The 72,089-nt window shown below is 38.0% G+C and overlaps 1 long non-coding RNA gene across 1 annotated transcript; it reads right to left on the bottom strand.

Moving 5' to 3' along the window:
- Nucleotides 1–12,372: 12,372 nt before the first annotated feature.
- LOC111152122 lies at nt 12,373–47,059 on the bottom strand. Its single transcript, XR_002640903.1, has 3 exons — nt 46,977–47,059; nt 30,940–31,074; nt 12,373–12,468 (listed from the first exon to the last, which is right to left on the bottom strand). It is a non-coding gene; the product is annotated as an uncharacterized LOC111152122 (long non-coding RNA).
- Between the last annotated feature and the right edge of the window lie 25,030 nt (nt 47,060–72,089).

Here is a 72,089-nt window from a genome sequence, read left to right as displayed (position 1 = left end):
CTAGACTTATTGTGGTGACCATTTTTCAACATATATAAATATTGAGTAACTATGTTGTACAGCTGAAACTAATACAGTATTGTATGTTAACTATTATTCAGTAAAATTTTAAAATAGAAAATGAATAAAAATAAAAACAAATAAACAAGGCCTTCATTTACTTCTGGGCACCTCATATTTCCATGAATTACTCATAAGGGCTATATTTGCCATTATATGACTCTCTATTCTCTCCCAACTCAGAAACTTTTATTTAAAAAATTTTTTAAAAGATTTTATTTATTTATTTGACAGAGAGAAATCACAAGTAGGCAGCGAGGTAGGCAGAGGGAGAGAGGGAAGCAGGCTCCCCACTGAGCAGAGAGCCCGATGCGGGGCTCGATCTCAGGACCCTGAGACCATGACGTGAGCCAAAGGCAGAGGCTCAACTCACTGAGCCACCCAGGTGCCCCCAACTAAGAAACTTTGAGTTGGTGACATGTGCCTTTGGCATCTACTAAGCCCCTGAAATTTACTGAAAAACAAGAACCTATAAGTCTCTGAAAATTAGGAAGCTCTTAATTTTTGCAGATTGTTCAATAGTAAATTAGCAGCCTACTTACTATCTTTTAATTGTCAAAATCATATAATTTCAGTGGAATGGGGCTATCAGTGGACTCTATTTTAAGAGCAATTATTCCTCATCAGATTGGGAAAATTGATACCCAAATGGTCACAAAGTGATTAGGTAATTGCTAATGCCAGTAAACATATTTTAGAAAATGAATTATACAGTGAGTGCCACCTGAGGGAAAGAAAAGTAGTTCAAACCTCCATAAATGAATATCAATGTTCTATTTCACATAGAAGCAAGTGTTTTACATCTTTAATGTAGTTTAAAAAAATAATTACAAAATTTTGGAATCACTTCTAATAATTTGCCCATGTTTCTAATAAATGGGTCCAGAACAGATATAATTTTGAGTTTATTCAACTCAGCTACATTCTTAAAGACGATATAAAGGAGATGTTACTGAGCAGCTCTGCTATGTATCCATCAATGCTTTTTTTACGTCAAAGAAGACAAAAGCGGGTACTGTACGTTTGAGCCAATTTGATTAACATCAAATTTGGGCAGCACTCAGAACAGATAACTGAACTGACAACTTGTGTGTGCTTAGAACAGAATGTGGTATCCATCAGGAGCTGTAAAATACAAGCTGAGGAACAGCCTTAGAAACCTAGGAAAACATGGCATCATGCTCTATGTCCACGTCAGAAAATTGAGCTAAATGCCCTCCATGCTATTACCTATTTTGTGTTAAGAGTGGGAGAAGCAGGGGAAGGTAAACTGTAAGACTTAACCTTTTAAAAAAAAGATTTTACTTACTTATTTGAGAGAGAAAGAGAGAGAGTGCAAGACAACATGAGCAGGGGGAGGGGCAGAGGGAGAGGGAGAAGCAGACTCCCTGCTCAGCAGGGAGCCCTAGGCCTTGCTCCACCCCAGGATCCTGGGATCATGACCTAAGCGGATGGCAGATCCTTAAATAGAGCCACTCAGGCGCCACAAGACTAAGATTTTTTGAAGCTATGCCTAAAGGGTGCTAACATAGGAAATGCTGAATACTCAACACTAACATTCACCTTTGCTTATGGAGAAAGCAGGTTTAAAGTGCAGGTGTGAAGAAAATAAAAGATATGCCCAGTGAGCATTCTAAGAGGCCTTATGGAAGGGTGACAGAGAAAATCTCCTTCCAAGGTGATGTTGGATGGCTACATTATTATGCTTAAATGCATATGAGATTTGGGTCTTTTTGACTCCAGCTGGCAGAATCACCTCTCTCTCTCCTATCTATTACTTACTGAATTACTACTCACTCATCAGTGAAAAAGAATAGAAAAATGACCTTATTTCATAGAGTGAGAGATAGCTCTCTACTCAAATAGCTAGAGTCTTGCTGGAAGAACGGCACTTGAATATTATCCATTAGCTTTGTATCTCTGTTAAGAACAATGCGCCTACTTAACCTGTATTAGGACATAAAAAGCTCAACGTTCATTTCTCCTCTTACACATTTTTTCCATACCATTAAAAGGAGGTAAATGGGACAAATAATGCACAATTGTGGTAGTTCGAAATACCAATTTTTTAAAAATGCAACAAGATTTTCCCTTTAAATGACAGCTGCTCTAAATATGGGATAGTACTGTGTACTTGTTTTTATTATCCCTACTGAAAAATCCCTAAGAAATAAATAATTCAGATTGTTGAATTTATAAGGGCAACTTGGTTACTGTTGCTTTGGAAACTAGTTCTTCTGTGCCCGTCTATGGACTCGAATGATATTGAGCCATCATTTTTCAAATATCAAAAATAATTCTGAGTTTTCTAGAGATTTTCCTTCTCTTTACTGATTGGATTAAAGTTATGTGAATTGCACAAAAAAGGATCTGATCAATAGTAATATCTAACTGGCACTTTCTAACTCTAAGGACTGGAAGAAGGATATAGAACTAAGTCGTTGAGTCAGAAAAGTTTAGCATTAAATCCTGGGTCCTTTCTGGCATTATGAATCTGACTGTTATCTCAAATAATGTAGTAGAGGTTGCTTTGTGATTCTCTGAGGAATCCATTTAGGAAAATTCAATTAAATATTTACATGAGTAGATGCTATTAATAGATATTCATGCTCTATTTAAAATATTTAACAAGCTAAGACTGCAATTACCTCTCCTCTGTTCCGCCATTATTATACAATTAAAATGACTACTATTATTTAAGAAAAAATTACAAATAAATAAATATCAATGTTATGCATTCAGGACATCCTCCTCTAGCCATGATTGTACAAAATTATACAAAATGAAGCAAAATTGATAGAACTGTACAAAACAAAAGCGATAGAATGTTGGTGTTGAAACAAACTTTGGATGTCTTCTAAGAATAAAGGTATAGGGACCACACTTTGGTGAGGATAAAATGAGTGAAAATGCTATGGTTCTAAATCTGTAGACTGTTTAGTCAGATAAAAGGTGTAGAAGGTGCTGCCAAAAGCGAATCACAAAGCTGTCCCAGAAACAAAAGATACACATAATGGAAAATCTAAATGTAATGTTTTCCTGATTTTCCACTATGATATCCCTATCAAAAGAAGCAGCAAATCTAATTTGTTGCAACTTGTAATTTATGGCTTCTGATGGACACCACATTCTATTATTCTAAGTACTCACAAGTTATCACTTACTTATTCTGAATGCCGCCCAAATCTGATGTTAATCAAAATGGTCCAAACTTATAGTACCCACTCTTTTTCTTTTTAAAAAACTGTTGAGAAAATATTTGTCTATAAATTTAAACTTTTGTGCTAAAGGAATGTCATGACTAATAAAGATACACTATTTATGAGAAGAAAATACATGGGATTTGTAATGTGTTTTTGTTGTTATTGTTTTTTCTTGCAAAAGACATTAGACTGATTCTGAATTAACTTGTGAATTATTCATTTGGTATCAAGTAGTAATGACATTCACTTTCTATTGTCTGGTACTAGATTTAAACTAGAAGTAAAAAATTAGAGCCCAATTATGTTTCTTCATTTCTTATGAGGTGTTTCCAAGGAGCCCTAACTTGTAGACAAAGTCAAACATTATGTTATTCATTCATTCAATATATACTTAATGTATATATTTTATTTACAAAGTGCCCCGGGGTGAATTAAAATTTTAAAAAGTTTATTTAATCAATGTACGATGTGATAAGAGAGTAAGAGATGCACAAATTCCTTAAAACTCAACCCATAGTAATACGTTTAAGAAAAATATCAGTGTTAGGCCAGGACTATTTCATTGTCCCTGAACAATGATAAAATATGTAGAAGAAAAAGATAAGTGGGGAGGAGAGGTGTAGGGGACATATGGCGAGGTACTCCCCCCAAAACTTCAGGAGGAAAGTTAGAGAGGAGTAAAATATCAGACACTCACAGGATATAGGCAATATTTCCACTAAGGATGAATATCACAAACGCTACAGTGAAAGACAAATCTGAAGATTAAGGTTTGATTACTATTTTGGGAAGTGGTAAATTCCAAACCAAAAGCTTCAGATTTATTCTATAGAAAATGGGAACTCATTAAGATGTTTACACGGAGAAGTGACATTATCATAGCTGCACTCCAGGGAAATTATGTCAGCAGTGATATTTTCAATAGATTTAAGAGGAAGAGTTTGAGACGATTGATTAATAAAAGTCCAAATGAGTAATGAGGAGGGACTGATCCAAGTGATGGCATAATATATTTTATTAATCAATATATCTGAGTATTTAATACCATTCTTTGTATGATAAACAAATCAAAGAAAATGTTTATTCAGTATCCTCTTAATTAAAACCCAGGCAAGATGTCATATTAAAGATTAATTAGAGTGAAGATAAAATTTTAAAATAATTCTACCATTACTGACATTTATGGGTACTCAGTTCATAGGTATAAAATAAAAGATCTAAAAATCTCGCAGTATTTCAGAAACAAGTAGATATAAATAAAAAGGTAATCTAAGGAAAACAGACCTCTGCCAATAAAATGCAAAGTTGTGGTAGGCATTGTTAGTTGTCACCTCAATATCTTCTCCTTTTCTTCTTTGGTAATAGAACCTACAAATTTATCAAAGCATGTGACCATCTAGAATAAAGGTTATATTTCCCAGCTTCTCTTGAAGCTGACTAGGGTCATGTCATTAAATTCTGGCCAATGGAATTTAGCAAAGATAACCTGTATGGATCTCTAGAAAATGTCCTTAAAGGGGAAAAATATGTTCTGTCTCTAATCTTCCTTATCATTATGGTTAGTTAGACTGTGGACATCATGACTGGAACTCGGGCAGTCGTTTTGAAAACCCAGATATTGAGGATAGCAAAGAAATGATCAAATTCAGTCTTGTTTTCCTGTCTTTTTTAAAAAAAGATTTATTTATTTGTTTGAGAGAGAGCATGAGCAGGAGGGGCAGAAGGAGAGGGAGAAAGAATCTCAAGTAGACTCCACATTGAGCATGGAGACCAATGTGGGGCTCAGTCTCATGACCCTAAATCATGACCTGAGCTGAAACCAAGAGTCAGACACTTCACTGACCACACCACTCAGGTGCCCCTCCGATGCTGACTTGTTTAAACCACAATATTTTGGTTTTCCTATCACTTGCAACCAGACCTAATCTTTAGAATTAATAACTTTCTAGATATTAAAAGATCACAAGAAAAAAAATTAACTATATATGGTGAAGAATGCTAACCAGATTTATGATCTTAGTGATCATTTTACCATATATATGAATATGAAATTACTAGGTTGTACATTTGAAACAAATAAAACCTTAGGGCACCTGGGTGGCTCAGTGGGTTAAGCCTCTGCCTTCGGCTCAGGTCATTATCCCAGGGTCCTGGGGTCGAGGCCCGCATTGGGCTCTCTGCTGGGCGGGGAGCCTGTTTCCCTCTCTCTTTCTGCCTGCCTCTCTGCCTGCTTGTGATCTCTCTCTCTTTCTCTCTCTCTCTGTGTCAAATAAAAAAATAAAATAAAAAAAAAACCCTTAAATGTCAAACTGTACCTCAATTTAAAAAATAGAATAGAACTAATAAGGATAAGGGCTGGCATATAAGGAAAGGAAGCTGGGCTGGGAGTTTGGAGACCAGGGGCTTACCCAACTTCACTATTTAAATTTAAACTATTTAAGTTTGGTCAAATCCCTTAACTTTTCGATCAAATCCCTTAACTCATACCCTTGTCAAATGGCACTATTGGTCCTTGTGCTTGCTTTTATTTTGAATGTAAATTGTAAGGATTAAATGAAATCATAGCTATTTTAAAAAGGATAAAATGTTTTATTTTTTAAAAAAAGAATTTATCTTCTACTACATTTTTAATTAAAATGGCATCATAACCAGGGATATGGGTTATGATTCTAGGGTAGACTTTACTGCTCAGCTGCCGCAAGGGAGGTACTGAAGGGAAATCTGGGTGGAGCAGAAAGAGGGAGCAAAGAAAGAGCGTTTGCTTTATATAAATGTGTAAATCCAAGCCTACCTTCTTAACAACATCCTCAATGTTACAGATCTATTGCTTTTCCTGCTGATCAAGTTGGCATAGGTAATAAATCATGAATACGGGTTCCCATAAATCAAAGTGCACAATAAAACCTAGATATCTTGATAAACCTGTTCTACAAGGTGGCATTGCTGTCTGATGTACCCCTGGACTTGGAAGAAGCTCTGCTGGTAGCCTGGTAAATTAGCGTGGGATTACAAAAAGGGCCTCTCCCTGCTAGAACTGTCATTCAGGCGGTTTGGGTGAGAAAGGCATAGAAAAGTGTAAGAGCAATTAATAAAGAAATGGATTTTTTAAAGTAAATTAAGAATTAAGAATTGTACTAATGGATCTTCCTCACATAAGGTACTCAAGGATATGTTCAAAACTTCAAAACATCCAGATTAGAGGATTCACTAAATAAAGATTTCTAAATTGAGGAACATCCTCTCCATGGCCTTAACCAAAGTCTAAGAAGACTGAAGGGACCCAGGTCTGATCTATAAGGGGTTCTTAGGCCAGGAGATGAGTTAGGCCCATTTACATGGGACAGCAACTGGGGGTTTTCTCAGTAGCAAGAAAAGAGTATCAGAGGCTCGACATAGGCAAAAGGAGTCTGTTTCACCAATAATATGAAGCAAAAAGCCAGAAGCAGGGAAAAGTCTGGGCAGGAACTTGGCATCAGGGAGATCTGTGAGTGAGTGAGTAGGAGGTCCCAGTAGGCAACTCTGCACAGCCTGAGGGGGTCTGGGATCAAGGAGGGCTGGCAGGTAGACTGGCAATGTGTGGTGGGACTCCAAGCAGGGCACTGGAGCTCAGGCCACGGAAAGAACAGCTGGATGATGTCAGTTGCACATTGAAAACTGAACTCAGAGTTAGAAAACAATATGGAGCCTTTGTGACAAGGAAGGAGGCAAAATGCTGACCGTTAAAACAAACTTCAAGGTATAAGGTTAGAGGGGCCAGCAAAGAAGTAAATGGATCCTCAACTACTGAAATATGTTGGGATGAAGGATCCTTTTTTTTCCCCTTGGGCCTAGAATGAAGTTAACAACGGGAGCCAACTGGTCTCCCATCTGGAACCTCCCATCTGGAACCAAAACCTAGGTTTTGGGGAAAGGTAGATAGCTAATCACAAACACTGAACAAGAATGACTCAAGTGTGCAACCAGGCAACTGCTGTCCATTCAAACCCATTCTGCAGGCTTGGTTCTTCCCTCACTTCAAAAAGATGCACTTTAGGGAAGGTACTGTTGACTGTTTGGTCACCCTCAGAGTAACCTCTGGTCAGGTTAGTCCCCTAAATCACAGTTCTAATATTAAAATGACCAGTCCCATGTAATTGTAAAAACTTCTAACTACATTTATACCAAATCTTCTCCTCCTAGGTCAAATTTGTTCAAAGGAATAGCAGCTTTATTTCTGTTTCTGTCTTATGCTTCTACCTCTCTTCCTCCAGCTCGCTGATCCATGGTTTCTGACTTCTCCCAAGATGAAGCTGGAGGGCTTTAGGGAGATGAAGTAGCAGGAAAGATTTTATTCATCACATACTGTCATAAAGAACTGGAGAAGACATTCTCCAGGCTTGACAGGTGTTTAAAACTTTTGTTCTTTTTGGGAATGCTTTTTAAGTTCTTTGGAGAGAAGGCCATTGCTGGGGAACACTTCTCCAAAGTTCCTGTGGTATAGGGCAAAGCATTACCTCTGGGTGATTGCCCACCTTCATCCCCAACATCCACAGAAGGCCTCCAGCTTCTCTCTTCTGAGAGCCTCTTGTTGGAGAAAGGGCCAAGCTATCCTACATGCTCTGTTCTATCTCTCCTTTCCTTCTCCTGGTCTGTGAGAAACTATCACACACTCTTTGCCCGTAATAAATCCTGGAAGAACAGACCGTACTAATGTATTGCTTTCTCTCAATTCCAGCATTAGGGCAGCCAGCCAGCCACAGTCAGCTTCCTACCCTTTAATTTGTCTGGCCTGAGACTGTGTTCACTATGCCTTCCAAGTAGCAAGGGACATGTGCCAAGCTTTCTGAGTGGTTACTTTGATGCCTATTTTCCTGAGTATAATAAAGAGGGAAGGGAGAGGGCTCAGAGTTTTCTGATAGTTCTCCCCATAAACTCTCTTCTAATCTCCATGCCTGCCCTTTTACACCTTCAACATGGGTAAAGACCTACAAAAACCTAGCTTTTGACCATCTCCTTTGACAGTCCTTTGAAATCTTTCCTGCTACTCTCACACCTCATTTAAAAAAATGGGAGTACTCTGTATATTCTTGTAAGGAAGACTTCCTTACATGAATGAAAGCTAAGGCTTTCATTAAATACTTCCATTTCAGTATCCAATTATAATCACAAACAGTTACGTACGTCCTTGTTAAAACTTAGATTTCATCAAGTTTAGGTATATTTTGATGGGTTTCTTATCATTCTTTCTGACATAACCATTTGCTTGCTTAACAAATTCATTATCAGAAATGATGCTGTCCACCGAACATGGTAGGGCAGCATATTGAGGTATTTGCCAAAAGACACATCCCCACCCCCAAATACTCACATACTATCCCTTATACACAGTTACAGATGACATTAAATATCAAGGAGCCATCTTTTGCTATGGAAGACTCAAATATTCCCATGGTATGTTTTTCCCTACTACTTGGTCATAAAGGGATTCTTTTTAAAAACTTCACATTCTTCTTGATTCATGTATTTTAGTACAAGATCATTTTAATAGTATCTAATATGGTATATTTTATCTCAGAATAGGAATGGTAGTCTTAGACATCTAGACAGTGTTCCAAATTTCCATTGGCAAACTTCCAGGAAATTTGCTTGAACTATTCAGGGTGTGTATGCTATTACCCCACCTTTTTTTGCATCACAGTTAGCCATTGTTTTTTTCCTATTTAAGTCGGGACATGTGCAAAGGTTGTTATACAGCATTCTAAGCTAACGATAATGCCATTAAAGATACTCTGCATGGCTGGAGAAACTTAAGGGACATAACAAGTGGGAAACACTTATTCTACTTTTTTTTTCTTTTCTATTTTTAGTTTAATGGAAGTATGGCAATGTTTCAGCTCTATTGTAAAACCAGCAAACCAGCTTTAAGAAAACCATAACATAAGATATGAAAAGTTTCCAAATAAATTATTCTTTTGCATTCAGATAAAAATACTGGGGAAATCTTAGAAGTTATTATCTAATTAACAGGCCCCTGATTGAGAGCTTGGCTGTCTCCTACTTTTGATCTTTGGGCTTCATTTTGGACATGAAATAAAAAAACAGACATGCTGATACACTGTTGGAGAGAGAGAGAACAAGAGGTCTGCAGCATTAGTACCAAATACAAACTGATTGTTGACACTAACAATTAATCACTTTATTCACCCCCAAATAATAAAGTCTCTACTCAGTTAATAAGATGACTCCAGTATTTGGCGTTTGTTGGGAGGTATTATGTGTGTGGTGGTAGGAACGAATGAAAAAGAGGAAAGTGATAAAGCCGGTGTTTTCAAGATACTATACATGTGAAAGCAGCATTTTAAAAATGCAAAAGGAAACATTATAAAGTACACTTAGTAACTGCCACAGATAAACTGAAGTATGTTCACAGGAGAGCTAGCAAAAAATGATAAAATCAAACTACGCTATCCGAGGAGAAAAGAAACTGGGTGTATTAGTTTATTAGTTTGCAGAAAACAATCTCAAGGGAAATATGTTAGCAATTTCATGTGTTGGAAGGACTGTCATTTGTGGAGAGGATATTCTGACAGCTCCTGGTTTCTTAAAAGAACAAAACCCATGTATCTCAGTTTGGCATATAAAATCCTGCATAATCTGATTCCAAACCACCTTTCCTACTTATGTCTTCCTAATTGCAACCACACTAGTTTCAGACAGCTTCTTTCTTACTTCTACATTTTCTATAAATAATTTTCCTACCTAGAATGTCTTATGCCTCTCTTCTGCCTAAAAGGACATTCACTCACCCTTTCAAGATCCTTATGGATTTCTAAATAAACATCTAACTTCCTATTCTATACCTGTACCCTTATTGAAACGATGAAAAAATATAACAACAGAAATACCTTCTACAAGCTAGAGTATGTAAGAGTGTCTGCTAGATATAGGACAAGTAGGTCCAGGTAGAGAAAAGACACCAAAAATAACTCGCCACCTTCCTCCTTTAAGGTAGCTGATATCACAAGAAGTTAGGTACAGGAGATTCAAGATGTTTCCCATGGAAACATGCCTCCAAGGATCTCTTTTGTTGAAGTCTCGACAATACTCACAAACAGCTTTGACTGTATCCCTCAGAGTTCTTAAGCCACTATTCCAACTAGAAAGACAGTATTGAGCAAAAACATGAGTAATGAGGGGCGAGGCTAAATTGCATATGGAGAATACATGAAGCAGACACCTCTATTTAGGAGGCTGGTCCATTCTTTCACCCGATGTGCATGTGGTACAGCTAAAATAATGAAAGCAGTATGTTTTGATATAAAATCAAAAAGCACTGTTTCAGAAACCAACTCAGATATAAATGAGTTTTATTTACTTCTCTTATCCTCAGTTTCCTTAGCTGTAAAGCAGAAATGATGATGATGATGATGATGATGATGATAAATACTAGGGTTGTGATTCTTTTAAACTAACATATTAATTGCTTAACAGTAATTCTTAGCTTCAGAATTACTGTTGTTGCTATAATTTTCCAATATCATTTTTATATAATGAAATTTGGAATTTCAAAAGACTTTGGAAATAATCCTACAACAACACTGATTAAGAGTTTCAGAGAAAATAGGGGTTGACCATTACTTCCTGAATTGCTTCTTATAACTACTGATGAATAGTTAGTTACATAATCTTGGCATGCAGAAAGCCTTATTTAGCAAGCACCAAAGACACAATGCCATGAGGAAAATATTACTTGGTTTGCTACACAGAAATGGGAACAATTTTAATTAACAAAAATTAAAGGGCAAACAACATGGGGAAAATATTCCTGATATAAATGGGAAGTTGAATATATTTAGAATCTATAGAGCACTCACTAGTAAGAAAAATAAAAATACACTGATAAAAATATGAGAAAAAATTAAGTAATGCCTGAATGCATTTAATAAATTTTTACAAAGTAACAACTATATATCCATAACTGTACTGAGAACTGAATACAGTAGTAAAATGAGAGATACAGTATTCACCTTCATGAAGTTTATGTTTAGGAAAATTCACAAAAGCAAAGTAGAAACAGTCAATAAATATATAAATAAATTTTCCTCACTAAACACCAAGGACATGAAAATTAAATCAAGATATACATATTCACCCATCAAGTGGCCTACTTCTAAAATGCAGAATGTTGATGATGACATGGAGAAACAGGTTTTCTCTCTGATGGTGAGAATGAGAATTTTTTTTTAAGATTTTATTCATTTATTTGACAGAGATCACAAGTAGGCAGAGAGGCAGGCAGAGAGAGAGGAGGAAACAGGCTTCCTGCCAGCAGAGAGCCTGATGTGGGGCTCGATTCCAGGACCCTGGGATCATGACCTGAGCCAAAGGCAGAGGCTTTAACCCACTGAGCCACCCAGGCACCCCTGGAGATGCTTTTTACCTGGAGGGTATGGGAAATTTTTCTTATGTGATGAAAATCACATCATCAGTTTAAGAATAAGAGATTTTAAGATATATTTATGGTTCTGTAAACAGTTTAAAGAAGTTGTAATCCATTTACAAAATAGACTATTATATAACTCAAAAAATATTCTAGAATATCTTATGAAGTGAAAAAAATTTGACATCCTATTAAACAGAAAAAAATTGTTTATAGAAATTATAGCAAATATTATACCAATTTCATTTTTGTATAAAAGTTTTTATACATGTACAGAGAAAATACTGGAAAATGTTCACTAAAATAGTAACTATTTTACCCTTGAGGGAAAGTTTAAGATTTTTATTTGTTTTATGCTTTTCATATTTTCCAATGATCTACACTGAATATGAATTTTGTTTTATAATCAAGCAGAAAATTAATGGGAAAAAAAAAGAAGTAACCTCCTCTATGAAGCCTTGCTCTACCTGCCTAATCAGGGCGGATGGCTTCTTCTGTTCTCTGCGTTTTTGTTCTCACCCATTTTAGGCATGTACTAATTCTTCTTTTTTTAAGTCTACTTATTTATTTAAGTAATCTCTATGCCCAATGTGGGGCTCGAACTCAGGACCCCGAGATCAAGAGTTGCATGCCCCTCTGACTGAGCCAGCCAGATGTCCCTGAACATGTACTAATTTTATGTACCTTTTTCCGACTAGACTGAGATCCTTCAGAGTGCAGTCATTTCATCTTTTTATTTCATCTTTTCCTTCCCCCCTTTATGTTCTTCAGTTAATAGTTCAAACCCTGGAACAGAGAAGATGCTCAGTGTTATGAGTTGAATTAGGTCCCCTAAAAGATATGTAGAAGTCCTAACCCATGGTATCTCTGAACATGGGATTACTTAGAAATAGGGTCTTTGTAGATGTTATTATTCGGGTGGTATCAGTAGGACGAGCCCTAATCCAATATGAATGGTGTCCTTATAAGAAGAGGAAACACAGGCATAGATTCACAGAGAAATATTGTGTAATGATGGAGGCAAAAAAAGGAAGTGATGCATCTATAAGTTAAGAAATGCCAAAAGTTGCTGGCAACACCAGAAGCTAAGAGAAGGGTATGCAACAGATTTTCTCCCAGAATCTTCAGTGAGAGAGTGGCCCAGCCAATAAGGCAGAAATAGAAGAGAACAAATATCTACTGTTAGAAGCAATCCAGTTTGTGGTTTGTGGCACTTTGTTACAGAAACCCTACTTAGGAAACTAATATGCTAGCAAATAATTGTTGGACTGCTTCTGCATGGCCCCAAAGAATCAATTCAGAACCAGTGGATGGATTTTAGAAGGGGAAAATTCCTGCTCTTTATTAGAAAGAATTTTCTTAGAGCCATAGTGGTTCACAGGTGGGAGGTACTGAGTTACCCCTTGTGGCAAGGAATATAATCTTCTGCTGAATAAATACCTAATGAAACTGTACAAAGAAAATTCAAGCCATAGATTGTTATTTGAATTCTGCTCTAAAAATCCATGATTCTTGGGGCGCCTGGGTGGCTCAGTGGGTTAAAGCCTCTGCCTTCAGCTCAGGTCATGATCCCAGGGTCCTGGGATCGAGCCCCACGTCGGGCTCTCTGCTCAGCGGGGAGCCTGCTTCCCCCCTCTCTCTGCCTGCCTCTGCCTACTTGTGATCTCTGTCAAATAAATAAATAAAATCTTTTAAAAAAAATCCATGATTCTCAAGTATGAAATTAACAAAATAACTAGTAACTATTTGGAAGTCTGGTGTGCAATCCAAGATCCACTGAAATGAGTAAGATAAAGCAAGTTCTCCTCGTTTTAATAGGGACTGATAATATTAGCACTGGCTACTGGCATATGAATGATATGACTCTGTGATAATACTTACGCAAGTTACCTGGAACAGCAGTAGCAGGCATTCAATAAAAGAGGATGTTCTTTCCTTTACCCTTTCCAGAAGGTAAAAAGAAAAAAACCCAAAAAACAAAACCAAAACAAAACAAAACCCCACAAAACTATGAGTGTTTTGAGGTTTCCAAATTCAATATATTTAAAATAAATACCTATATATGATAAAGATAATTCATGCAATACACAAAGTTAATTCTAAACACTTAGACTTAGTGGATCTGATTAGAGCGGAAAAGATTGAAATTTGTGCACAACTGTGGCAAAATACAAGAACACAGCTCAACTATACAAAGATATACTGAGTCTCTGCAATGAGTAAAAATACTACAAGATGGGAAAGAGACATGAATTTTTAAAATTAAAAAGTTATTGAAATATAATATACAGTATTGTACTAGTTTCCATACAAAATAATGATTCAATAACTCTGTACATTACTCAGTGTTCACCAAGATAAATATACTTTTGATCTCCTTTATCTATTTCACCCATTCCCCCACATAACTCCCTTCTGGTGACCACCAGTTTGCTATTTTTAAGAGCCTGTTTTTTGGTTGGTATCTTTTTTCTTTGTTCTGTTTCTTAAATTCCAAATATGAGTGAAATCATATGGGATTTGTCTTTCTCTGACTTATCTCACTTAGCAGTATACCCTGTAGGTCTATCCATGTTGTTGCAAATGGCAAGATTTCATTCTTTTTTATGGCTGTCTAATATATGTGTGATATATATAAATACATCTTTATATATATATATATCTTCTTTATCCATTCATTTGTCAGTGGACACTAGGGTTGCTTCCATATCTCGGCTATTGTAAATAATGCTTCAATGAACACAGGGATGCATATATCTTTGCAAATTTGTGTTTTCATTTTCTTTGGGTAAATACCCAGTAGTGGAATTACTGGATCATATGGTAGCTCTATTTTTAATTCCTTGAGGAACTTCCATAGTGTTTTCTAGAGTGGCTACACCAATTTACATTGCCAACAACAGTCCACAAGGGTTCCTTTTCCACCATATCCCACTAACACTTATCTTTTTTTTGATATTAGCCTTTCTAACACATGCAAGGTGTTAGAAAAAGCAAACCACTAGAAAAAGCAAACCTCATTGTGGTTTGCTTTTCATTTCCCTGATGATTAGTGATGCTGAGTATCTTTTCATGTGTCTGTTGACCATCTGTATGTCTTCTTTGGAAAAATGTCTATTCAGATCCTCTGCTCATTTTTAATCAGATGATTTGGGGTTTTAAGGTGTTGAGTTGTATAAGTTCCTACATTTTTTTGCAATTAACTTTTCCCATTCAGTAGGGTGCCTTTTTGTTTTGCTGACAGTTTCCTTAGTTGTGCAAAAGCTTTTTACTTTGATGTAGTACCAATAGTTTAATTTTGCTTTTATTTCTCTTACTTGAAGAGACATACCTAGAAAATTGTTTCAATGGCCAATGAATGTCATATAATATAGAACTTATAAACAAATACAATGAGTCAAAAATACTGCAAGATGAGAATACAAATAGGAGTTATTTTTAATAGCACATTTCAATTATTGGAAGAAAAAATATGCTCTCTTTATTGTGCTTGTGTAGAAGAAAACACTGAATCAAAATATATTTCACTGTAAATGTTTGATGATGGGGGGTTAAAACATCCTTTGAAGAGCTAAGATGGCTGTAACTCACTTTCAGTGCTTTTTTGAGGCCTATTATTTTCTGCAAATAAACCAAATAAAAACTCATCAGTTTTATACATATATGTAAATAAATGCATGTGTATAATTACATATCTGTGTATGTATTTATGTATGTATGTATCTATACATTTACAAAGGCTTCAAATTCTTGCAGTTGAGGATATAGATTAAACACATATCCATGCATATATTTCTCCCTCGCTATGATTCATCTCTGTTAGAACTGATTTTTAATAAAATGTTCCTATCTACCAAAATGTCACTATTTTCTTCCTTCCCTGCCTCCTCCAGGAAGCACTTAGAAGCAAGGATCGTCTTACATAACCAAGTTATGTAAGGTTTTAAAAAGGTTTTGGTTTTTCCCCCCCATCACATTGATTGATTTGCAAATGTTGAACCACTCTTGCATTCCATGGATAAATCCCACCTGGTCATGGTGGATAATTTTTTTTAATGTACTGTTGGATCCTATTAGCTAGGATCTTGTTGAGAATCTTAGCATTCATATTTCTCAGGGATATTGGTCTGAAATTCTCCTTTTTGGCGGGGCCTTTGCCTGGTTTGGGGATCAGGGTAATGTTAGCTTCATAAAAAGAGTCTGGAAGTTTTCCTTCTGTTTTTATTTTTTGAAACAGCTTCAGGAGAATAGGTAATATTTCTTCGTTGAATGTTTGGTAGAGTTCTCCAGGGAATCCATCAGGTCCTGGGCTCTTGTTTTATGGGAGGTTTTTGATCACTGCTTCAATCTTGTTACTAGATATTGGTCTATTCAGGTTGTCAATTTCTTCCTGATTCAGTTTTGGAAGTTTATAGGTTTCCAGGAATGCATCCATTTCGCCTGGGTTGCTTAACTTATTGGCATGTAACTGTTGATAAAAATTTCTGATGATTGTTTCTATTTCCTTGGTGTTAGTCGTGATCTCTCCTTTTTCATTCATAATTTTATTAATTTGGGTCCTCTCTCTTTTCTTTTGGATTAGTTTGGCCAATTGTTTATCAATCTTACTAATTCTTTAAAAAAAAAAACAGCTCCTAGTTTCATTGATGCGTTCTACTGTATCTCTAGTTTCTATCTCATTGATCTCTGCTCTAATCTTGATTATTTCCCTTCTTGTGTGTGGGGCAGGCTTAATTTGTTGTTGATTCTCCAGTTCTTCAAGGTGTAAAGAGATCTGGTGTATTCTGGATTTTCCATTTTTTTTTTGAGGGAAGCTTGGATGGCTATGTATTTCCCCCTTAGGACCACCTTTGCTGTATCCCATAGGTTTTGGACCAAAGTGTCTTCCTTCTCATTGGCTTCCATGAATTGTTTAAGTTCTTCTTTGATTTCCTGGTTGATCCAAACATTCTTAAGCAAGGTGGTCCTTAGGTTCCAAGTGTTTGAGTTCCTTCCAAGCTTTTTCTTATGGTTGAGTTCCAGTTTCAAAGCATAGTGGTCTGAGAATATGCAGGGAATAATCTCAATCTTTTGGTATCAGTTGAGCCCTGATATGTGACCCAGTATGTGGTCTATTCTGGAGAAAGTTCCATATGCACTTGAGAAGAATGAATATTCTGTATATATTAGGTCCATCTGGTCCAATGTGTCATTTAATGCCATTGTTTCTTTATTGATTTTCTGCTTGGATGATCTATTACTTAGATTGGTATGTTAAGATTCCCCTACTATTAATGTATTCATATCAATATGAATCTTTATCTCAATTAACAGTTGTCTTATGTAGTTGGCTGCTCCAATACTGGGGGCATAAATATTTACAATTGTTAGATCTTCTTGGTGGATAGACCCTTTAAGAATGATGTAGTGTCCTTCTTTATCTCTGACTATAGTCTTTAGTTCAAAATCTAATTTATCTGATATGAGAATCACTACTCCAGCCTTCTTTTGAGGCCCACTGGCATGAAAGATGTTTCTCCATCCCTTCACTTTCAGTCTGGATGTATCCCTCGGTTCAAAATGGGTCTGTTGTAGACAACATATGGATGGGTCCTGTCATATTATCTGATCTGCAACCCTGTGCCATTTTAGGGGAGCATTTGGGCCATTCACGTTAAGAGTGATTATTTAAAGATACGTTTTTATTGATATCATATTGCCTGTGAAGTCCTTGTTTCTACAGATTGTCTCTGTAAATTTTTGTTCTATGACACTCTTGGGTTCTTTCTTTTTTTATAGAACCCCCCCTTAATATTTCTTATACTGCCAGCTTGGTGGTCACATACTCTTTTAAACCTTGCCAGTCTTGGAAGCTCTTTATCTCTCCATCCATTTTGAATGTCAGTCTTGCTGGATAAAGTATTCTTGGCTGCATGTTCTTCTCATTTAGTGCCCTGAATATGTCTTGCCAGCCCTTTCTGGCTTGCCAGGTTTCTGTGGACAGGTCTGACATTATTCTGATGGACCTTCCTCTGTATGTAAGGAATCTCTTCCCCCTAGCTGCTCTCAAGATCTTCTATCTAAAATTATGATTCATCAATTTCACAATCAGGTGTCTTGAGGTCTTTCTAGAAAGATTGGTTTTCTTCAACCTAGCCATTGCCTGGATAATTGTTACTCTGAATTCCCTTTCCAACATACTGTTTATGTCCATGTCCAATAGCTTTCATGGAGATGGCACAGTCTCTGAATTTTTCCTCTGTTGGGCATTCCTCCTCCTATCAATCAATGTGATAGAACAAATCAATAAAAGAAGAGAGAAGAACCACATGGTCCTCTCAATTGATGCAGAAAAAGCATTTGATAAGATACAGCATCTGTTCCTGATGAAAATGATTCAAAGTATAGGGAAAGAGGGAACATTCCCCAACTTCATAAAATCTATCTATGAAAAATCCACAGTGAATATCATTCTCAATGGGGAAAAGCTGACAGCCTTCCCTTTGAGATCAGGAACACGACAAGGATGCCCACTCTTGCCACTCTTATTTAACATAGTACTAGAAGTCCTTGCAACAACAATCAGACAACAAAAAGAAACAAAAGTTATTCAAATTGGCAATGAAGAAGTCAAACTCTCTCTCTCTTTGCAGATGACATGATACTTTATATGGAAAACCCAAAAGACTCCACCCCCAAACTACTAGAACTCATACAGCAATTCAGTAATGTGGTAGGATACAAAATCAATGTACAGAAATCAGTGGCTTTCTTATACACTAACAATGAAAATATCAAAAGGGAAATTAGAAAATTGATTCCATTTACTACAGCACCAAGAACCATAAGATCCCTGGGAATAAACCTAAGCAAAGAGGTAAAGGATCTGTACTCAAGGAACTACAGAACACTCATGAAAGAAACTGAAGAAGACACAAAAAAATGGAAGACCATTCTATGCTTATGGATCGTAAGAATAAACATTGTTAAAATGTCTATACTGCCTAGAGCAATCTATACTTTCAATGCCATCCTGATCAAAATTCTACCAGGATTTTTCAAAGAGCTGGAACAAACAATCCTAAAATTTGTATGGAACCAGAAGAGACCCCACATTGCTAAAGAAATGTTGAAAAAGAAAAACAAAACTGAGGGCATCATGTTGCCTGATTTCAAGTTTTACTACAAAGCTATGATCACCAAGACAGGATGGTACTGGCACAAAAACAGACACATAGATCAGTGGAACAGAGTAGAGAGCCTAGATATGGACCCTCAACTCTATGGTCAAATAATCTTTGACAAAGCAGGATAAAATATACAGTGGAAAAAGGAAAGTCTCTTCAGTAAATGGTGCTGGGAAAATTGAACAGCCATGTGTAGAAGAATAAAACTCGACCATTCTCTTATACCATACACAAAGATAAACTTGAAATGGATAAAAGTCCTCAATGTGAGGTAGAAATCTATCAACATCCTAGAGGAAAGGGGTGCCTGGGTGGCTCATGGGTTAAAGCCTCTGCCCTTCGGCTCAGTCATGATCCCAGGGTCCTGGGATCAAGCCCCACATCGGGCTCTCTGCTCTGCGGGGAGCCTGCTTTCTCCTCTCTCTCTCTCTGCCTGCCTCTCTGCCTACTTGTGATCTCTGTCTGTCAAATAAATAAATAAAATCTTAAAAAGAAAAGAAAAATCCTACAGGAGAACATAGGCAGTAACATCTTTGACATCAGCCACAGTAACTGCTTTCAAGATATGTCTCCAATGACAAAGGAAACAAAAGCGAAAATGAACTTTTGGGACTTCATCAATATCAAAAGTTTCTACACAGCAAAGGAAACCGTCAACAAAACAAAGAGGCAACCCATGGAATGGGAGAAGATATTCACAAATGACACTACAGACAAAGGGCTGATATCCAAGATCTGTAAAGAACTCCTCAAACTCAACGCACACAAAACAGATAATCGTGTCAAAAAATGGGCAGAAGACATGAACAGATACTTCTCCAAAGAAGACATACAAATGGCTAACAGACACATAAAAAAATTGTTCATCATCATTAGCCATTAGGGAGATTCAAATCAAAACCACATTGAGATACCACCTTACACCAGTTAGAATGGCCAAAATTAACAGGACAGGAAAAAACAAGTGTTGGAGAGGATGTGGAGAAAGGGGAACCCTTTTACACTGCTGATGGGAATATAAGTTGGTGCAGCCACTTTGGAAAACAGTGTGGAGATTCCTCCAGAAACTAAAAATAGAGCTTCCCTATGACCCTGCAATTGTACTACTGGTTATTTACCCCAAAGATACAGATGTAGTAAAAAGAAGGGCCATTACCCCAATGTTCATAGTAGCAATGGCCACAGTCACCAAACTGTGGAAAGAGCCAAGATGCCCTTCAACAGACGAATGGATAAAGAAAATATGGCCTGCATATACAATGGAATACTATGCCTCCACCAGAAAGGATGAATACCCAACTTCTGTATCAACATGGACGGGACTGGAGGAGATTATGCTGAGTGAAATAAGTCAAGCAGAGACAGTCAATTATCATATGGTTTCACTTACCTGTGGAGCATAAGGAATAATACGGAGGACATTGGGAGTTGGAGAGGAAAGTGAATTGGGGGAAACTGGAGGGGGAGACAAATCATGAGAGACTGTGGACTCTGAGAGACAAACTGAGGGTTTTGGAGGGGAGGGGAATGAGGAGTTGTATGAGCCTGGTGGTGGGTATCAAGGAGGGTATGTATTGCATGGAGCACTGGGTGTGGTGCATAAACAATGAATGCTGGAACACTGAAAAGAAATAAAATAAAATAAAAAGGTTTGTTTTTTTTTAAAACCCGAATTTCATGGAAATAACAGACAATGAAATTCTATCTAATCCCCAGCCCAAATAACTCCTGGGAAAGATTATGCATGTGTCCTGTGCAAAGGTAAGTTCATTGTTTCAACATTTTAAGAAACTAGTCATAGTCAGAAAACAGTAGGGTACAATAAATGTTTATTTAAGGTATGCCTCCAAACAGGGCTGGAACCCTGAAATGTTAGGTCTCCTTTTAAAATGTATACCTGAATTCATGAATCTTTCAGGCTGTGTCTGTACAGAGCTGCTGATTCAAGTAATTTGTTCAAATAGGCTTCTGTGGTACCTTTCTATGTTGCTCCAACAAAAATATTTTTAAGAGCAAGGAACCTTTTTCTTGAGTGAATGTTTCTACACACTGAAAAGTTTATTTCAATAATTCTGTCTTTTAGAACTAAATAAGCTGGGAAACTGAAAAGGCAAAACAGATACTTAAACACACGTACAGTTTTTAATTACATGTTATTACTTTTTAAAAAATTTCCCATAGTGGAGTGTCCACATTACCCACTCTCCCCATTAAAAAAATCTGCCAACAGCAGAGTAATGAAAATACAGGTGAGGAAAAAAAGATGCTTAAATGAATTTGAGATCTCTATCAGAGTTCTGTGAATTCCACCACACACTTATTGCACTGAGATGTTGAGGATATTGCAAAGATTTTAGAAGAAAACAGGCAGATTCACATCCTACTTCTGATGTTCAATTAGCTATGCGCCCTTGGGCAGTTAACTTCCATTTCTAGTAGTCTCAAATGCAAATTAGGTAAGTAAGACCTACATGCTAGCATTGTTGCAAAGTTAAATTAGATCCTACATAGAAGGTGTCTGTCACATGGGGACACTTAACAAATATTGACATTCTTTCCTTTTTTGCTGACTAATTGTGATAGGGGAGGTAGGAGGAATCAAAACAACCTTAGAAATACTCATCATAAGATTTTGTTTTTTTCTTTTTTCAACAGACTATTGGACAACTGATAGAGATGGTTCCAAGGAAAACAGGGTACCATCCATGCCTTTCACTTCCTTTAGTTTTGGTAGAAATTATGTGACTACAAAATAGCATTTTCAGAGACAGGGATCTGAAATCAAGTGAAAGATGAGTGAATGTGGTTGCACTAAAATATTTCTTATTTCAAAAATTTCAAGAGCATGTTCACACGCAATCCTACTCACATCATTATGTGTCTGCAGTAACACATGGATATTTGAGGCGGAGCCAGGTGTATCGCCAGGCTTGGCATAAGTGCACATGGCAAACACAGCTTGGGTGATTTAAACTTACATGTTTCCCAGTCTTCTGATAGGCTTCCTGACAGAATGCTGTGGGTGGATGGTATCAATGCCAGAAGAGCGAAGAAAAATAAAGACAAACTTCAGGGTATTATTACGGTTGGTTTCTCACCAGTGCATGGTGGCCTCCACAAGTTTGATATTCATTCACTTATTCTTTCAACAAATATTGATGAGGTACCAACTTTATGCCCAACTTTGTATGGTTGCCAACTGGAATATAGTGGTAAACAAAATTCATACTGCTCTTGCCATCAAGAACATGCAGGCTATTCAGGCTGGTATTGGAAAGAAGATGTATCTATAAGTACTTGTGAAGACGATTAGAATATTAATAAAATAGGAAGAGTGGACAGCTCCATGAACACAACTGAAAGATTTACAGACATCACTGGAATATGCCTAAATTTTCTGACGGCCATGGTGTCTTTACATTAAGATGATACACAAGTGTGTAGACACAATCATCACTTAGAATAAATAGGTAAAATAAACCAAAAGAATTAGAAATGTTGAAAGATTTTCTGATTATAAAACACTTTACATAATGAGTCTCATTTGGGTAATTCATAAAAGCATGATGATTACCATTTGTTTAGATGGAGATCTAATTTCAAGAACCTCTTTGGGAGGATGCTAAGTATGAGTATCTTTTTAAGTTGGCCTTTTAGAGATAAATTATCTAGATAATTTATCAAGGTATGATACAACTCATGTCTCTGTTTTCTGGTTTTAGGCATTAAACTGTCATGCCTGTTAAATGACTTCAGAAGACACGACCTCAGATGCAAAATAATGAAACCCAGCCTGTAAAATTAAGAAAGATAACTCAAAGGAAGTTAGGTATATTAATAAGTAGTATAGTGTCTCTGGGCAGAATAGGGATCAATACATATTGATGGAGTCTTTCTTTGGTTACAATTTAAGGCTTGCTCTGCTGCTTTCTGCTAATCACTAAAAGGTCCTTAACTGGCTTTGGACAAATTCTGGTCATTTCTTGGAGTTCTAAAATGATTCTTTTTCCTTTCATATTGTCTAAGAAGAAAAAAAAATTATATTTGCATAAATGTATTCCTGTGTCTTTTTCCAATCAGCAATAAACAATTTCCTATATTATTTCCAATATCAAGGCCTCTTCTTTTTCTAATGTAAGATTTTTAATTCCAAGGTATTTGGAGGTAGAAAGGGGAGGAGGCTGAAACAGTCACCTGGAAACTTAATTTCATTTCTTAGTTTCCCTGCCCCTTCCACCTCCGGCCCTTCACACACTCATGTTGGCTCATAGATTTCTTCATATGTAACTTCTGAGAAAAACTGTAACTTAGTTTCTGTGTTCTAAGTCCAGTTTTCAGACTCAGCATCTTCTAAATCCTCTTACTTTGATCCTTGCTTTCACCAAGCTTTCCAGATAAGGAATGTTTTACTTTAAAAGTACAGATCATTGGACCTTAGTATAGCCAACTTCAGTTTTTCAAAGTTTCTTTTTTGTCAACTCAGGGCTCCTTTTTTTTTCTTAACAACTTTTTAGTGAACTTCCTAATTTTGACATCTATGCAGAAAATGTATCTATTTTTACTTTGTGTCTGTCTCATGTTGTATTATTAGGAAAGAGCTTTTCAGTATGAATTTCATGAGATCAAGTGGATGACTAATTCCCATCACACGATTGTTGGCAGGTTTCTTAAACTCCTCCTCTAATTTCTGAAGATACCTCTTACTCTGTGGTCTGTTGCTCGACATCATTTGCTATGCAGAAGAGGTTTAACAGAGTTAAATACAGAGTTAATTTTAAGAATAATTACCTCGGGTGGGGGGGGTTGCGTTTCCTTGCGTGCAAGTGATGTTCTGTTTTGTGATCTGGTTATGTGGATGTGCTTTTGTTCACTATGTGAAAATGCGTCCAGCTATACACTTAGGATTTGTACACTTATCTTCAATAAAAGGTCTGCTAAAAAAACTGCCTTAAAAAAATCACTTTTTGTTTAAGTTCAATTATATCGTAATCTATTTTTCCGCTGAGACGTTCATCATTATTTAATTGGTTTGTAAGGTTCTTCCAGTAACTCAGGCCAAAATCCTCAGAGTCATTCTTGACTCTTCTCTTTCCCACACCCATGTCCAATCTGTAGGCAAATACTGCCAGCTACACCTTCAAAATAGATCCACAGTCCTACCACTTCCTCCCACTCTGCTGCTACCTCATTCGCCAAGCTGATGTCATCTTTTGTGCAGCTTACTGTAAAGGGTCACCCTGCTTCCACACTGCCCCCCAACCCCACACACAGAAGCCGGACAGAACCTATTCAATGTAAGATAAATGTTATCGTTCTTCGGCTCCCAATCTCCCATCAACTTCATGTTTTGCTCCAAGCAGAAGCCAAAATCATTACTGTGTGTCACAGTATCCTCACCTAGTACCTTCTCCCCAGCCTGAATCTAACCCCTTTACAGCAATACAGAAGCACAATGAGGCTGTTTCATTTAAGGGATCAGCTACCTGTTTTCTTTGCCCTATTTTCCTCTATTAAATTATATACAACAAAAAAATTAACACTGACTAAGAATCATTTAGGATAAATCACATGGAAGAGCTATTATTTGACCATTCTACAGAAAAAGAATTTTTAGACGGTTCAGCTGAATAGTTTGGATATATTCAGTTATGGAATTTTGTATGAATTCAGTCTCAGAATTTTGTTCAGGAATTTGGAAGTCTGAATAGTGAAGTTCAAATGACCTAGTAAGAAGATACTTCCATAAGGATGTTTTGTGACTTTGCGAAACTAGCACTTGAAAAATTTTTGTTATTATTCATCTCTTTAATAAGCACTTATCAAGCACCCATGGTATGCTCAGACACTTTCTTAGGTGTTCAGGATGGCAAGATGAATAAGACATAATTTCTGAACTTAAGGAAACTGCAATCTAATCCATTTGAATTTGAAGGCATTCAAAGTCTATGCTGCCAACTAATTATTATATTTTTTAAAAATCTCTTTTCCATTTCTCTAATTAAGTATATTTTTTTGCTTGAAAAAGATAATACCTGCTCATTGTTAAAGAAATATTATAAACATGTGTAAGTTAGAAAGTAAATTTCATATATTGCCGTACAAATTTTAATGTTACCATCTTCTATAAGGGCTAAGGCATCATTAAGTGGCTATTCTGTAACAAAACTTTGGGATGTCTTGCCCTGGGAAAATGCAACAAGAAAGGAGACAAAACCAACTGAGAGGACCTGTGCTATCAAAATACAAACCTGGCCAAGGAGTCCTGAGATATATATGTGTATCTCACACATTCTATATAAATACATAAGGGATAAATATACATAACAAAAAATGTCCAAAGAGTCCTGTCAGACAAATTTGAGAGAAAGGAAGTTTTCCTAAATAAACATGAAGAACAAAGAAAAATCCAAAGGAAAAACAAACAAATAAAAACTGTTCAGAGGATTTCTAATAAAAGAGACCTGAAAAATTAACTAATGGCATATGTCACTCTGCCAAAGTTCAGACCTGACTCTTCCCATCCTGACACCAAGTAGTGAGGGATAAAAAGCCGAAAGCCCCCCTGCAAAATCCAGGTAGCAGGGCCTTTGATGGAAAATCTCTCTGGAACAAACAGCGCAATGGGGACCAGCAGTGGTGAGGTATCAAGGAAACATTTAAAAAAGCTTCTTCTACCCGGATACCCGGGATCAGGTCCCGCATTGGGCTCCCAGCCCTAAGGGGAGTCTGTTTCTTCCTCTGACCTTCTCCTTGCTCATGCTCTCTCTCACTGTCTCTCTCTCTCTCTCAAATAAATAAAATCTTTAAAAATGCTTGGTTTTGGGCACCTGGGTGGCTCAGTTGGTTAAGCGACTGCCTTCGGCTCAGGTCATGATCCCTGAGACCTGGGATCAGGTCCCGCATCGGGCTCCCAGCCCTAAGGGGAGTCTGTTTCTCCCTCTGACCTTCTCCTTGCTCATGCTCTCTCTCACTGTCTCTCTCTCTCTCTCAAATAAATAAAATCTTTAAAAAAGCTTCTTCTCAGGGTGCCTGGGTGGCTCAGTGGGTTAAGCCTCTGCCTTCGGCTCAGGTCATGATCTCAGGGTCCTGGGATTGAGCCCTGCATCGGGCTCTCTGCTCAGTGGGGAGCCTACTTCCTCCTCTCTCTCTCTGTCTGACTCTCTGCCTACTTGTGATCTCTATCTAAATAAATAAAATCTTAAAAAAAAATTTTTTTTTAAATAAAAAAAAAAATAAAAAAGCTTCTTCTCAAGTAGTACAAAAACCTATTTGCATTCCTTGGCAGCAATAAAGAAATGATCTCTAGGACTAAGATGAAGGAACTAAGAGGATTATAATGGTAAGAAATAAAACTATCTGCAATAGAATTTTCAAACTTTGGGTCTTAGGATATCTTCATATTCATTTTTTTTAAAAAAGATTTTATTTACTTATTTGAGAGAGAGATAGAGAGAGCATAAGACCAGGAGTGTTAAAGGGAGAAAGAGACTCCCTGCTGAGCAGGAAGCCTGAGGCAGGACTTGATCCTGGGACTCCTGGATCATGACCTGAGCTGAAGGCCATTGCTTAACCAATTGAGGCACCCAGGCACCAACATCTTCATGTTCTTAAAAAATATTACTGAGGATCCCAAAGAGCAAGTTTTACAGGGATTATAACTGTTGATATTTACCAATGACAAACTAAAACGGAGAAAAGTTTATATATCATTTAAAAGCAATACATGTATATGGTAACAAATATCTTTATGAAAAATAACTGCTAAACAACATGCCTTCATAAATGTCTCATGCTTCAAGACAACTTGCTATGTGTGTCAAGAAGGCAATGCTCTGATGGCTCTTTACTTATGTTTCCTCATGGTTGTATAGGCAGTAAGTAGCCCTGCAGGGTAAAGCAGGGTCTCCCTCCAGGACAGCAAGCAAGCTTGCTTACTGCCAGCTGTGAATGGTAGGCCCCCCATGCTCAGTCTGCTTCTCCTGTTATGCAACCATTCTGTGTCCAGGCATCCATCCAGGCCTGGCTGTGCTGCCCCTGTGGGACTTGTCCTCACTGGGGGAAACTGATGTAAACATACCGACACCCTGGCTATGGTTTTGCTGTGAATAATAAAGTCTTTAAATTCTGACATAGGAGCTTCATGTCTTCAGCCAGCCTTCCATTAAATGGTGGTAAGCTAATCTGTTAACTTGCAAGTAGAGTAAAACCTCAGACCCTTTAGAGTTCTTGACAATCACAACCAAAAAATGCAAGAAAAACAGCAGTGCTTAACATTTTTGCAAATCCCTAATGTCTGGCTTAATAGAAGAGAGGTTCTCATCTGGTTCAGTCCTTGAAATATAATGTCTTGGTTGAAATTTATCAAGAACATGTGGCCTCATATAGACATGCAGTTGGAAAAGAGACAACTTTGGTGACCTTCTCAAAGGATCTCAGGATCCCAGTGCTCCTTGGACCACGCTTAGAGAACCAATGATTTATGGCTATGCAGCTTTCTGACTACATAAAGATGACTTTACTACAGAGCACTCAGTGTTCACAAAATTCTTGCTCCAGAAGATGAAATTCCAAATCAACTTTGAATTCATTGTTTTAATACTGTTATTGTTGCTTTTGTTATTTGTTGTTTATTATTTATTATAAGAACTTTCTAAAAATCCATTTATCCAAATACTCAACCACTAAACTTGCCCTCATCAGAGTTAATAGATCATTCATCAGTCTCATCAAAGGTTGTTAATTCTTCAAGGCTAACTTTAAACCCCTTCATTGTTGGGTCCACCAATCCTAAACTATTATTTCATAAACTTTGCCCAATCCTAATCCGCCCTCTTACTACTTTGAAAGACCTGCCTTACACTAGATTCCCCAACCCTTACAAATACCCTGCCTTTCACCTTCCCTTCCTGAGACACTTGCAAAGCACAGCCAATAGAGTGACCTCCTTTAGTGCAATAAGCAATAACTTGGTCTTCCTTTATAAATAAGTTAGTTTGGTAGTTTTTATAAGATGTTAATTAATAATCTACTTCTTATTTATATCACTTCTTCTCCAATAAGTGGGTCTCCGTTTTGAGAAACTAAGCATCAAATGTGCTTAACACAACCTTCTTTGCATAGCTTAGGAAGAGAAAGTTCTGGGGTCCTTCATTACATGGTGAAATCCTGGTATTTAATCTATTATTAAATCACATAAAATTTAGGGTTGTCAGGTTTACCAAATAAAATATAGAACACTCGATTAAATTCCAACTTCAGTAAAACAATGAATAATTTTTTAGTGTAAGTATGTCCCAAACATTGCACTGGGCATCCTGTGTTTTATCTGGCCACTTGACCTAACACTTGTGCTGCAGGACTTGTGGCTTTACTTTAACAACACACATTTTCCATGTGCTTTTTATTCATGATTGAGGAAGATCCTAATGACTTTATAAAACTGAATTCAATAATTACCTTAGGGTCCTTAATTTAAGTTGGTAGGCAAATTAGAGATGAAGTATGGAAAGAACAAAATTCTAAGGTTGTCAAGAAAAATTCTTGTTCTGTCAAAGAATCCTGAAGATTGTGTTTAAACCCCTGAGCACCAGATCTTAAGTTCTCAGCTAGAACTACAGGCTAAAAAGCTATCTGCAATGTAGCATGAAGCTGGATTCAAATTACATAGAGAGAAAGTTGTGGGACTGCAGACACTACACACAGCACGTAAGAAAGTAAGCTAAGAAACTGGTAAGCAGAAGTGAGGCCAAGATGAGATTATTATAACAGCAAGTGTCGAAGTTTTTCATTTTTAATAGGCTCTGTATATTTGAAATGGTACAATCCTTAGTCTAGGATTTCAGGGCATTAAGTGTGTTACACTTAATGTGCATCCCATGCTGATATCCAACATTTGTTAAGACCATCTAATGTTGAAAGTTAATGAAGAACAACAACAATCTTCAAACTACTCTGTTACGGTCCTATGATTTTGCATAACTAAAGCTTTTTAATAATTAATTTTTCATGTATTAATAGCATTACAACAAAAAGGAAAACATACCAAACTGAGAGGCAGAAGACTTGGACACTTCAGTCTCAGTCCTACAGCTAACTGGTTCTTTAACCTTGGGCAATTTGGTTCCCATGTTATTTTGTTACATTTGCAATAACAAAGTGCTGTTGCTTAAACAAGAACAATTTATTCTCTCACAGTTTTGGAGGATAAAAGTCCCACATTGAGGTCATCAGCAGAGTTAGTCACCTCTGAGTCCTTTCTCCTTCCCTTGCAGATGGCCATCTTCTCCCTGTGTCTTCACATTATCTTCCCTCTGTACATGCCTGTTATACATAAATGTTTGTGTCCCCCCAAAATTCATATGTTGAAATCCTAATCCTCAATGTGATGGTTTAGGTTGGGGGTACTTAGGGAGGTGATTAGTTGATGAGGGTATTGCCCTCATGAATGGAATTTGTGACCTTATACAAGAGACCACAGAGAGCCTTTGCCCCTTTTGCCAACGAGGACATGGCAAAAAGATAGCAGTCTGTGAACCAGGAAGCTGATCCTCACCAGACACCAAATCTCCTGGTTCACTGATCTTGGACTTCCCAGCCTCCAGAACCATGAGAAATAAATTTCTGTTGTTTATAAGCCACCCAGTCTATGATAATTTGTTATAGCAGCCCAGATAGACTAAGACAATGCCTGTGTCCAAACTTCCTCTCATCAGGACACCTTTCATATGGAATTACCCCAATGACTTCACTTTAATTTAATTACCTATTTGAACATTTTGTCTGCAAACACAGTCACATTCTGAGGTACTGGGAATTAGACTTCGACATATGAATTTGCAGGGACACAATTCAGTCCATAACCATTCCCCTTTCTGATAAGGATATTGGAATTAATCATTCTAAAGTCTGTTCTCACTCTATGATTTACATACAGTAAATATAATATATATACATATATACAGTTATATATATATATATATAATCTAAATCAGATTACCTGTTACACTTTATGGACTACAAAATTAAAACTAGTGGGTATAAAGCTCAAGAAAACTAATATTCATCAAGAGAAACAACTGAAATCATACCATTACAATCTTAATGAAGACTACAGATGGAAAATGTTCATTTGAATTTCAAATAGTTGTAGCATTTTGAGTATACTGAAATGATTCAGCAATATCTGCATGGTAGAAAAAAATTTAAGTAATTGTCGTTCTCTTATTCCAGTAGGACCTAGGAGGATATTTTGCAAATATCTGTTGAAACTTTCACAGGTGGATACTATCAAAAGGCTTTTTACTGAGGCTATGAAAATTAGTTAATTCTATAATAGCCATGTTTATGATTTGAGGATATAGCAAGAGATCTGTGGTGGCACCTCTTGTTATTTTTTTTTTTTCTGTAATGATTTTACAGCTAAGTTGATAGCATAATATGCATTCTCAAGGGTCTTTATTCCCATATTCACCTGGAAAAACTCAAAGAGAAAGCCATCTATAATTTATCCCTGGTAGACTCAAAGCCTCCGTAAACTCTTTAGATGCATTTTGGTCAGAGCCACAGAACCATGAATGACTTCAATGAGAAGTGATCTAGACTAGTGCATAATAAAATCAGTCACACAGAATGACATGAGGAGTACTTAAGATTATTTAGGCCTCACTTTAATACATTTACATTTAGTAGGTTTAGGATAGAGCCCATGAGTAAAAATTTTTGACAAAGACATAACCCCCTGACAGTCATATACTCCCCACCAAGATTTTTATGTAGCTGGTCTACCTACGTTTGGCATTTGTTGACAGAACCCTGGATCTCACAGACCCTAGAATGTACCACAGGACCCCATCAATCCCTGAAGAACTGAAATAGTTTGGTTCTGCTTTCTACTGCCAGAGATACTCTCCATCCCACAAGGTCAAGAGCTGTGTATAAAGGAATAATAACATTGTGAACGTGGGCAGAGCCATCTATGATATTCTAACATATTTAAAATGTTCTTTAATAATCAAGGAATTTTAAGTCCCAATTACGTATCCTAACTGCTTATACGAATTTGAAGAGAAAAGAGCTAAGACTATTCTCTTACCTGGCATTTTCTCCATCTGTAGCATTCATTTGCAAGAAAAAGTTCTGGAAGATTTTGAAACTTAGTGAACACACTGTCTAGTTCATCAATACAGGTAATCTCTGCCTTTGCCTTCAACCATCTTACTTTACAACACTGTAGAGAGAGAAGTTAGTTACAGAAAACTATTAGTAATCAGAACAATTTCTAGCCATAGAAATGCAAATTGTGTCCAGTGAATGTCACTAATTATAGTCCTGCAAATATTGCTTTTGGCTAGTTTGCACCCATTCAAAAAATTCATCTCGGCGTTGCTTATCTGACAGTAAATAGTTGGTACTCTGAATTTTCATTTGAGTGGTTTATAATATCTTCCTTGTTCTCTCATTAATTAGTGAGTTAAGTAAAAATCTGACAGATATTAACTTGTATGAGAATTATAACCATAACGACTTCTAAAATTTATCTTTTAATCTACTCATTTATTAAACATTTATTGACTATATATTAGGCATCACATTTGTTAGTAAACAAAAGAGACATAGCCCCCCCCCTTTTTTAAAATAGAATATACAGTTTAAAAAGAGGAACAAAGTAGTAACAGGTTCTAAAGGAGCAGGCAATGAGAGTATAGTGTCTTTTTTGTGGGCACCCTTGGATACAGCCGCCTCCAAGGATCCCTGTATCCTGACTGCTAATCTGTTCTTGTGCCATGCCCTCCCCTTGACTATAGGGTGGATATATTGACCTGTCTATGAGGAATAGAACCAAAGAGAACACAACATATGGGATGGCATGTAATTCCCAAGACTGAATTACAAAAAAACTGTCATTCTAGGTTAAGCACCCTTTCTCGTTCTCTTGCTTGCTTGTTCTTAGGGAATCAGCTGCCACGCTGTGAGCTGCCCTATGAAGAGCCTCGTGTGGCAGAGAACTGATGTCTCCAACCAGCAGCCACATGAATGAGTGTGCAAGGAGATCTTCCCACAGTCAAGCCTGGAGAGGACTACAGCCCCAGCCAACCCCTCAACTGCAAACCTCTGAAAGACCCTGAACCAGAGGCACGTGGATTCCCTACCCACAGGAACTGTACCACATTGAATGCTGCTTTAAACCATTACATTTTAGGGTAACTAAAATGCAACAATGGGTAACTATTATAGTCTTTTTCTTGGCAAACCATTAGAATATTCTCTCACAGATGCCCCAACAGTAACCATAAAGCTTAGCGCCAGTGCGGAGATCTTGCATCTAATATTGTTACCCTTCAGCTTAATTGTCCAGGAATTAGTTACAGAGTATCCAGGTCCAGATGAACCAACACTGGAAACTGCAGATACAACAGCACAAACATTCAGTAAGGAGAGAGAGGAAAAAAAAAAAAAAAGTCCTCCTCCCAAAGGAGATCTACCGTGACAACATAATCCTCATAAATACTAGAGGAAACGACTCTAGTAAAAGGGGAAATATTAGCTTGTGATGCTATATAAATCATGGAATAGTTCTTTTTAACAAAAGCCCAGACTTTTTGAATAACCTGGCCTTCTTTGAAGGTCATGGTTTCTTCTTAAATGTTTTCCTACATTGATCCCTTTTCTTTCCTCCTTTCTTTTGATCTTAGCAGTTTCACATGCCATCCCCTTTTAAGAAGTACCATGCACCAATATGAGAATATGGTAAAAGAGAAACTGGAACTGGAAATGCCTGAGTTTAAATTTTGGCTATTACCAACTATAGAGCTTTGGTAAGTTACTCAATCTTAAAACAGGCATGATAATGTTTACCTTTCAGAATTTCTGTTAATTTACCAGCTTCAAAATCAGAAGTAATGCACTGAAAGACTCCACACACAGTAGATACTAGACAAATAACAGTCACCATTATTATTCCCACTCTCATTTTTTTAAGGCTAATCTTATGGCATCCTCTAATATATTTTATTAAAAATCCCTTTGTCAAGCTGTATCTAACAGCAAAAGATATCCCAGATTCTACCTATATGTTCATCCCAAGATCTGGAAAATTCTATTTCAGAGAAATATTGGTTCTTCAGTGCTAATGCAGAGGAAAGGTTGTTTTTTGGAAACTGTCAAGTAAAGTAGAGGCTAAGTGACCAGGAAATTTGTCATAAGGCAATCTTACGTACTTATTGTCATAAGGCAATCCATAATGTACCCCTCTCTGAAAAGAAAATTAAATGTAAAATAATTGATCAACTCAAAACATTTAAAAATCTTTGAATACAGGGCACCCTGCTAGCTCAGTCAGAAGAGCATATGACTCTTGATTTCGGGTTCGTGAGTTTGAGCTCCACATTGGGGGTAGAGATTACTAAATAAATAAACTTTAAAAATGTATTTTTAAAAAAAATCTTTGAACAAAATTTGACAATATATATTTCATTGCCTCCTGAATGGAAAAACCCAGAGAACCAGAGAATAGGAGTGGGAAGGAAAATTCATCTTACCAGTATATTTGTTGGTAGTTGAAAATTCTTTGTACTTTATATAGATATTACCTAATCAAAGTGTTATTCATTAACTAAAATTATGTACTCTAAATCATTTAATATCACACAATTCATCTTTCCCTTTCAGTTTTATTATTCCCAATATTTCTTTTTTCCATTTTAGTTCAAGAGAACATTAATTCTAAACGTTTTTTTTTTTCTAAAGTAGTACAAGTATCAGTTTTATACTTCATAGTGATAGCTGCCCCCAATCGCAGTTTTGACTTTGTGTTTCACACAGCTTTGATCATCTGTGCTGAGGAAGGAATCCACCCCTCTTTGGTCTTCTCCTAGAGGAGAGCAAACCCTGAAACTCCCCACTGCCTTTCAAGCCAACCATTTCTTGTTAGCTGTCGCTTTAGGCAGTTCATCCTAGGTCTACAAGCCAGGACACATGTGGATGCACCCTCGTTCTTCTCTCTTCACCTCCAAGACAGGTGGCTTGCTGAGATGTGAGCTGCCCTAATATTCTGTCCTTGTTCATGGACCATCATTACAGTTCCTCTTCACTGAAGAGTCAGAATAAGAAACGAGCAGGGGGAAACACACTTAACTTAAAATAGAAAAAAACTATTCTAATTGTCCTGAAACTCAGATACTCTTAGTAGTTATTTCAATGAGCTTCAGTCAGGTTCTTCTCTCTGCTGAATGGTGAGTGGAAATTTTGTGTCTTCAGAAGCACTGACGCCATCATTCCCAAGATTCAGACAAAACAAAACAAAAATCTTCAACTGAGACAAAGCAAATTAACTCCCAATTAGCCAGAACAAAGCAAAGGTTTCCACTTTTGCTAAAAAAGAACCAAATGAGGCCCCAGCACAGTAACAGGTAAGGTATTTGTACTGAAAGGATATTTGTTGGTAGGAGAAGATCTGCTTCCAGCTTCAGTGGAGAGTTGAAAAGTCCTGAAGGGGGGGTCAAATGATAGGGAAGCCATGAGGGTGTGCCAGACTCTCCACACTCTTCTTCAACCCCCGCCCTGATGCTAGGAAAGCACATCCACCTCCACACTCCATTACAGACCTTGTTCCTCTTTGCTTCCACAAGTATATTTTTCCTCCTCTACTTCTCGACTTTTCATTTTATTATTTTTTAAGGACTTTATTTAGTTATTTATTCGAGAGAGAGAGAGAGAGAGAGAGAGAGTGCCAGGGGAGGAACAGAGAGAGAGAGACAAATAGACTTCATGCTGAACACAGAGTGGGATGTGGGACTCAATCCTAGGACCCTGAGATCATGACCTGAGCTGAAATCAAGAGTCAGACACTTAACTGACTGAGCCACCCAGGTGCCCCTTGACCTTTCATTTTAACCTCATTAACCTCATGAGCTTTATTTTTATTTTTAACTGGCCTCTCTTAGTAGGTATGTTTTTTATCACTCTCCTAGCTGGATTTTTGCTCTTCATTTTACCTAACAAGCTGTATGACTCTGGGCAAAGTACCTACTCTTTCTGTGCCTGCTTTCCCTTGCCATAAAATGGAAATAGTAATGGTTCTGTCTGATGGGGTTATTGAGAGAATTACATGAGTTAGAAGAGTCACCTTTCTTAGAAGAGCACCTGGTATGAAGGATACATGGGGCAGATGTTCTTTTTATCGAAAGTTTCACTCATTTTCCCCTTCTTCTAGTTTTAATTTTTAGCTTATTTTATTGCATTTTAATTTTAGCATTATCTTAGATCTTTTTCTTGATTTTAGGTTTTTCTATAATTTTCAATCGTTATGTTTAATTTTGTTTACATTATTGTTAGTGCTCTCTAATAGTTTACTTCAATTACTAGCTTAGGCCTGTCCTTCACTTGGGTTTTGTTGACTCTCTTTGTTCTCTCATTTCTTCTTTTTGATTCAAATCAACAGTGACAGTGATTTTTTTTTTTAAGATTTTATTTATTTATTTGACAGACAGAGATCACAGGTAGGCAGAGAGGCAGGCAGAGAGAGAGGGGGAAGCAGGCTCCCTGCTGAGCAGAAAGCCCGATTCGCGACTCGATCCCAGGTCCCTGAGATCATGACCTGAGCCGAAGGCAGAGGCTTTAACCCACTGAGCCACCCAGGCACCTTGTGTGATGGTGATTTTTAATGGCCTGTCTTCATTGTGGGCAACAAGAAGTGAGTCCAGAGAAATGGTTACCAAACTTTAGTGTGTCTTAGAATCACCTAGAGGGCTTGTACAACACAGAATGCTGGCACCAGCCCCATAGTTTTGGATTCAGAGGGTCTAGTTTGGGGTCCAGGTGATGCTGATGCTGTGAACTGGTGACAACATTTTGAGAATCACTGGTCTGGAAAGGTATGAATAGGGGACAGAGTCCTTATTATAACTAGGAAAACCCCTTCCCATGCATTGTAGCCGATTTTTGCCATGCACCCACTGCTTTATTGGATTTTCTCTAATTCATTCTACTTCCTGCACAGTATAAACTCTTCCCAGGGCCATTACCTCCACCCCCACGTCCCCCCCCCTCCGTGGCATATGGGTCACTGATTGGCCAAAAAGTTTACTTGTTAAAATATCACACCAAATATATATATATTACACCATTCTCCTTAAGAGAAAATATGGGGCACCTGGGTGGCTCAGTGGGTTAAAGCCTCTGCCTTCAGTTCAGGTCATGATCCCAGGGTCCTGGGATCAAGCCTCAGCAGGGAGCCTGCTTCCCTTCCTCTCTCTCTGCCTGCCTCTCTGCCTACTTGTGATCTGTCAAATAAATAAATAAAATCTTTTAAAAAAAAAGAGAGAGAAAATATGTGACTCAGAATCCATGGTAACCAAAATGTATAATAATTGGGTTTTAGGCAAATGTTGGCAATAATATGCTAGGAGGGAAGAGCAAGGTGAACCTCATACAAGAATATGCAGTTCTGGCTTGACCCCTGTGGGAAGTCAAGAGTAATGGAGCTCTCAGAGGACCCGTAAGAATCCAGGAACTTAGAAATCAGAGTCCTGTCACTACTTTCAAAGTATTCACTTCCAATATAATTTGGAGAAGAATAATGACAAAGACAACTAAAAGCCCTGCAGTGGCCCATCTCTGTCCCCTCCTTTTTTCCCCAGGATCACTGTTTCCTTACACTGGGTGCATACAACCTATGTGTGTTTGTATAATTCTTTTATCTGTGTGTCTACTAAAAATATATGGCATTATTACATGTTATATGATATTTTCATACTTTGTATCTTTCCTCACACTTTTGATTATGATCTTTGCCTCCCCTCTACCTCTATTATTCTGTCCCCAACCCCTTCACTCCCCCAAATTCTGAAAGTATAAGGAAATGGTTGGGCTGGACTTTTCCAGGCTTTTTTCTTTGTCCCTAGAAAGTACAGGATGCTATCCTGTGAAAACTAGAATCCCTCAAAGGATACTTTTATCAAATTTGGATCTAAGCCACATTGGTAACTCTGGTAACTACAATTCCCTTTTCTGCCCCCAAATGCCTGACCGCTTTGTGTCTTCCACTTCAAGATTTTCCCATTGAAAGAATTCTTACCCAAAACCAATCTTCTGGTCTTCTCCTTACCTCTCACACCCTGCCATTTGGAACATACTGAAAAGTTTCAGAAAGTGGGAGGGGACTTAGCTATCTCCAGATGGAGGGATCTAACCCACTGCCTGATTCCAGCCATCTCACTAGTGACCCCCAATCCAGTGGGGATTAATGGTCAGTCAGAAATCCTGCAGACTCACCCCATATCTGGACTCAGCTGGGCTCAACCGGCTGGATGTAGAGTGTACTGCTCCACAAGCAACCGATGAGCCAAGAGTTACACAGCACCACCAGAGAGTGGTGGTGGTCCTGGAGCATAATCTGCACTCTCCAAGAATCCTCCTCTGCATTTTGACTGGTTGGGACCCCAAGACTAAGGTCTACAAAATGTTGGGGGCTGTTCATGTTAACTGCCTGCTAGGCTTCTTGATTTTTCATTACTAATTTCTCTGTGTTTGGTCTTTTCGATCTTCTAATTCCCAAGCTATTTCTTAGAGATACAGATAGATCCATCATTCTTACCTCTATCAGTTTTATGGCTTCTATTGCAAAATTGTCTAATGCATTAGCAAAGAAATCTTCTTCTATGATTTTAGAACTTATTCCTTGGCAAGCTGAAAATATGATGTGTCTTCATGTTGAAGTAAGCATATAATTTATCACCTAAACTGGAACATTTTTGAGAGTGACAAATGCCAAACCACTCGAGATGCTAATGCAACAGAAGAACACTGGCCAGTCTAGACAAACCAGATGCACGATCATGGTCACCCTACTGAGTGTGCACATTCCCTCCCCCAAAGGAAGCCTCTAGAGGAAGCTTTCAGCAAACAGGCTGTGGTGTCACCCCTGCCAGGACCATCTGCTTGTGTTTCCAGGCCCGGGGAAGCCTTGAGACTAGCTAAGTCACACAAAATATATTTGGACACATGTGGGATCTGTAGTCCAACTGCCTGTGTTCTTCCAGTGGAGAAATCTGTACAAATCTATGTTATAAATAGAAACTTCATTATCCGCACTGTGTGTTTCTGCCTTGGCTCAAAATGTAGGAACTTCCATCAACATTTCCTTTCTCTAAGCAAAGTGTTGGAGACTTTGACAAACATTTCTGCCTTCTCAGAAATGCCAAGGAAAAAAATCTTCCATTCGTAGCAAATCGCAATTACTAGCAACTTTTCATACAAGGAGTGACTGAACTGATGGGGTAGACCTGGGAGAAACCAGTATCCAGTAGGCCGTGTTTCTCTATTGATCAGGGCTAATAATAGTAATAACTGACACCGATTTAATGGTTGCTCTATGCTGAGGAACTTTACATGGTTTCATATGGTGTATTAGCTCCAGGCCTGCGTGTCAGCAAACTCAGAGAGTGTCACAGAGGATATTAAAAATGCATGAATAACAACAACAAAAAACCCAACAGAGTGAAAATTCTAGACACAGGGTTTGCTCTGTTTGTGTGTGTCATAACTTAATGAATTCCACGAAGCCCTGGTGGAGCTGATCCTGTGTGCAAGTCCACACCCTCCCATTGCTGGCAGGTGGGCAGGACCCCACAGGCAGCGGCCGAGGCCTGCATCCACTTGCCGCATACCAGCAGGAGTAAGGACCTGACATTCAGATTTAACCTTAAAGGGAAAGAGGAAACATGAGTCACAACTTCACTGGACAGTTCTGCCACACGGGTTTCTGTAATGTGATTTAGCTCATACCCAACTAGTAAATACAAGGAGTAGTGTCAGGTTAACAAAGTCAAATCGGTTCCTACCCAGCTTTTCCTTTGCCAATGGAGAGGAGAATTATAATTGTCGGCCGGAAAGAGAGAGCCTAGCCTCTATAGTGGCAGCCGGAGCACTTTCAGCTTTAATTTTTAAAATGTAAAGCAAACATCTGCACTCTCAGATGGGCACCTGGACCTTGCACAGTTCTTGGCTCATTGCTGCCTGTGCTGCCTCAAGCGCCTACTGTACAAACCTCTCAGGGGCTCGGAGGTCGGCTTCCAGCCACACCATCTCTGTGCCAGGCAGCACTACTATCTTGTTTGCTCTCAATTGGTTCAGAATCTTGAAGGAAGGAGAAAGAGAAGTGAGGGATTAGATCCTCCTCACCTTTTTCTTATTTAAAAAAAAAAAAAAAAGATTGTCTTATTTATTTTAGAGAGAGAGTGTGTGTGAGCAGGCAGTTGGGGGGGGAGGTGGTGCAGAGGGAGATGGAAAGAGAGAAACTCTCTAGCCGACTCCCCGCTGAGCACAGAGCCTGACCAGGGCTTGATCCCATGACCCCTCAGATCATGACCTGAGCTGAAACCAAGAGTCCAAGAGTCAGATGCTTAACTGACGGAGCCATCCAGGTGCTCTTAGATCTTCCTCATCTTTAACTTAGTGGTGGTTACAAGCAAAGCTCTGGTACAAGCTCTGGTACAAGCAAAGCTCAACCCAAATCTTCACTTACGGATGCTCAAACAGAATTCCATCATAGCAATCATCACAGTAACAGCACCATGCATTCAGAGAGTGTTTGCTATTTGTCAGGAATGTTCTAAGAGTATTACATGGTCTTATACATTGAAGGGGATCAGGATATGCCATCCCCAAAATATGCCACTTTGACAGGATTATTTTGAGCTGAAGGCATTTGAGTTCTTGAAATCCCTTATCTGCCTCAAAGCAGGGTCTCCCAAAAGAACGCAGTTGTCACAAATCTCCTCCCAGGAGCTACTCTAATAGCTTCTGGGAGACAAGAAGTCAGCACCACACCCAGATACACACTGTCACAAAATATCATATCTCCCATATATGCCTCTAAGGACCCATTTATCTTTCCAAAAAACCATTTGCTCTTTCATATGTGTTCTTTTCCATCATCTCCCCTAAGTTAGTATATAGACCCCAAATTCTACCCACTCCTTTGAGTTCCTCATCTCTGAGTGCTCTGTATGTATGCAATGTACATGCTAAGAAACTGTTTCCAAGTTTATCTTTTTATCAGCCAATTTACAGAAGGCCTAGGAAGGTAGAAGAAAAAAAAATAATTTTTCCTGCCCTACAGTTTATGTGTATGAACTCATTTAATCACCACAACCCCATGAGGTAGGTGCTTTCAGCTGAGGAATGAGACATGGAAAGGTTAAGTGGTTTGGCTAAAGGCATTGTTATTACAGTGGTATAACCTGGAGCAAAAAGCAAAGTTCTACAGTTGGAATGACAGTTTTGGGGGGCTGGAGGCAGGGCTGAGTGGATAAAAGGAAAAAACAAAAAAGAGCTAACATCAACATTCTTGGGCTGTCATCAAGGGGAAATTGTGGGTTCAACCTAGATAAACTGGAATTTTGGAAAGTCCTGTGGGTTTGTGAATGTCATCCTGGGGCTGGCTGCCCAGAGAATTGACAGCTTGTAAGCCATACTAATTTTTTTTTTTTTAAATCATGTAACACCAAAATGAATTCAAGCTATTCTCCAACTAGAACAGCAACCTAAAATAATCTTTAAATTTATCAAAAATAGATTTCTGATAGAAGAGTTGAAATTTTCCACAAGGGTAAAGCAAAGTTATTATCCCCACCACTCTTTATAACTTGATTCTTAACGATCAGATGCTGTTTTCAGATGAGTTGGACATAGTCCCATAGAAAACAGAAAGATGAACAATGTTTTACAGACTAATGATGTGGTTATATTATTATCTCAAATCGTGAGTAGCTTGAACAAACAACAGGTTCTGCAAGCTCATTATTGCCAGAAAAGATTGTTACTGACCAACTTTTTAAATATGAAAATAGTTATTTTTGGAAGATGTCCCCAGAACTTTTAACCAATTTTAAACAACAGGCCAATATAACAAGTTATCTCAGTTATCTTGGTGAACATTGAACAAATAGAGCATCTTGTGAGGGAATAGCTCTTCAAGGTCAAGTATTCTATAGGTGCTAAAAAGAGAATTTTCAAGAATTCTGTTTTTGTGGTTTTTCAGCTTGAAGCAAGTACCTGACTATAACTGCTTTAAATTGTTTTCAAGCTAAATCAATTGTTGCCATGCTACACAGAGCAGAACTCTTGAATTCCATTTTATGTTCATCTGTATACCAGAAAATATCCAAATTGTATTTTGGGGAGAACTTCAGCCTTCTGCAGGTATTTTTCTATATTCATTCCAAGTGGAGTAGAGATGACAAAGGCCAACATAGAAGCACATATATTTGGATATATACCTGCTCTGTGCCCTATGCTGTTACACTTTCTTCTTTTAATTCCAATATCTTCTACATGGTCACATTCATGAATCATTTTAAGTAGCTACAGATCATTTTTTGAAGATGATATACAAATAAATTGTAAAAGAAATATACCTTAAGTACATTACTTCAAATATGTATTTTCAAATATCAATTCAACTAGTGTAAACACATACACATTTATATTGAAACTCTTCCGAAATTTGCATAAAAATTTCTTTCAGTTGAACTGGATTGTCCACTGAATTAAGGTGTCAGCTCTTAGCTTATACACCATACTTAAAAGTTTTGGACTGAATACTTTCTTTTCCTAAGACAGGAAAGTTTTACAACAATCACCTTTCCTATGGGAAAGTATTATCTTTCCAGTAAAGTTTAATTTATCTTGAAAAAAGAAAAGTTGCATGCACATTTAAATGCACTGTTTCTAAATCTGGAGCCATCCAACTTCTTTGCAGGAATGGCCAAGACAGAATGAGTCATCTTCTCCAGTTGGTTTCCATTTAACAAAGGACTAAACTTCAATTAGCTTTATACACTGAAACACATGTTCAGCCCTTAGACTATAAATTAAACCCTTTTACTGAAATGGAAAGACTGGAATTTATAGACACAGGTTCAACCATTTTCAGAAGTCCCAACTTTGTTCTTTAAATGAAACATGAAAGGATTTTTCTCATTAGATAAAATGTCTAAGTTTTTTTCCCCAAAAAAGAAGAGTCAGAAAGATCTTGAATGCAGGTAGTTTATTTGGGAGGAGGTCCTGGGACATAGGAATGAGGGACCAAGGAAAGTGAGTTCAGAAAGTAGAAAAATCCAAAGTTAAGTGTCCATAACCAAAGTTGTCACAATGGGCAAAAGAAGCTCAATTCATCAGAACATATTGAGGGTCCTGATATAGACATCATGTTACCAAGAATTATCTTTCCAAGGAACAAGAGGCCAGAGTTTCCATCTCCCACTGATATAAGGTTGTCCTAGAAGGTAAGTCACCTGTATTTTCAGGTTCCCTGGTATCAGAGAAGGATTTGGGGCAGAAGCTGAAAAATCTGGCTCTCACTTGAAGTAGGAAGTGCAAAGTCAGTCTGAACTTGTACAGGAGTATACAGTTTGGCTTCAGCTGAAACCAGATGTAGGCTTAAGGAATGCATTTCAGTGTTCCAGAAGTGTCTAATAAAAGTACCCAATGTGGCAGATAGTTAATGAACCACACTTCTTGTGCAATCCCCCTTCCGCAGTCTCTGGGCTGGGCTTATGATGACTCTAATAGAATAAAACAGAACTGATACTACGCCTGTTTTGGGTCTAACCCTTAAATGACCCAGCAGCTTCTGCTCCCTACTTAAAATGCTTGCTTTTGGAACCCAGTCACAGTAACTTCAAGCTCAGTGTAAGGACCATGTGGAAAGAACTGAAATCTGCCTGAAAAGTCTGGCTGAGCTCCTGGTCAAGACTTCAGATGACTAATGCTGTCCCAGTGACCCTGGACGATACCATGTTGGGAAGAATTACCCAGGGAAGCCATGGAATTATAAGCCATAAAACAAATTATTTTATTTCCTAACATTTTGGGTTACTTATTTTAGTCACAGCAATCAATTAAGATACCAGTCAAGAAACCTTAAAACAAATAGGGTTGTCAAAGTTGCTAAGAAGGGTAGCTTTGTTTTCCAGATATATTCATAGGAGAACTGAATTTTCCTAGTTTTGCCTATTCTTCACCAAGCCATGTGGCAACACTTATCATATCTCTGACCATTAGTTATGGCTCTGAAGGAGCCATAGGATTTCAAGTAATTTTAGTGATTCTGAGAGGAAATGTTTTTTGATATTTTTTGCCAAATTACATTGCTGAGTATTACTGTGTGACAAATTTTCATGTTTATTCTAACCTTTCTTCCCATTGTGATTGCTTACAGGGTTACCAGACTCATTTGATGTTCACTCAACAAAATAGTCATTTAAAATTCAATAAACATATCTGCTGTATGGCAAGCCCTGTTCTAGGCACTGCTATTCTAATAATGGACAAAATGGACAAAAATCCCTGTTCTCTTGGAGATGGAAGATTGACAAAGAGCAGAAGAAATCACAGAATAGAAATACATGATATCTAGAGAGTGTTAAGTGTTAAGGAGAAAAGCTAAATCAGGAAAGGAGTATAGAGAAAATGTTTAAAAATATGTGTTAAATTTTAGATTGAGTGATCAAAAGGCAGCATCACTGAGAAGATGCCATTTGAGAAATGGATTGATAAGACAGATTTGGGATATAACTGAAAACAGAGTCAGACAATGGAATTTGCTGACACTTTAGATGTGAGATGTTTTTAATACAATAGAGGGGGTAGCAAGCATCACTCCAAAGTTTGGGGCTCAGCAAATGAAGAATTACATTTCCATTAACTGAAATGAAGAAGTTTGGAGTTTATATATAGGGTTCAGTGTTAGACACATTAATTTTGAGATAGAACTAAAGAGGTTTAGGAAGTTTAGGCAACAGGCCTGTAATTCAGGATAGAGGTTTAAGCCAGAGATATAAATATGGGAATCATCAGCATATGGTATTTAAAGCCATGACAAAGGATAAAATTATGAAGAGACTGAATACAGATAGAAAAGGAAGAGTTCTCAGGACTAACTACAGGGCATTCCAAGATACAGAGGTTGGGAGAGGGAGCATGTAGAGGGAAAGCAAGAGATTGAGAAGGAACAAAGCAGAAAGCGAGCCAGCAAGGCGTGGGAGCTAGAAAACCAAGAAAATGCTTTAAGGAGGAAAACGTAACTGACCATATCAAATGCTGCTAATAGTTCAGGGAAGATGAGGCATGAGATTTGGTTATTGAATTTAACAATACAAATTGCCCTGGTGAAAAGCAGAGTTTTTGTGGAGCGGTGATGCTGAAAGCCTAATGGATTGAGTTCAAGAGTAAATGGAAGCAGAGAAAGTCAGCTGGTGAATATAGAGGATTCTAAAAAGTTTTGTTTTATACAAAAGAAGCAAAATGAAGCTGGCACAGCTAAAAAAAAAAATAATAATAATGGGAGAAATAACAGCAGTTGGTATGGTGATAGGAATGATCCAAAAGATTGGGGATAGTTATGATCCAAGAGAATGGGTGAGAATTACTGGAATCATGCCATTAGTGGTGAAAAGGGATGGAATGTAGTATATCAGTGAGAGGTTGGCCTTAGCTAAGAGTACAGATGGTTCAAGTGCATGCTTAGTAATGGAGAAAGAAGGTAGAGTGAATGGAAACAGGAGCATGAAGTGAGTAGATGAAGTGTGAGAGTCCATGAAAGTTCTATGAAGGTTTCTATTCTGCCAGTGAAATAGGAACCAAGATCATTAGCCAAGAGTGATTATGGTAAGAAGGTAAAGGCCTTGGAGGTTTGAAGTTCAGAAAGCATGAAGTAATCAACAAGGAGAGTATGGACTGGAGATACACAGTATCACTGTAGGGCAATATCACCTACTTTGGAACTGTGGCAGTGACAGCAAGTGAGAACAGTCAGCTTGGTTGTGAGCTTCATTCCCTTCAGCTGTGTCGGTGAAGGAACAGCGCAGTTGGATTTAGCCAGGCTGTGTTTGGCTAATCACAGCATCATCTTCCCCCACCCCCACCCCCAGACCCCCTCGCCTCCTCATGGAAATATTAGCTATTTTCTCCCTGACAGATAACAATACTGTTCAGAAAGCTTAGAGATTCTGACTCAGCTTTCAATACTTCTTCCAATGATGTCTTGCAAAAGTTCTGTGTTTTGTCATTTACTTTTTCTCTCCCCATCCCACAATTCATATGTTTTTCTATTTTCAATGTTATGACATACAGTTGTATTCTGACTAATTTTCCAAAAGGGGCAAAGACAACTGTGCAAGGGGAGATATAACTGGACTCTTAACAATACCTCAGTCACGTTAAACACCATTTATGCAGTACCTTTTATGTCCTAGGTATTTAATACACATTTCTAATCCTCTCAACAAGTTTCCCCATTTTTAAGGAATAGAAACTTAGGAAGTAAAATGAGTCATCACGCAGCTAATAAATGCCAAAGCTGAGACCCAAACCCTGATCTGCATGTTCCACGGTTCTGACTCTGGCCACTCCGCCCTCTAACCCTTATTAGCCAAGGCAAAACCAAGTTTGTGTTGTCCTAGCTCCAACTGTACATATTCGAATGCCATTGAGTTCACTTGCCCAGATATCTTTAATCCAAGGTGCTGTTTCCAGACTTTCTTTCTCCCAAACACCAGATGTCATCTGCTCTTGAACTTGAGACAAAAATTAGAGTTTTCAAGTTCCAAAATGCTGAATTTTACCTGTGTTCTCTTGTCCAATTTTAAACGTCTAGATTCACTTACCTATACTTACAATACCTTGGTACTGTTGGCATTTCGGGCCAGGTAATGTTTTCTTGTGGCGGCCTATCCTGTTCATACTAGGCTGTTTAGCAGCATCCCTGACCTTTACATCCTTGATGCCAGCAGCACCCTCCCCCCGACTGTGACAACCAAAAATGTCTCCAGATGGGGCATCTAGCTGGCTCAGTTGGTAGAGGGTGTGATTCTTGACCTTGGGGTTGTGAGTTCAAGCTGCACACTGGGTATAGAGATTACTTAAAAATAAAATGTTTGTTTGTTTTTTTAAATGTCTCCAGACGTTGCCAAATGTGCCATGGGAGGCAAAATCATCCTTGGTTGTGAACCACTGGAGTAGAAGTGAAGATTACATAGGAATTAGCCACTGCATGGTTCAGTCGGGTAAGTGTCTGCTTTTGGCGCAGGTCATGACCCCAGGGTCTTGGGATACAGTCCTACATGGGGCTCCTTGCTCAGCAGGGAGCTGCTTCTCACTCTGCCTGCTGCTCTCCCTGTTTGTGCCCTTTCTTTCTGACAAATAAATAAAATCTTTAACAACAACAAAAAAAAGAATTAGGTTCATTTTTTAATCTTATTTCAAATTTTACATTGTCACTTTATCCATAACAGTAAAAGATGTTATTTTTGTACTTTTTGTTTTAGATTATGTTTTTTAGAAGACAAGCTCCTCCTCAGACTTTTACATTCTCTGTAACTTTCCAAGAACTTGCTTGTCTCAACATCATCACAGGCAGAATTAATTTTAATAGTCCCAAGTTCCCATTACACTTGGAAATAAAAAATCTGTAATAACAGTGTTTACCACACTAGTGCTTTAAAAAACAAGAAGACCTCACACCTATCTCCAACTATCATCTCTTTGGTGACATAGGTCATATAACATTAATTTTTGTGTCTCCAGCATTTACAAAAATCCCAACATGTAAGTATTTGCTTAACTTGTACATTTAAACTGTATTGCAAGGAATTCCATGTGTTGACTTTTAAAATTATCTATACCTACAGAATGCCCCTTTATAGTGTCTTCTGACCCACATGCATATTACAGTCCTGCCATCTAGTGGCCAATTACCCAAATTGTAATTGCAATACCTAGTATGAAATAAACCAAATATCTCAAATATGAACATTTAAATTCCATTCAATATCATAAGATAAAGAAACCTCTACACCACTTTTACACATATACATTTTCCAACTAATGAAACATTCCAATTTTTTTAACATTTTGCCTATAAGTGAGTGAAATTAATTCACATGTAAAAGGTTTTAGCTCCAATATATAGCATTATTTGCAAATAAGGAATATATAATGTCCACATTACACCCCCCCCTTTGATTTTATCCAATGTCCTTTTCCAACAAAGCTCAAACTTTGCTGGTTTTTTTCTCTTAGAGATCTATCTCTTTGAAGAGAGTCTTAGCCATTCAACAAAACACCTACCTGGACACCAAACTCAGCTAAAATCCAGACATCAGGACAAATTCCTCAGCTGATAAGATCCGTCATCTGATTGGACCCAAAGCTGATTCATAATCTGGGGTGAAATAAAGTTTTTAACAAGTAGGCTATTAGTGTGGTAACAGGGTTAACTGAACTAATCGATCAATTCAACTAAGTAGGTTAGTAGGAAATTAGTCGAAATATTAAACACTTGTGAAGCATTTTCATTCTTGATTGAATGAACCTCCTCACTAACTCATTCCCTTTACCAATTATGACTGTATACTTTCAAGTATCTCATTCATGCATTATTCTACTGTTATAATAATAGTATAGTTAACTAATGATATAAACTGAATGGGGAAGGGAATAAGGATATAGAGGATAAGGGTTCGGGCGCCTGGGTGGCTCAGTGGGTTAAAGCCTCTGCCTTTGGCTCAGGTCATGATCTCAGGGTCCCGGGATCGAGCCCCACATCAAGCCCCACATCAGGCTCTCTGCTCAGCAGGGAGCCTGCTTCCCCACCCCACCCCCCTCTCTGCCTGCCTCTCTGCCTGCTTGTGATCTCTCCCTGTCAAATAAATAGATAGACTCTTAAAAAAAAAAAAAAAAAAGAGGATAAGGTTGGCAAATCAGTTTCAACTTTACTACTTAGCATTCGAGATATCATAAATCTATTACTATTTCATATTTGTGAGCTAACAAAGTATATTTGCTTTAGCAAGAAGGCATTACCAAATATCTCTAAAATATGCTGGATTGTTCTGTGACATATCTGTTTTGTAGAAATCATTAACATGCTCTAAAGCCAAATGAGGCATATGTATAAACTCTCAGATATCTTTCTTTCTAATATTAACTCTTGATACATCACTGATTTGCAAGATATTTATTTCTAATACTGCAAACTCATGTGTGGCATGACCCTATTTCTTTACTCTCAGATATTTAAAATGTCTGAAGTTCAAGAGATTATTTAGAACAATTCCTCACAGCGTAGATGGAAAAGCCAAGGTTTTTAGAGGTTTAGAGCCTCACCCAAGTTGACTGAGCTCATTGTAGCAGATGAATCTAGAACTTTCAAAGTTACTGAAGGAATAGCCACTAGTCCCGAGGCCAACGCATCACCAAGAGGATTACAAGGTGAGTCTCTTGGTACTGATGCCATCATGCTTCAGTAATTTGCAGGAATCCCAGCCCAAGTCATTCTTTTTCTCACAGACTCTTAATTCATAAGCTGTATATCCTCTCCACTTCCCTCTCTTCCCAAACAAACCCTATGAGTGTCTCCCGTGACCCCAGTATGAATAAGCGATTTCTTGTTCTTCAGACATTTATTCCCTTCACCTCCTAAACTTACTTGAAACCTGCCTGGGCCCTGAACAAACATTAGGGCCAGGAGTTGATCATATTGAGTTGACTGAGGTAGGTGAACTCCTTGCTCCCCCTTTCTGCTTCCAAATTATCTCACCCCACCCTCCTGCAAAAATCACTGTTCTTTCAATGTTAATGTCATTTGGATAGATCACTATTTCCCACACCTTCTTACATGCTCTTCCCAACCTCCTCATCCTACCTCTGCTTTCACTAGCCTTCTGTTCCTGGCACTATTCCATTTGGGTTTCCTTTCTTTATCCTGGGTGACTTCAATAACTAAGTGGACAACCCATCAAAAAGCCCCAGTTTCTCAGTTTCTTGATTTCTATATTCCATTGACACTTTTTCTTTTCCACTTCAGTCATTTATCTTATGGTCACACCCCTGACCATTACACCTCTTAAAAAATGCAAACCTTTTAAAAAACATCCTATTGAAACATTTAACTATGGCAGCTTCCCATGTATTCCATGGGCACAAGTACTTCCATACAACCACACAGTTCTTCAATGTTGTAGGGACATCTGATCCTCTCATCCTCCCACTTTCTCATTATCCAGCAGTCAGTCCCCTCCTGTCATCATTTCTCATCCTGTTTGGCACAGATTCCGTTATCATCAACAGGTTGCCCCTTTGCAATTACTTTCAACTCTCAGTTCCTTCTCTCCCTCAACTGAGCTCACCCTACAAAAACCCCAATCCATGTATGAACTCCTCTGACTTCAGACTTTCTCCTTGTTCATACAGGAGTGTTACCGATCACAGATTAGGTAATCTCATAACTAGTTTCACTTTAAAGTCATAATCTCAGGCCACAGTTTGAATCTTGGTATGACCCAGAAATCTTGCTACAGTTCTCTAATAATTTTACATTTCTGCTCCCCAGAATGATATTGAGCAGGATCCTCTTTCTTTGATCTTCTACTCCCTCTTCTACCTTTGACTCTCAGCAGGTATCCTTGCCCATCATTTACTGAGACTATGGAACTATCAGATGGAAGCATTTTCATCCTCTCATAACCAAATCCCCAAGCCCACCTACCACCAAACCATCTTTTCCATCGCCATCAAATCAGGAGATATCAAGGAACGTATGAGACTACAGATGGAAATTTCAGAGCTTGAGGCAACTGACCCTAAGTGGTAAGTTAGTAACGTCAGATTTAGAAGGATGGTGAACATCATGTTCTGTAGAAAATGGAAAGGCATTTTCTGTAGAAAATCGGAAGATACATGATCCAAGTTATGTTGTAGGACAGGGGTCAGCAAACTATAGCCCTGGGCCAAATCTAGCTTACTATTTTTATAAGCAAAGTGTTACTGGAACACAGCCATACCTAGTCATTTATGTATTCTTGTCTAATGACTAGCATATTAAAACAGCAGGGTTGAATAGCTGCCACAGAGACCACATAATCCACAAAGCCTAAAATATTTACTATCCCTTTCTAGACAATTTATCTGCTCTTTTTTAGAAAGATAACTATGGCAGCATGATGAAGGATAAACAGTAATGGGGGAAAACTAGGTGCATGGCAAATATTTAGGAAGGAAATTGTGTTAGTTCAGTAAGAATAATAAAGGCTTGGTCTAACCCAATGGAAGTGGACATAGAAAAAAAAACAGACATTGTGTGTATAGAATCAGGATTAGATAAACAATTAGGAGAAAAAAAAGAAGACAGAAATAGGTTATAAAAAGTGATCCCAAGTTTTCTACTTTCGTGACTGGGACATTAGTAGTGTTTGCAACGGTAGTAATAAGGGGTGAGAGGAAATGAAAGTTTCCACGAGTAATAACAATGGGCAATTTAAACAAGCTCAATACCTACAAAAAATACATACATGGAGATTGCTGAAATTATCCCCAACTTGATCTCTAAGGCAAATGGAGTTGTGGAGGTCACTGGTCTATAACTGGTAGCTGGTGGGATGGGAATAAGATGAAATCACTTTAAAAAATATAAAATAATAACAACAAAGTCTCTTAAAAGTTTGAATTCAGGAGTTGAAAACAGACCCACACAAAAATCTGCACACAGATGTTTACAGCAGCTTTATTCATAACTGCCAAAAACCGGAAGCAATATGCCCTTCAGTAGGTGAATGGATAAACAAAGTGTGGTACACCCAGAAAATGGAATACTATTCAGCACTAAATCAGAATGAGCTATTAAACCAACAAAGACATGGAGGAAACTTAAATGCATATTACTGAGTGAAAGAAGCCAGTCTAAAAAGGCTACATACGATATGATTCGAACTGTAACTTTCTGGCTAAGACAAAACTATGGAGGCAATAAAAAAGTCAGTGGTTGCCAGGGGTTTGTGGGGAGGAAGGAATGAATAGGCAGAACACAGAGGATTTTTAGGGCAGTGAATCTATTCTATATGATACTGTATGGTAGATACATGTCAGCATACATTTGCCCAAATTCGTGGTACTTACAACACCAAAAGTAACTGTTGTGTAAACTATGAAGTTTGGGTGATTGTGATGTGTCAATATAGGTTCATCAATTGTAACAAATGCCAACTCTGGTGGGGATATTGATAATGAGGGAGGTTATGCAAGTGTGGGGGTAGGCAGTATAGAGATGAGAAATCTCTGTACATTCCCCTCAATTTTGCTGTGAACATAAAACGGCTCTAAACAATCAAGTCTTAATTTAAAAAGTCTGTATTTATTTTTTTTTAAAAGTCTATATTTAAAGGGTAGTTAAAACTGTCATTTATAAACAAATGTTTACAGAGAAATTAAAGTCAATTAACTCAATCTAGATATATCAAAATAGGTAATTCTCAAATAATGTTCAGTAAAAGCAAGCTACAAAGGATGACATGATTCTGTATACGTGAAATTTTACAACATAAAATAACATACACTGTATGTGCATACACAAATACAGAAGAGCATATCAATGACAACGCAATTTCAAAATAGGAGAATAGACTGGACTGGAGGGAGAGAATAGAAGATGAGACTCATTTGCCTGGACTGGAGGGAGAGAATTGAAGATGAGACTCATTTGCCACACTATATTTATTTTTCAAAAAAGCTTGCAGTAAAATACACCAGAGAGAAAGGGGTATGCACTGTCAGGAGAAAAAATAAGAGGAGACAGTAGGTCTTGGGCATCAGAAAAGGAAGGAGGTATGCTTTCAAAAGAATGGCATAAAACAGGCCATTCAACTCTGCAGATTAGTCAAGTGAAATGAGGATTAAGAAGCTCTGTTATCAGTCAGAAACCTAACAGAGTTTCAGCAGAATAATGGAAGTGGGAGCCAGATGGTAGGGGGTGGAGGGGAGACTTGGCACCAAAGAAGTGGAGGCAGTGAGAGCAAATGGCTCATTCAAAAAAGCTGGCAATGAAGAAAAGAGAAAGATACACAACAGTTCGAATGAGAAATATTTAATGTGTCCGATGCTTCAATTTCAGGCAGGTGGAAACTCAAATAACTCAACATTTCTTGCAAAACATCGAGTCCTTATATTTTCAAAAATAAAAGACATAAATTAATAACTTTTTTCCTTAAGAGGATATCTGCAAACTATCTCCCATGTTAATATGACATAAAATAACATTAAGAACTTGGTTGAAATCACAATAACATGAACAGTAAAGATGAAAAAGTTAAGAGGGGCGCCTGGGTGGCTCAGTGGGTTAAGCCTCTGACTTTGGCTCAGGTCATGATCTCAGGGTCCTGGGATCCAGCCCCGCATCAGGCTCTCTGCTCAGCAGGGAGCCTGCTTCCCCTTCTCTCTCTGCCTGCCTCTCTGACTACTTGTGATCTCTTTCTGTCAAATAAATAAATAATCTTAAAAAAATATATATATATTAAAAAAAAAAAAGTTAAGAAAAGGTGAGCCTTCAGACATCAGGATTTTTTGGATGTGCAGTTCACCCAGATCCCCACAAAGCAGGCGCGTATGTTCATGCAATCACCCAGTCCGGATCTGGCCTTCAACCTTTCAGATTTAGAAACAATCTCATCCATGGGAATATAATTAGCTTCTCAAGAAGCTGATCCACACCAACAAAGCTGCAGTTTGAGCCACTTATTTATAAGGAGTGTAAATGCCAATCAGTCTAGATAGAGCAGTCTGACCACTGAGCCCAATTATCACAAGGGTGTTTGGGAAACAAAGAAGCAGAACAAGGACTTACATTACCAGAATGTGTAATGAAATCTGGCTTCCATGTGACAACAGCAATATTTTTGTCGAGAGATTTCTTTCTTTCTTTCCTTTTTTTTTTTTTAAGATTTTATTTATTTATTTGACAGAGAGCTCACAAGGAGGCAGAGAGGCAGGCAGAGAGAGAGGGGGAAGCAGTCTCCCTGGATGCAGGGCTCGATCCCAGGACCCTGAGATCATGACCTGAGCCGAAGGCAGAGACTTAACCAGGCTCGATCCCACTGAGCCATCCAGGCACCCCTGTCAAGTGATTTCTTAAACCAGCCTACCAGAACATCCTTTCTCTAGGTGAGGGCTGCTCTTGCAAATTTCCTTTCTCTGCACCTTTATTTCTAAACGTCCTTCTCCTAAGGTACATAGCCATTCCTTACACTGTTAATACCTTTCTGCCAAGGAAAAATCAGCTTACACAGATGTAAGGATAAATAATAATCTCTGTAAGCGGATTCTGCTTTTCTTTGCACTAAATGCTATACTTGTTACTGTTTAACTTTCAGAGTTCTTTCAGGAATCTAGAATCACCTCCGTATAGAAGGTAACATTTAATTTGTATTTACAAAGTCCATTAGCACACACTGAAGGGCAAAGTCAACATTCCCTGAATTTCAGTCATTCCTATACCACCTTCACGACTGTTACTCCAAATGAGGACATCTCAGTATATATATATATATATATATATATATATATATATATATATATATATAAAGTGACATATAATTTCACTATTTAATTTTTCTTCAAATAAACTCCCACTGTGCATGAAATTTATTTGTGCATGAAATTTTGTTACTACCATTAATTAGAAACCCAGGTTAGAATAATAAAAATAATGTTTTAATAATGTTTCACTACTACTGTACATCTATATACACCACCACTGACTATCACAGTTCCTAGAATACGACATACTATTTTGTACCTTATGTAAGGTCTAATTCAGCCTACGCAGAATGTCAGAATGTCAGCACTGCTCTGATTCATCAGACCCTGATGTGAATGCTAGTTCAATATTTTTAAAAAACTTTTAAAAAATTGTGGAAAATATGAATTATTTATATGGTTAAAAAGAAAAAATAGGTCCCAAATGGAGTCATTTACTAAGCCCCACCAACTTAATATCTAACCTAACTGCAGCTTCCGTCTGTTCCAGGAGTGGAATTTTAAAGCAATCTGGAATTTCACGGTCAGTACCAGTGAGGTAATCTGCCTGATAAGACCCCCTGGCCTTCCCGCATGGGAAGGTAATTTTACCTGAAACAATACACTCATCTGACTTTATTGTCTCACCCTCCTGCCTATAAAAACTTTCCATTTTGTGCAACTCAGAGCTCTCCTCTATTTCCCAGATGGGATGCTGCCTGATTCATCAATCATCGAATAACGCCAATTAGATATCCAAACCTACTCAGTTGAATTTTGTTTTTTTAACAATATGGAATGTTCCTTAGGATAGTATCTCTAAAATGAGACCAATTTCCATGGAAATGATCTGCCAGGTCTTTTAGGAAATTCTAGAAGAGTTCTAATGGTGCATTAAAGGGTTATTGTTAAATGATTTATTGCTGTGTAGGTGGTTAAGTTTTAAAATATTTTCTCAGACATAAAAAGGTATAGTTCTTTTGGACCTAAAACAAAATGTTTATTTTGCACAGCATTCTATTCAATGTGTGCATAACACCCTAAGACACGGAGAAATGACTGAAAGCAATTATTAAGGAAAACAGAATAAGGAATTATAGGCTTTGTTGGGTAAGGTACAGAGAGCATATTTTTAGAGACTGTTTGAAAATGTACAGGGGAGGGGCACCTGGGTAGCTCAGTTGGTTAAGCCTCTGCCTTCAGCTCAGGTCATGATCCCAGGAACTCTGCATCGGGCTCCCTGATCAGCGGGGAGCCTGCTTTTCCCCCTCTGCTGCCTCTCGCCCTGGTTTATGTGCTCAATTTCTCTGTCATTCACTCCTTCTCTCTCTCTCAAATAAATAAATTTTTAGAAAAGGTACAGGGGAGCTATTTAGGTGCAGACAACATAGAAGGTAAAGCCTCAGAAAAACTTCACTGTCCTGAGTTAGCAGTGGCCCCAGGTTATACTCCCTGTCCAGAAATTTTGAGACCATGAGTCCTAGTAAAGATAAATGTATACTGAGCTGTAAGATTTTTAGTACTTCTCATGAAGGACAGCAATGGTAAAATGCCATATTTATTTAAATCTTTATTTCCAAACTTAGATTCATGGTTACATTAAAAACCTCAAGCAAATGCGAAAGGAAAAAAAATAGACATTTTAATAACATTTTAGATACTACAGGTATTACATAGAGGAAACATGATTCAACTCAGTCTTAACTGAATTTATGAAATACTTACAGCTTTGGAGTTTTGTTACACTAGTTTCAAATAGCTCTTAGGGAAAAGTAGGTATTTGCTGGCTGCTTCCTCAGGATTCACTTCCTTTTTTGTCCAAACATTTTCTATCACAAAACTCACCTATTCCAGCACAACTCAGCCATGTGGTTTGAGCCTAAGTCCCACCCCCAAGGTAAGTCCAACAGAGAGTCTTGCACGTGACCATGCTGATTGGTTCAGGGATGGACATGGATCACATTCTGACCAATGAAATGTTACCTAAGGAGTCTATGACGTTCCCTTGTTCTTCTGTGAGAGCTTTAGGGACTTGATCTGAACAATGTGAGGCCAATTAATGCTACCATGAGGGGCTCTAGCCTAAAAATGAGTCCAGCACCTGAAGAAGAGCTATAGGAATCAAAATGGAGTTGGGGTCTTGACAGCATCGTGAACCTATGAATCAAGACTCCCTGAAAGCCTGAAATTAGAAGAGTCTGTGGACAATTCATTTACATGAATCTATAAATACTTTACCTTTTTCTTTTTTTTCTTAATCCACTTTGGTTCACATTTTCCATTATTCGCAAATGAAAGACTCTCAGCCAAGGTAGGCAGGTAATTTGGAATACTGGAGGAAGTATTGTGCTCAAGAGGTCTGAGATCTGGTTTAGTTCAAAGTAAGTATTTGTGTGATCTGAAATGGGCTCTGTAACCAAAGCCGTTAATCCTTGTTTGTTTGTATGTATGAATGTATGTATACATCTATGAATCCATCTGTATCTGCCAGAAGAATTGTAAATGTCTTAAGAAAACTGTCTTATTCATTTGTTACTCTGTATCACATAACTTTTTTTTTTTTTTTTTTTTTGTATGTCAAACTTTCATTAAAGATTTTTGAAGAAGTGAACAGGACAAGTTAAATACCACTACAAAAATACAGAAATTATGTATCTGGAGTGTGTGTGTATGATTCTTTGGAGGGGTATCAGGAAAAGACACATTGAAGATAAAGTTGTATTCAGGTCAGACTGAGAATTTCTCAAGTGTTTGCAGTCATCTATTTGCAAAAGCTCATTCATATGGAATGGGAAAAAAGAGGATGAAGACAATCACAGTAATGTCTAAAGTCTGGGAGCATGGAGGCCAGTACTGACAGAAACAAGAAAGACTTGTTTTCCCAAAGATTATCTGAGACTCAGGTACACATGCAGCCCTCCTTCAGAAACCAGTAACAAGCTATGCTACAGAGGCCCTTACGATCTGAATACAATACAGCTTTAGCACAGGAAAGATACTAAGAACAGACTATCACTTTGGCACCCTTGACAATCTGAAGCTCTAGAAGTTTTGGGAGAAAATCCTCTTTTACCCCAATCTTCCATAGACATTCATCTTGTCACTACAGGCATGAGTAACCGGTAGAAAGGGTCACCCCAAAGAAAATTCTCAAGACTCCATGATCAGTAAAAAAAATCTAGAATAAAATAAAAGACTCCTGGCGAGTTACTGCAAAACACCCCACATGGACTCCCAGAATGACCAAGAAGACTTTGAATGGGAGACGGAAATCCTGCATGAGGCAGATTAGGTAGGAGGTAGAGAAATCTGAGTTATTACTGTTATGATTTCCTCTGTGCCCTCAAGCTATGAAAACTCCTGAGAAAACCCGGAACACATATATTTTAAAGAGCAGTCCAATGATAAAGTGTGCCAACAGATGTTTCAGACATCACAGATGTAATGATGTCACAAAAATGTATTCTATATAGTGCATCATTCTCTCTATAAATCCTTTTTCATTATAATCCCTGTCCATGTACCAGAAGATTGCCTTGATCACCAGTGAATGTGTTTGGGGGCTGTAAACCTTGTTAAGAAGTGGAAACATATTTTTAAAATCTCTTTTAGCAAATTGTAATTATCTTCTGATCCTAACATTTTCCCACTTCAAATAGTCCCAAAACTTAAATGGACAAAAAACTTAAATCGCCTACTAAAGTGGACACTCTTGGTGTGCCACTCAGATCCCCTGGTCCCTTGGGACTGCCTTCATAGTTTCTGGGCACCTCTCTCCTGGCTTCACATGTGCTTACTTCCAGAGGCAAGGACCTGCACTCTTTTCCAGAATACTGCCTACCTGTGAGTTGGTTGGGTTTTGCCTTCACTTCCACTAAGCTGGAGGTCTGCTGCCCCCACTCCAGGCAACCCTTCCTAAGGATTGGCAGGGAGTAGTAGAAGCCCAGGTCCCTTGCCCCCAACAAAGACAAAACTGCACAGTGTCATAACACACATCATCATTTCCCAGTGAGGTGCAACTGAAACTACATTGGGTGAGAACTAGCCTGCAAATGAACCTGGCTTGGGATTCCTCCCCTCTCTTCTCCTACTTCCCTTGCTTCTTTACCGATTCCTCTTGGGAACACATTAACACAGAAATGCTTTCTTCAAGTTGTCCTTCTGGACTCTGTCCTAGATATTCCACTAAACAGAAAGTCTGTAAAGAGATCCCAGGACTCAGAGAGAGATTATAACAAGGTCAGTCTCACAGAAAGATGGAGTGCACTGTCACCATGTTAGTATGATTTTTATTTTTTTTAAAGATTTTATTTATTTATTTATTCGAGAGAGAGCGAGTGCACAAGCGGGGAAAGGAGCAAAGGGAGAGGGACAAGCAGACTTCATGCTGAGTGCAGAGCTGGATGCGAGGCTTGATCTCATTACCCTGAGATCATGACCTGAGCCCAAATCCAGAGACAAACACCTAACTAACTGAGCCTCCCAGTATGATTTGAGGAAAACTGGAGAAGCCTTTGCAAACTCTACATCCCATATCCCATTACTCCAGGAAAGAGACATGGGTGGTTCAAACCTTCATTTCCACCACCAAATCACCAAACTGTGAGTTTGGCTCAATCTTCTGAATGTCTGGTACTGAGTGTCTGGTCTGAATGTGGTACTGAGGAAGAAGGTGAGCTCAGATTTGCCAAATGTTTCCCCGAAGAGCCCAGTGTTTGGGAGATGCACAGGTTTACTGGTGGCACCTACCTCTGGCAAGAACACAGGCTGGACAGTGTTTACGGATAGGTCAGAATGGCCACTCAGATCCACTCAGTGGAACATTCACTTTGCCTTTGAACCAGTAAGCAAATGGAGGAAAGGATATACATGAGGTTAGGATATAGATGAGTCACTGTGCCAACCATGAGGCACATCCAGAGCCTAGGGATCTCACACTTCCAGAGGAAGGAATCAGCAGGTCAGAGCAGCGCTCAACTGTGGGCTCATTCTCTGCCTTTTATGTCATTTCAGGTTTGATTAAGGAACATCCAAAGTCAAGAGTCTATTCTAACATCATAAAGTTTTCCTATGCCATAGTCAGATAATTGAGTAATTCCTGCACTCATTTCTTGCTACATCACTGAGCCTTACTGAAGTTTCAGTGCCGCAACCTAGTTAAGGTACCATACACAGGTATTTCATTTTTGAGTAAACACTCCACTTCAGAACAACTCTGGTGGCAGTGGTGATTGTTTACCTAGGGATATTTAAAGAGGCCTGCCTAGAAGCCCCATCCCGTCCTTTGCATCATGAGATCAGGTGAAATCGGATGATGACAAGGGCTGTGGTTAGGCTACAGCTATCCTCAAACTCAAGAAAGATCTAGATTTCTTTGAAAGGAAGAAGTATTTATGATCTCAGTTCAGGTTCTCCCAGATGCAGATCCTGAGGAAAAACTTCAAGCGCAAATAGTTTATTTAGGGAAAACCAGTAAGAGGGTAGAGAAGTGTCACAAGGAAAGAAGGCAGCCCATGAAAGGTGCACTCTTAATGTAGCTACTGTACTGAATGACTGAAGAGATCCCAACTGAATTATCTCACCTTGATTAAGGGGCTGAGGTATTTATAAACCCACCCTGTCAGTCACTGACTGAAGACTGCTCCCTGGTAGCACTAAGTTCCTAGCATTTCCAACTTACCACTACATAGACAGGGCTCCAGAAAAAGCCGTCAAACACAGAAATGCACATATCAACAAATAAAAGTCACTAGAGCACAATGAAATAGTTTTGAGAGAACTGGAAAATGGTTATTAATGCACCTATGTATCTAGAAATTGAGTTAAAAGGGACATAAAATAGGCCCAAGTAGAGTGACTAGGATCTTATATCCACAACACACCCAGAAAGGATGTGCAGGGATATTCAGTTCTCACAGAATTCATGGTAACTTATTTACTGAAATTGAAAAAAAAAGCTCATGGGTCTGATAATGGGCTTTGCCATAAACCTACAAGTCAAATCTGCAGTGCCAAGGTTTTAATGAATACATATTTAAAGCACATACACAAAATACTATGTGGCAGAAATAACATTCTTTGTAATTAATAAACTTATGATACAAAAATTTAGAGTTATAGAGTAAGCTTGTATAAAAAGGTTAAAATTATTTTTTAGTTTAAAAAAATGTAGAAGATGGGCACCAGGCTGGCTCAGTCGATGGAGCGTGGGACTCTTGAACTTAGGGTCATGGTTTCAAGTCCCAGGCTGGGTGTAGGGATCACTAAAAAAATAATTTAAAAAAATGTAGAAGAAATAAGCAAAAAATGTCTGAAGATCACTGTAGCTCACTGCTAGAACATTTCTACAGTCAGAATTCTCAACAGTTGTCAGTTTGAAACCAGAAATCCACTTGAGCTGATTTAACCAGGAAAGGATTATTAAAAGATTTTCAATAGCTCCATAATTGTGAGACAGGCTAGAGAATAAGATTCTGAAGTTACATAGCCATGCAGCATGTCCTAAACACACAGCAAAGCTGGGTCAGTGAGGATCCTGTGGATCCCACTGCCAAACTAAATAGACTGAAGCTAAGGCTACTGGTAGCATCAGTAGTATGGTTCCTTTATGAACCTGCTCTTGCTGCAACTGGTATGACCATAAGACTGCAGTCTCTGTAGGTCCCCATTCAGAGTCTGACAAAGTTATAAGCAGAGACTGGTGCTCTCTTGCTTAAAGAAAGACCAAGAAAAAAAAAAAGTACCCGATATACTATGCTATATCTCCAGAGCTTCTGATGTTGAAGACCAAAAAAAAAGGGCCTGATGAAGAGGCATGTTTAATTTGAATTACCACTTTCTGTTTCCAAAAAATTTTCTGCTGATGACTTCATTTAATCCACTGCATTATGTCTGTGGTTTTAATTTCTGATGCACATGTTAGAAGGCAAATGATTCTTCATTTTCTGTTATTTTTTATGCATGAAAAATCTCATGACATGAGTTATTATCACATGGGGTAATGACTTGGAAAATGTTTCTGCCATTCTGGACTGAAATGTCAACAACAGGAAGGAAGGAAGAAAGGGAAGAAACAACACACATACTTCTGAAATCTAATCTGATTTTTTGTTATTCATGGTACAAACTATTAAATTCAGAAAAATGGAATAATCATATCTCAAAGCTGGTCAAAATGGCCATTATGGTAGTAACTAAGGTGGTATTATACCTAAAGCTCCTAAGTGGAGCTTGACTGGCTAGGTTCAAAAACCAGCTCTGTGATTTACTAACAAAATGACTTTGGCCAAAACAAATCTCAAAAAAACTAGAATCACAGACCATGGTCACAGGAGAGATGAAGGCTGAGAAGACTGAGTGCTTGATAAAGAACACTTAGGATTTCAGTAAAGGTTGAACATGTACCACTCCCTGACCTTATGATAAAGACAGTTTAAGTCAGAAACACACACATGGGAGCAAGATGGTGGAGAAACAGGAGACCTAAATTTCTTCTGGTCCCAGGAATTCAGCTAGATCATTATCAAACCATTCTGAACACATACACACTCAACAGGAGATCAAAGAAAAGAATACCAGCAATTCTATGAAAAGAAAAGTGACCACTTTCTGGAAGGTAGGACGTGTGGAGAAGTGAATCGGAGGCAATATATGGGAAGATAGACCCTGGAGGTAGGGAGCCTCTGTCAGCCGGCTACCAGCAAGTGATAGAGCAGCGGAGCACAAAATCAGAACTTTTAGAAGTCCGCTCTGCTAAGGGACGTCGCTCCAGTGGCTAAGCAGGGGGGTTGGAACCCTTGCTGGGACAGTGTGGTCTTAATCCTTGGGGTCACAGAAGGACTGGGGGTGCCTGAGTGTGGCAGAGCTCCCAAATACTGGAGCAGGGAAGCCAGTTGCAAAGATGGAGCTGAGGAGTGGGTTTTCATATTGGGGTTGCCATAAACTGTGATCTGAGGCATAGTTGGGCCACTACTCTTCGAGCAGGGACCCCACAAGTGGCAGATCTGGGGAGATGCCCCCCCACCCCTTCCTCCACTGGGAGGAGTGGCAGGGGAGTGCGCTGTAGGAATCTGCTGGGCTTGGAAACTCCAAACGGGGTCATGTGCCAGGGACAGAAATGCTGGGTTACAGTCTGGGTGAGCATAGAGTGTGGCCAGAAACCAGGGATACAGGAGTGACTCACTGCTTTTCTTTAAGGGCACACTGAGGAGTGGAGCTCTTAGCTCCTCCATGGCCAGAGCTCTCAGCTATTCCAGGGCCAGAGATTGGGAGGCCACCATTTTCATTCTTGTCCTCCAAAGCTGTACAGAAGGCTTTCAGGGAACAAAAGCTACTGAGAGCAAAAATGAGAAGATTACTCAGCCTGGTGCCTGGCAAGGGCAGTGCAGTTCTGCCTCAGGTAAAGACATTTGAGAATCACTGCAACAGGCCCCTGCTCAGAAGATCAGCAAGAAAGTCCAAGATTACTGATCAATGAGAACTGCAAAACTCCAGCACTAGAGAAATATAGCACATAGAATTCATGGCTTCTCCCCCATGATTCTTTAGTCACTCAAAGTTAATTTTTAAAATTTTCTTTATTTTTTATTTTTCTATTTTTTTCTTCTTTCCTTTTTCAACCAACATCTTAGCTTATCAATTCTTTTTAAGATCTTTTTAATTTTCATTTTACAATCATATTCTATCCCTTCATTGTATTTACCCTTATTTTTTGTGTGTATATAAACACACACACACACACACACACACACACATATATGTTTTTCTTTAAGATTCTGAGAGGCAGTTTCTTCTAACAGACTAAAATATACCTTAAATCTAGTATATGGGTTTGTTCTAGTCTCCTGCCTAATCACATTCTCTCCTTTTGTTTCCCAACCAACTTCTTATCTTATCAGTTCCTTTTTAAAAATCTTTTAAAATTTTCATCTTACAATCATATTCCTTCCTTTCATCGTATTTACCCTAATTTTTGTATATATACATATGCTTTTCTTTCCTTAAAATTTTGGGAGGCAGTTGCTTTTAACTCATGAAAATACACCCAAAATCTAGTGTGTGGCTCTGTTCTATTCACCAGCCTGATAATATATATATATTTTTCCTTTCCCCCTGGTTTCAGCTCTTCTGATTTGTTTAGTGTATATTTTACTGGGGTTCTTGTTACCCTTTTAGCATTTTGTTCTCTCATTCATCTGTTCTCCAGACAAAATGACAAAATGGAGAAACTCACCTCAAAAAAAAGAACAAGAGGCAGTACCAACTGCCAGGAACCTAATCAATACGGACTCAGTAAGATGTTGGAACTAGAGTTCAGAATGATGAATATCAAGATACTAGCTGGGCTTGAAAAAAGCATAGAAGATACTAGAGAATCCCTTTCTGGAGAAATAAAAGAACTAGAATCTAACCAAGTCGAAATAAAAAAGGCTATTAATGAGGTAGAATCAAAATGGAGGCTCCAACTCCTGAGATAAATGAGGCAGAAGAGAGAATTAATGATATAGAAGACCAAATGATGGAGAATAAAGAAGCTGAGAAAAAGACAGATAAACAACTACTAGATCATGAGGGGAGAATTCAAGAGATAAGTGATAGCATAAGATGAAACAATATTAGAATAATTGGGATCCCAGAAAAGAAGAAAGAAAGAGAGGGTCAGAAAGTATACTGGAGCAAATTACAGCAGAGAACTTCCCCAATGGAAGGAAACAGGCATCTAAATTCAGGAGGCACAGAGAACCTTCCTCAAAATCAATAAAAAATTGGTCAACATCCTGTTATCTAATAGTAAAACCTACAAGTCTCAGAGACAAAGAGAAAATCCTGAACACAGCTCAGGACAAGAGGTCTATAACCTACAATGGCAGAAACATTAGTTTGGCAGCAGACTTATCCACAGAGACCTGGCAGGCCAGAAAGAACTGGCATGATATATTCAGAGCGCTAAACAAGAAAAATATGCAGCCAAGAATACTATATCCAGCTAGGCTATCATTGAAAATAGAAGAAGAGGGACGCCTGGGTGGCTCAGTTGGTTAAGCAGCTGCCTTCGGCTCAGGTCATGATCCCAGCGTCCTGGGATCGAGTCCCACATCGGGCTCCTTGCTCATCAGGGAGCCTGCTTCTCCCTCTGCCTCTGCCTGCCATTCTGTCTGCTTGTGCTTGCTCTCTCTCCCTCTCTCTCTCTGACAAATAAATAAATAAAATCTTTTAAAAAAAAAAAAAGAAAATAGAAGAAGAGATAAAAAGTTTCCAGGACCAACAAAAACTAAAAGAACTTGTTAACATCAGACCAGCCCTACAGGAAATATTGAAAGGGGTCCTCTAAGCAAAGAGAGAGCCTAAAAGTAACATAGACCAGAAAGGAACAGAGACAATATACAGTAACAGTCACCTTACAGGCAATACAATGGCACCATATTCGTAGCTTTCAATAGCTACCCTGAATGTAAATGGCCCAAATGCCCCAATCAAAAGACAAAGGATATTGGATTGGATAAAAAAACAAGAGCCATCAATATGCTGTCTGCAAGAGACTCATTTTAAACCCAAAGAGAACTCCAGATATAAAATAAGGGGGGTGGAAAACCATTTACCATGCTAATGGCCATCCAAAGAAACCTGGAGAGGCAATCTTTGTATCAGACAAATTAGACTTTAAACCAAAGACTAAAATAAGAGATGAGGAAGGACATATATCATACCTAAAGGGTCTATTCAACAAGAAGATCTAACAATTTTAAATATCTATGCCCTAATATGGGAGCAGCCAATTATATAAACCAATTAATAACAAAATCAAAGAAACACATTGACAATAATACAATAACAGTAGGGACTTTAACACCCCTCTCATTGAAATGGACAGATCATCTAAGCAAAATATCAACATGGAAATAAAGGCTTTTATTTGCATAAAATCTGGACCAGATGGACTTCACAGATATATTCAGAACACTCCATCCCCAAGCAACAGAATACACATTCTTCCCTCGTGCACATGGAACATCCTCCAGAATAGATCACATCCTGGGTCACAAATCAGGTCTCAACCAGTACCAAAAGACTGGGATCATTCCCTGCATATTTTTGGACCACCATGCTTTGAAACTAGAACTCAGTCACAAGAGGAAAGTTGGCAAGAACTTAAAAAATGGAGGCTAAAGAGCATCCTTTTTTTTTTTTTTAAGATTTTATTTATTTACTTGACAAAGGTCACAAGTAGGAAGAGAGGCAGGCAGAGAGAACGAGAGGAGGAAGCAGACTCCCTGCTGAGCAGAGAGCCCAATGTGGGACTTGATCCCAGGACCCTGGGATCATGACCTGAGCCAAAGGCAGAAGCTTTAACCCACTGAGCCACCCAGGCACCCCTAAAGAGCATCCTATTAAAGAATGAATGGGTCAACCAGGAAATTGAAGTTTTTAAAAATTCATAGAAACAAATGAAAATGAAAACATAACTGTTCAAAAACCTTGGGACACAGCAAAGGTAGTCCTAAGAGGAAAGTATATAGCAATACAAACCTTTCTCAAGAAACAAGGTCTCAAATACACAACCTGACCCAACATCTACAGGAGTTGGAGAAAGAACAGCTAAACCCAGAAGGAGAAGAGGAATAATAAAAATCAGAGCAGAAATCAATGAAATCAAAAGAACAGTAAAGAGATCAATGAAACTAGGAGCTGGTTCTTTGAAAGAATTAATAAGATTGATAACCCCTGTCCAGACTTACCAAAAAGAAAAGAGAAAGGACCCAAATTTATAAAATCATGAATGAAAGAAGAGAGATCAATCCAACACCAAAGAAATACAATTATAAGAACATATTATAAGCAACAATATGCCAGCAAATTAGACAATCTAGAAGAAATGGATGCATTTCTAGAGACATATAAACTACCAAAACTGAACCAGGAAGAAATAGAAAACCTGAACAGACCCATAACCAGTAAGGAAATTGAAGCAGTAATAAACAATCTCCCCAGAAACAAGAGCCCAAGGCCAGATGACTTCCCAGGGGAATTCTACCAAACATTTAAGTAATTAATACCTACTCTCCTGAAACTGTTCTAAAAAATAGTACTCTTCCAAACTCATTTTATAAGGCCAGCATTACCTTGATCCCAAAACCAGACAAAGACCCCATCAAAAAGGAGAATTACAGAACAATAGCCCTGATGAAAACAGATGCAAAAATTGTCACCAAAATACTAGCCAATAGGATCTAATAGTACATTAAAAGGATTATTCACCACAACCAAGTAGGGTTGATTCCTGGGCGGCAAGGCTGGTTCAACATCACTAATCAATCAATGTGATATAATACATTAATAAAAGAAAGAACAAGAAACATTTGATACTCTCAATAGATGCAAGAAAAGCATTTGACAAAGTACAGCATCCTTTCTTGATCAAAACTCTTCACAGTGTAGAGATAGGGGGTACATACCTCAATATCATCAAAGCCATCTATAAAAAATCCACAGTGAGTATCATTCTCAATGGGGAAAAACTGAGAGCCTTTCCCCTAAGGTCAGGAACATGGCAGGGATGTCCACTATCATCATTGCTATTCAACATAGTACTAGAAGTCCTAGCCTTGGCAATCAGACAACAAAAAGAAATAAAGAAGTCAAACTCTCACCCTTTCCAGATGATATGATACTTTATGTGAAGAACCCAGAAGAGCCCACCACAAAACTGCTAGAACTCATACAGGAATTCAGTAAAGTGTCAGGATATAAAACCAATGCACAGAAATCAGTTGCATTTCTATACACCAACAACAAGGCATAAGAAAGAGAAATTAAGAAGTCAATCCCATTTACAACTGCACCCAAAACCATAAGATACTTAGGAATAAATCTAACCAAAGAGGCAAAGAATCTGTACTCAGAAAACTATAGAATACTCATAAAAGCATTCTATACTTTTATAGACTACTCATAAAAGAAATTGAGGAAGACACAAAGAAATGGAAAACATTCCATGTTCATGGATTGGAAGAACAAATATTGTGAAAATGCCTATGCTACCTAGAGCAATCTACACATTTAATGCAATCCCTATCAAAATACCAGCAACTTTTTTCAAAGGAATGAAACAAATAATCCTAAAATTTATATGGAACCAGAAAAGACCCTGAATAGCCAGAGGAATGTTGACAGACAACCAATGCTGGCGGCATCACAATTCCAGACTTCAAGTTCTATTACAAACCTGTAATCATCATGACAGGACACATAGATCAATGGAACAGAATAGAGATCTCAGGAATGGACCCTCAACTCTATGGTTAGCTAATCTTTGACAAAGCAGGAAAGAATGTCCATGGAAAGAAGACAGTCTCTTTAACAAATTGTGTTAGGAAAACTGAACAGCACCATGCAGAAGAATGAAACTGGACCATTTCCTTACACCACACCCAAAAATAGAATCAAAATGGATGAAGGACCTCAATGTAAGACAGGAATCCATCAAAATCCTTGCGGAGAACACAGGCAGCAACCTCTTTTACCTCAGCCACAGCAACTTCTTCCTAGAAACACTGCCAAAGGCAAGGGCCAAAATGAACTACTGGGACTTCGTCAAGATCAAAAGCTTTTGCACAGCAAAGGAAATAGTCAACGAAACCAAAAGATAGCTGACAGAATGGGAGAAGACATTTGCAAATGACATAACAGATAAAGGGCTAGTATCCAAAATCTATAAAACTCAACACCCAAAGAACAAATAATCCAATCAAGAAATGGGCAGAAGACATGAATAGACATTTCTGCAAAGAAGACATCCAAATGGCCAACAGACACATCACTTGGCCTTGGGGAAATACAAGTCAAAACCTCAGTGAGATACCACCTCACACCAGTCAGAATGGCTAAAATTAACAAGTCAGGAAACAACAGATGTTGGTGAGGATGCAGAGAAAGACGAATCCTCCTACACTGTTGGTGGGAATGCAAGCTGGTACAGCCAGTCTGGAAAACAGTATGGAGGTTCCTCAAAAAGTTGAAAATAGAGCTACCCTATGACCCAGCAATTGAACTACTAGGTATTCACCCTAAAGATACAAATGTACTGATCCAAAGGGGCACCAGCACCCCAATGTCTATAGCAGCAATATCCACAATAGCCAAATTAAGGAAAGAGTCTAGATGTCCATCAACAGATGAACGGATAAAGAAAATGTGACACATATATATATATGTATATATATATGCATATATATGCACATATATATATGCATATACACACACACACATACATATATATACATATATACACATACATACATACATACAATGGAATATTATGCAGCAATCAAAAAAATGAAATCTTACCATTGCAACGATGTGGGTGGAACTGGAGGCTATTATGCTAAGTGAAATAAGTCAATCAGAGAAAGACAATTATCATATGATCTCACTGATATGTGGAATTTGATAAATAAGACAGAGGGTCATAGGGGAAGGGAGGGAAAATGAAACAAGACTAAATGATATAGGGAGACTCTTAATCTCAGGAAACAAACTGAGGGTTGTTGAAGTGGAGGGGGGTGGGAAGCATGAGGTGGCTGGTGACGGACATTGGGGAGGGTATGTGCTATGGTGAGCACTGATGAATAACAGAACTGTACCCCTGAAACAAATATACATTATATGTTAATTAAAAAAAAAAAAAGAAAAGAAAAATGCCATCAGGTTTGACAATTGTAAAATCCTAATTGAATTTCCTAGAGAATGCTTGGATGCTAACAAAGGGTTAAGGAACAAATGGATGGTGAAGAAGTTGAGATTAGTATAACAATGACTAAATAAAACTTTTTTCCAGGGCATTTTTATAGGTTTTACTACCATAAGGAATTCATTTTCTTTTCTAAGTGCAATTTTTTAAATTAAAAAAAAAAAAAAAGACATACACGAAGTAAATAGTAATTTGGGTTGAAGAAACCCATGTTTTACTTAATTCCACTGTGGAGGATATTCTGGGAGGGGCGCCTGGGTGGCTTAGTGGGTTAAAGCCTCTGCCTTTGGCTCAGGTCATGATCCCAGGATGCTGGGATCGAGCCCCGCATCGCGCCCTCTGCTCAGCAGGGAGCCTGCTTCCTCCTCTCTCTCTCTCTCTCTCTCTCTGCCTGCCTCTCAGCCTGCTTGTGATCTCTGTCTGTCAAATAAATAAATCTTAAAAAAAAAAAAAGAAAAAAAAGAATTTAGAAGGACTTTGTACCACAGAGAAAGATGGTCATGAACAATAGTTCATAGTTGGTTTTAAGTGCTCCAAAATCAAATATGCTCAAGATCTCTAAGATACAGTACAGTTGATTTTCCAAATGACTTCCTTAGTCAAAATCCAGGAAGATAATAAATTAAGACATTGACTATCTCCATTAGTTTCTATTGCTGATATAACAATTACCATAAACTTAATGGCTGAAAAAACAAAACTATTATCTCACAGTTCTATAGGGTCAGAAGTCTGGTATGGAGCAGACTGGATTAAAATCAAGGTGTTGGCAGAATGTGTTCCTTTCTGGAGGCTCTGAAGGAGAATCTATTTCCTTCCCACTTGGTCTAGGAGCAGATTTCAGTTTCTAGCCTTTGTGGGATGAAGGTCCCTGTTTTCCTACTGGCTGTTAACTAAGAGCTGTTCCTAGCTAAAGATGACCACATTCCTTGGATCATGGCCCCCTTTCTCCCAACTTCAAAACCATGAACAGTGGAACTAGTTCTTCTCACATACATCTCTCAGAGCCACTCCTCTTTCTCATTCTTTCACTTTTAAGGACTCAGGTGCATAGAGTGGGACCATCTGGATAGTCCAGGATATCCACCCCATCTCAAGGTCCTCAACCTTAATCACATCTGAAGACTCTTTTGTCATTCAAGGTAACATTATCACAGGTTCCAGAAATTAGGATGTGAACATACTTTGGGTTGGGGTGGGGATCACTCTGCCTAACACAATATCCTATTTGCTTTTCTTAGTCTTCCCAGTGGTACTGATATCTCAAAAATGCAGACAGCCTTTGAATATACTCTTGGATATCAGTTCCTTCTGATCTTTAAAAAAATCTACATACAAAGGCAGGAATGGGTTCGGGTGAAAAATTCTAGCAAGTTAAGTCAAAGTAATTTCATTCTTCAATATTATTTTCCAAATTTGTCATGCCAAAAATCACAATGAAAAGGACAATGTAATTTTACCTGTACTGCAACCCAAGACACTAAACATACTAAGCTGTAGATGCTAGCAAAAATAACAAAATTCAAGTAAATGTGCAGCTTAAAATAATGTAAGAAACATTAACTTGCTTTGTGATAGTGATAACACATAGATGGCAATTGATACATACACACACACACACACACACACACACACACATATATATATATATATATATATATATAAATATATATATATATATATATATATATATATATATATATATATATATATATATATAAAGGCTCAGTTCCAAGTGCTCCATCTGGATTAGTCCTCCTCTTTACTTGCTTTTTAATTAAAGCCACCCCACTCTGTATGAATTCAAGTATCCTCGTAGGGCACAAAGCCTTAAGTCCTGCCTGCCCAAAAAAACCACCTGGTGCTAAAAGACAGGATGAGCCACAGGAGGAGAGAAGTAAAAAGGGGGCAGATTAACCGTATTTAAAGCCCAGATTCTCAGTGGAATAGTAACAGTCTGTTGTGCTACAGCACTGTTTTGTACAATATAAATCAGCTCATGTGATTATTAAATAGGGGAGTAATGTCAGAATAACATGGAAGGCGGATTGGCTCATATTTAATTTTTCCTAGCACTTTGTCTTATGCTATCAAGAAACAACAGCTGAATGTATAGTATGCAGTGGACTCCACCATCCCCCCACACCTGAGGCAAGAAGATTAAGTAATCCACTCAAAGTTACACAGTATCCAAATCTAGAAAAATCCAAACCTCTAGGCTAGTTCTTGAGTCAGTGTTCTTAATCATGATTCTACACTGCTTTTCTCAATTAACAAGTTTGTTGTATTTGATTCTTTTTTTTCCATCCCTTAACAAATGGAGTTTAAAATGACTATCCTAATACCTTAAAAGACAAAAAAAGAACTATGAGAAACACTTTGTAATTTATAGTGTTAAATGAGTTAATATTTCCACATCAATTATCTTTCTTTATAATTTGGAATAGTTATTGTTTTTCCATGTACTAATTATTTCATGTTTATAATTAAAGTTTTGTACTTACTCAGGAATTTCCTTGTAAGGAGAGATCATGATTTATGTCCTTTTGTGCTTTGGAAAACCCTAGAAAGATCTATTCAATATTGCTAACTGGATGGCACTTGACACTTCTGGAACTCACAGGAATGTAAATCAATAAAAAATAGAAGTAAATAAAAGTTCATACCATATTAAGTTAAAAGTAGTATTTTCCACGGGCCATTCACAGGAAAGTGCAAATTCAGTTTCTCCAGATCCTAGTAGGAGTCTGATTTTTCAGGTTAATGAAAGAAAACAGAATACAAAGGGAGATGAGTTATGTCTTACTTCTCAGGACAATCATTAAGATACTTCTGAGCAGTACATCCGGAGACCCATTTTATATACGTTGGTTTCTACCAACAGAAAGTAACTCCCAGGAATGTCACATCTACAGATTCTCCTTTCTATCTCTTTTCTGTCCTTTTCTTGATAAATCTTGACTGTTGTTCTAGATACAGGCAATTGGATTATTAATGAGGACGAGGCTCAAGACTGGGCTACAGATATATACACTATTCGACTAGTCTTAAATGAACTAAATATGAAAGCAAAATTTACTTTTCTGCTTAAAGTTTAGATTCAGAACTAATGGGGTAAAAATGAGTATCTACTCCAGCATTCTTTGGTTGACTCTTTTTAACAGCGATAGGGTATCATTTAAATGAGTAGCACTTTGAGAGGTTTTGACTAAAACTAAAGGTCTCACTGTATGCTTTAGTTTTTTAGTTGTCAGATGTTTATACATATCCTTTTCCTCTATTGGAACTTAATTTACCTTTATGAGGTGTTGAACTCTCTATGTCCATGTATTCCCAAGGTCATCTGGATGTAACTCATTTTTTTTTGTCTTACTAACTGAACTTTATCCATAGGCTTTCTCTCAGCCTCTGTGACCCTTAGGACTACAGAAAATACAGCACTGTTAAGACTTGTGGAAAAAAATTTCAAACCAACAAGATTTTTGTGATGCTCCATAAACACTAGACATCTGCTATTTATCTTGCATATTAATTTAACGGCAACTACACAAGGTCATAAACTTGTGATGTACCTATAATAAAATTAGTTCTGTAAGTTCCTATATAATTTTAATAAATATTTTGAGACATAGGCACTCCAAGAGTGAAAAACTATATGGACTATTATTTATTTTAAAAACATAGCACATTACTTTTTTAAAAAAACTTCTTACTAATGATACCTCATTTATCACTAATTAGTGCTTTTTCTTTTATTTCAATGTGTAACATTTGCAAATCACACAGTATCTTCATTTTTTCATTTATGAAAGATACTTTCATTTCCCCCCCCCAAAAATAATCCCTAATTCCTACCTATACGTGGTTTCAAACAGATCAGAGTAACTTTCAGTATATAAAATATTAATAACCATTTGGGAGTGATCTGTAGGTAATTTTGTGGGTATGCTGTAATGAAAACAGATGCTTCACTTTTCAGAAGAAAACTACTCACACTGCAAGTTATTTCAAACCCACAATTCTTCAGTTAAGAAATCACAAGCCTAACTAAAACCATAGAGTTTCTGTACAAAGAATAGCTCTCGTTGCTATTTTATATATAGATCCTTTCCTGACTTCAATTGTTAAGTTACAGTAAAATGAGAGTGATG

Source organism: Enhydra lutris, unplaced genomic scaffold (assembly GCF_002288905.1).
Source record: "Enhydra lutris kenyoni isolate GAN:26980312 unplaced genomic scaffold, ASM228890v2 scaffoldscaffold27, whole genome shotgun sequence".
Lineage (NCBI taxonomy): Eukaryota > Metazoa > Chordata > Mammalia > Carnivora > Mustelidae > Enhydra > Enhydra lutris.
Note: the sequence above shows the minus strand (reverse complement) of the source record. Positions and strands in the feature narration are given on the sequence as shown.